We start from the raw sequence: 72,089 nt of genomic DNA, 5'->3' as shown, positions 1-72,089 counted from the left end.
ATGAATTAGAAAATCCAGATGAGAATACGGAAAATCACAGAGCAAAAGACTGAGGTAGTCAAGCCGTTGTACAAACAAATTACAACATGGGAAAAAAAATATATCCTCAATTATTTTTTCTTCAGATACGGTGTTGGTTTTGCTAGGAGAGTTGTTGCTAAGAGACTAATGGTGATTTCAACGTGTTTCTTTTATTTGGAATTTTGGAAAACGCTCGTGTTTCCTATCACATAGTTGCTGTAATCTTCAAATCCAGAATACCTCTCACAAATATATGAATTATTTGACAATTAAAAAAAAGGATTCATTCCCAAAGAGCTGAAGAAGCTTCTGGGATGAGAAGCGAAACACCTTCAAAGGAAAAGCCAGGAAGTTCAGTTGCTTCTTGAAAAAAAGCACCTTTGGGACAACCATGACCTGGAGGACTGAGGATCTCCATAGAGTCCTGGGGTCAGCAACCCGCAGCTCTGGAGCCACATGTGGCTCTTTCATCCCTCTGCTGCAGCTCCCTGTTGCTGGTTGGCTCCACAATTGATAGGGCTTTCGGTTAGGACAGGTAGAGGAAAAAAGATGCCGTGCTAGGAGGAGACTCTATGGTGGGGGAACCAGACTTCCAGTTGGCAGAAGAAAAAGGATGCTGCCCTAGGAGGAGACTCTATGGTGGGGAAACTGACTTCCAGTCAACAAAGGAAAAAGGACTCCGCACTAGGAGGAGTCTATGATGGGGGAACTGGACTTCCGGTCGGCTCCAGAATTGAACGGGGGCTTCCGGTTAGGACCTCTGTGGCTCTTTGAGTGTTTAAGGTTGCCGACCCCTGCCATAGACATTTCACTCTCAAAAATTTGTTTGAATCAGAAGGAGGGAAAGATATTTCCCTTTTAATTAAATCTTTTAATATACTCGCCGACGCAGGAATGGAATTGCTCTCTTCTCCTGGAACCAATAAAATTATTGCAGAAGGGGAAATATAATCTAAATAAAAGGAATTAAGGTTAGTATTACCTTGAGTAAGAGCTGGGCACCTGTGTTAGGCCCCATATTGGTTACTAATGATGGATTTATGATGATTTGCCACGGACAAACCCTGATGCTCTTAGCTGCTTTAACCAAATGAAAAACATATTTTCTCCCATTAGTATAATTTGTGGGTTGCCTAAAAATAGGAATGGCAGAAGATCAGGTTCATCTGAGTGTTTATATAAATTTGTACCTCCTGGACCCATAGAATATCTGCATTATTCAGAGTTTTGTTCTCAGTAAATACATGCACTCATATCAGGAAAAAACATTCCCCGAAGTGTATTACATTAGGGAAACATTATTTGCATGCATAAGTAATGCGTATATATTCAGAAATGTCACTGGGTTGAAGAAATACGCATGCAAATGCAAACGCTTTTTCATACAGGTGTTTCAAATTTGTAAAATGTGCACGCTGCCCACCCATTCATCATCTAACATAGCATGCAGCTCTTAGAAAGTCTATAGAAACGGAGAGAAGATTGTCTCCTTATGAGAGATTATCCAAGATATCCCCCAATAGCAACTTTGACAACTTAAAGATGTGTGGACTTCAAGCCAGCCTCTTGGTTGGGGAATTCTAGGTGTTGACGTCTACACATCTTAAAAGTTTCCAAGGTTGAGAAATACTATCCTATTGTATCATTTTGGGTACAACCAGATGATTGCAGCCAAATGATACTATGGGTTGCATCCAGTGGTGAATTTCAAGTTTTTTTACTACTGGTTCTGGCTTGGTGGCCGTGGCTTGGTGGGCATGGCAGGGGAAGGATACTGCAAAATCCCTATTCCCACCCCACTCCAGGGGGAAGGATACTGCAAAATCCCCATTCCCACCCCACTCCAGGGGGAAGGATACTGCAAAATCCCCATTCCCTCCCCACTCCTGGAGGAAGGATATTGCAAAATCTCCATTCCCACCCCACTCTGGGGCCAGCCAAAGGTGGTACTTGCCGGTTCTCAAAATTTCCGCTACCGGTTCTCCAGAACCTGTCAGAACCTACTGAATAGCACCCCTGGTTGCATCGCTTGGCTAGGAGGAACAAGATATATGGTGAGTCAATCCAAACCAGTGAAGTATTATTGCACTGTTGTGTCATTTTATCACTTTACTAACACTGCCAGAAGTCAGCAAACTTGGCCCTTCTTGAGCAATCACACAGTTGGCAGCATTTCCTAGAATGAAGAAGAGCTGAGAGGAAGATCATCTAGATGAGGTGTGTCAAACTTACAGCATCACGTTGTTATCACATGACATGTCGTGACTCCCCCCCCTTTGCTAAAATGGGAATGGGTGTGGCCAGCATGTGATGCATCTGGCCCATGGGCCACGAGTTTGACACCCCTGATCTAGACGGTCCAGACTCTATTTTTGGTTCAGGTGTAATGGAATGCGGAAATGGCCTTGGGAGACAGAAGGAAGAGCTGAAGTCCAGGCAGAATTTGAGTGTGAAGGAAGAAGAACATTGAAAGCATCTCAGAAGGAACCGTCTCTAGTTTTCAGGAAAGTTAAGGCGAAGAAAGGGAAAGGCACATTCAGACTTGCAAGATCATGATAATGATGATGACGACGACGACGATGATGTTATCCATTCAGTCATGTCCAACTCTTGGCGATTCTATGCAACCAGGTCTCTCCAAGTCATCCGATCTTCCACTACTTTGAATTGAGTTGAGTTCTATGCTCTGGTTGATGGTCATCTTAGATGGTCTCCAGCAACTGTGTTCTTTGACGGCTTGGTTTCCTTTTATTGCTAGCTCTTCTAAATTTAATTGCTTTTTCAGTGAATTCCCCCGCACGACATGGCTAAAATAAGTGAAACACAGTTTTGTGATTTTATTCTGTTAATATAATGTTGCAATAAAGATACAGCGAGTACTTCTTGTTGTGCTTATCTGAACTACTTTGCAAGGCTAACATCCAGAAGCCATTAGATTAGAAACCTCTTGAGATTCCAGCCTTCTTCCTTAAAATCTCAGGAGATCGGATTTGAGAATCCTGAAATCTTGGGAGACTTGCCTATCTCAGAAGCTTTTAGTGGCTGTTTTTGTTTTTTTTAAATTTTGAAGAAATATTTTTGGGTTTCTGTAGCTACCATCTGCAGGTTTTAGAGAGGACTTGGCACCCATGGCTTCTGTGGGTGAATCAATGATCTACAGTATATTCCTAGAATTGAGCTACATTATATTTTAATTAGATAGTTAAATTAACAGAGTTGGAAGGGACCTTGTAGGTCATCCAGTCCAACCCCCTGCCCAAGCAGGAGACCCTACCTTATTTCTGACAAATGGCAGTCCAATCTCTTCTTGAAACCTCCAAGGATGAAGCTCCCACAACTTCCGAAGGCAACTTCTGTTCCATTGGGTTGATTGTTCACACTGTCAGAAAATTTCTCCTTATTTCTAGGTTGAATCTCTCCTTGTTCAGTTTCCATCCGTTATCCCTTGTCTGGCCTTCGGGTGTCTTGGAAAATAGCTTGAGCCCCTCCTCTCTGTGGCAGCCCCTCAAATATTGGAAGACTGCTATCATGTCTTCCCTGGTCCTTCTCTTCACTAGACTAGCCATGCCCAGTTCCTGCAACCGTTCTTCATATGTTTGAGCCTCCAGTCCCCTAATCATCCTGGTTGCTCTTCTCTGCATTCTTTCTAGAGTCTCAACATCTTTTTTATAGTGTGGTGACCAAAACTGGATGAAGTACTCTAGCTGTGGTCTTACTAAGGCTTCATAGAGTGGTATTAGTGCCTCACTTGATCTTGATTCTATCCCTCTGTTAATTTTATGGTACACTTCCTAAACTTTGCATCAAAATATGAGAATTCCTCCCCCCCCCATAGCATCATCTCACAAAACCTGCATTCACAATCTACCCTGTTCGCTATTAGTTAAATGAATATTCTCCTTGATGACTGCTGAACAGGTTGAATTAGTTTTAATTATTTCTGCAAGGTCTATCAATTAAACTGTCTAACAGCATGGCGAGGACCTCCCTCTACAGTAATAGATTTGCATGTATTTTTCATGCCATGTTTTATTCAAATTCAGTTTTTGCTTCTTTGGAGTTTTCTACCTTATGAAAGGAAGACTAGCTTAAAAAAAAAAAAATTCTTCCCGATATCGGTTTACTTTGAGACATTCTGTTTGGGGATAGCTTTTTCTTTTTTTTCTTTTGTCCTCAGGAAATGTATTTCTTTTAATGGTAGAATGAGTTATTTTCTTGCACGCAAGCAAACCTTAGCTTTGAATTATTGTCTGGTGCAACAAATTGCTGCTATTCACAGATTCAAAATAAGGTTTAAATCAAAGACCCTCAGGTATTTGTCTTGTAAAACATTAACTGTGTTGCAATATTTTCAGGATCAGACTCAATAAAGATAATAAGAATTAGAGATTTAAATATATTTCTCTTTAATAATAATAGGCATTCTATATTCGCTGAATATTCAAGATAGAAGCAAAGAAAATGGTGAGGGTGGCTCCTTATATATACAAGGGGTGGAGCCAGGAATGGGAGTGGTAAATTATGAATACATTAAAATCCAAAGAATAAGTTAACCCCTGATGTCCCATATATACATTATTTACACAATAGAGAATAAGGCATTTACATCTGACAAATCCCCCTCTAAATGCCGGTTCGCTATACAACACCAATTACATTCAGATTCAGGACAATATAATACATACAATTTAGAAGTTAAATATTTGTGCTGTTTAGAAGGTAAAGGCTTCGTTAATATGTCAGCTAATTGTTCAGAAGTATCACAATGTATTGCTTTGATGAATCCATCTTGAGATAATTGTCTCACGTGCTTAAATTTTATATCAATATGCCTGGACCTTTGTCCAATGGCATCGGATCTGGATATTTCAATGGCTGCTTTATTATCTTCATGCACAACAAAAGGTAATGCAGGTTTTTTCCAAACATCTGAGATCAAGTCATTGAACCATACAAGGTTATTTGCAGCTTTGGATAAACAAACATATTCCGCTTCTGTGGTTGAAGTGGCTACCAGTTCTTGTTTACCAGTGTACCAGTAAACTGGACAATCATTCAATAGAAAAATATAACCAGAAGTACTCTTTCTGCATGATGTATCACCAGCCCAATCTGCATCCGCATAACAGGTAATTTTTGGTTCTTTGTCATTATTAGGTTCTAATACTAAACAAAAATCTAATGTACTTTTCAAATATCTTAGAATTCTTTTGACAGCTTCCCAATGATACATGGTTGGTTTGCTAACATATCTTGACAATAAATTGAGAGGTAATGCAATATCTGGTCTGGTCCAATTAGATATATAAAGGAGTGAGCCTATAACTGATCTGTAAAATGTATTATCTTTAAATTCAGGGGAAGACTCATCAGTGTTTCTAAGGAAATCAGTTTGCATAGGAGTGTCACAGGTTTTGGCATTGTTTAAATTACATTTGTTTAGAAGTTCAATGATCTTATCTTTCTGAGTAAGTTTGAATCCCCTTCTAGTTTTGTTAATTTGTACACCAAGGTATTTATTCACTTTACCTAGAGATTTCAACAAGAAATGTTCGTTTAACTTATTTACAAAGATTTCTCTGCTCTCTTTGTGTTTTCCTATATATAAAATATCATCCACATAAATTAATACAAATTCAATGTGATCATCACTCTTTTTTACAAAGAAACAGTTATCAGCAGTGGTAGCGTTGAAATCCATGGTCTTTAGTACTTTTACCAAGCAATCGTACCATCTCTTGCCAGATTGCTTTAATCCGTATAGACTCTTATTTAATAACCAAATTTCATTCTTATTAGTGTATTGACTATGTGGTGCTCTTACATATATTTCCTTATCTAGTTTTGCGTGTAAATACGCAGTCTGTATGTCATATTGAAATACGTCCAGATTGAGTGCAGATGCTACTACTAGAGCTGTTTTAACACTCTCTGTCCTCACCGTGGGGGAGTATGTGTCAGTATAATCTTCTGGATATTTTTGTGCATAACCTTGTGCAACTAGTCTAGCCTTGTATAAAGTATTGCCTCCTTCTAGGTTCTTAATTTTATAAATCCACCTGGTACCTATAATTGTTTTATCCTTAGGTGCGATCGCAGGAGTGAATACATTTAATCCTTGCAAACTTTCCATCTCTTTTTTCATAGCTAGTTCCCATTTTTCTCTTTCTTCACGAGGGAGTTTTAATACTTCCTCATATGTATTAGGTGTTATTTGTTCTCCATTCATATGCATTATGTAATCTTTGTATTTACTTGGTATTTGATTTCTATTGTTTCTAATAGCTCTTTCAGGTTTGCTATGGTTGTCGTGCAAATATCTAGCTTCCTTTTTTGTTAATGTGTCTGTCTTTATTTTATGCTGACTATTTGTCCAAGTTTTGGTTTTGTTCTTATTTTTGTTAATGTTTTGATTTTCTATTGTCCCTTCCTCGCAAGATATCGCATCTTTGCATTTATTTGGAAATATTTCATTAAGGTGCAGTTTAGACCAATTGGCCTGCTCATGAAACACAGCTGTTCTGGAGACTATAAATTTGTTATTATTATCAATGAATCTGTACCCTTTGGTTCCAGTTTCATATCCCATAAATCTTAATCTTCTGGATACGTTTTCTCCCTTTCTCCTCAACTGCTTAGGTATGTGCACATCTGCAGTGACTCCAAATATGTGCATGTGTGCTAATTTAGGTTTCCTATTGTACATCACCTCATACGGTGTCTTATTCACAATACTGGACCAGGTTCTATTTTGAGTGTAATTTGAATAATGTAGTGCTTCTGACCAGAATTGTTTGCCTAAACCAGCATCCTCTAATGTGCATCTAATCATGGTTTGTAGTGTGGAATTCTTTCTCTCTGCAATCCCGTTTTGAAACGCAGAAAATGGATTGGACGTGAAATGTAGCATTCCCCTATCCTTTAACCATTGGGAGAATTCTTTAGACATGAATTCACATCCCCTATCTGTCATAATTTGTTTTATTCTGATATTATGTTGTGTTTCTATGCGTTTGTAGAATTCCTTAAATTTCTGAAAGGTTTCATCCTTGTGCTTTAATGTGTAAACAAAACCATAGCGACTATAATCATCCACTATTGTTAGAAAGTAACGTTTTCTATAGGTAATTGATGGAGTTAATGGACCAACTAAATCCATATGTACTAAGTCAAAAATATTGTTAGTTGATCTGTTAGATTTTTTTGGTCTGGGACTGGTTTTTAGTTTGGTGGATTTACATACTGAGCATTCCAAATAATTTTCACAATTTTTTATTTTGACACCTTCTGCGTGTTCAGTCATTTTTTGAACTACAGGAAAGCTTGCATGTCCTAACTTCCTATGTAAGATGTGAGCACACTCATCATGAATTGGTTTACCTATTTTTGGTTTCTTCTCATTGTGTGTATTTTTGTGATCATGAGGTATTTTACATTCATCATTGTCACTGTTACTAACATTTTCATCATCTGCTTCAATACAATCTTCCATATTTGAATCAATGTTATGTAACCATCTTTCTTTCGTTATCAGATAGGGTAGACCTCCTTTTATCATCACAGTGCCTATATTTGTTTTGTCCTTCTCTAAAGTTGCTTTCCCCTTTGAGAAAACTATATTGATGTCAGAATCTCTGCTTAGTTTTATAGCACTTAGTATGTTATGAGGTATTTCTGGGATTAATAATACCCCCTCTATTTTACCTAAACCAGGCAAGGTCACATTTCCTCTGCCTAATACTTGAACCTTTTCTTGATTAGCTACCTTTATCACAAACTTATCTTCTGTAAATGAAGATAATATACTTTTGTTGTTAGTGGTGTGATTGGTTGCACCAGAATCAATAAGCCAATTATTGTTCTCATTTTGTTGTGTTTTGGTGTTTTCTTGTTTGTTTAGTCCATTTAGTGACCCAGATTTTCTCTCTTTTGAATTTTCTCTACCCCTTCTACTTTCTCTGTAATTTGGTGGGCTTCTATATTTGTGTCTATCTGTGGAAGACTGTCTATAATTGTATTTGCTCCTATATTCTGGCCTATGTCTCTCCCTTGAGACTTTGGGACAGTCTCTTCTACTGTGTTCCCTGGACCCACAATTGTGGCATCTAAAGGCTTCATTATATTTTTCTTGGAAAGCTACTTTCCTAAAAGATTTGTGTTCTGTTTGATTACTGGAACGATTTTTTCTTGAATTGTCTTCTGCTATCAATTTGTTAGATAGACTTTCTATGGTTAAATATCCTAAATTAATAGTATCTAAGTGTGACATAAAGCTATCCCATGATGGATCAAGTGAATTGATAATAACACTTTTCATTGTTTGATCTGAAATCACTTCCCCCCTCAATTGCAGCTCAGCTCTTATTTTGTTTAGAGATATCAAATGCTCACTTATAGAAACCCCTGGTTTCACTCTAGAAGAAAAGAAATCCTTAGACATTCTTGTAGTTGTAGCTACGCTATCGCTGTGAAATAGATTAAACATGCATTGAATTATTTCTGACACAGTTAGGTTTGATTTGATGCTATGATACATTGCAGGAGATACGCTAGATATTATTATGAAAAATGCTCTATGATGTAAACAATCTATTTTTAAAGTCCAAGGTCTTCTTGGAGGACTAGTTATAAAGAATAGTAAATTTTCTTTCATAAAGACAACCTGAAGCTGTTGATACCACTCTTGTAAATTAATGCCATCAATTCTAAGTTTTGGGAAGTCACTGGGTAAGTTCCCCACATTATTTTGTCCATTACTTACAACCTGAGGCAGTCCGTGGTCTCGCAAGTGCAGGAAATTACAGAACGGCATGGGGATGCTCGCAACGAGTCTGCGCGGTTCTCTGGCCAGTTCAAGTCTTTCGGGGCCGTCTACGTAGCTTTGCACATGCGCGTTGCTCATTTCTTCCTTGGCGTCGTTGTGGAAGGTTCTCTCCATTTCAGCTCTCTCGTTCCGCTCCTCTTCAGATGAGTCGGTCTCTGGTTCGGTTTTAGGGGTTCTGGTGGTGGCGACAGCTCTTCTCTTTCTTTCGTGTGCGTTGGCACTTGATCCGGTCTGCGGTGTAGGACGGAATCGGCATGGCTCTCTGGGCTCAGGTGTCGTCGCCTTCGAAGTCAGGATGGGAGCGTGCAGGTCTCGAGTTGTCGGTTTGATCTCTTGCTTCTTCGTTGGTGCCTTGGAAATTTTCAATCTTGGCCCAAAAGCAGCAAAAAGCGTTTTCATTGCTGACTTTACTTGAGACTTTGTTAAATCGTCTTCACTTTCTGATTCTGGTTCTTCTGAAGAGTTTGAGTCTTCTTTTTCACTTTCGTCGTCTGATAGCGTTTTTCGCGCCAGAAATTTTGAACTGAGCGTTTTGATTGGCTCTGCTCCGTTCTCTTTTGAGGTTCGTTGAAACCAAGATGGCTGCCATTCAAAATTTCGCGCGTGATCACATCTTTTCTTTTTTACAACGACTTTCTCAGTATTCATTTCACTCACAGTTTTTTGATCTTTGGGTTTTTCTTTAACGACGTTTTTCTCTCTCGCTGCTCCGTTGTTCTTCAGCATTTCTTGGAGGTTCGCGATGAGGCTTTCATCGTTCTTCTGGCTTTTTAGTATCTTCAATATCTCTGACCTGAGTTCGTTATTTTCTATTTCGATTTCTTCCTGGTCATTATTTTCATTTATCAGTTCTTCTTCTTCAGTGGTGTATTCTTCGGATTCTCTCGAAATCGCGTTAGTGGATTCGTTGATCATCTCTTGTTCAGTTTCTATTTCCTTGCTGTAGGCCCTGGTGTTGGGCCTATCTTTCTTAGACATTTTTAATTATTTATTGAGTCAATTAACCATCCTCTGCTACCAGCTTGTTGCAATATTTTCAGGATCAGACTCAATAAAGATAATAAGAATTAGAGATTTAAATATATTTCTCTTTAATAATAATAGGCATTCTATATTCGCTGAATATTCAAGATAGAAGCAAAGAAAATGGTGAGGGTGGCTCCTTATATATACAAGGGGTGGAGCCAGGAATGGGAGTGGTAAATTATGAATACATTAAAATCCAAAGAATAAGTTAACCCCTGATGTCCCATATATACATTATTTACACAATAGAGAATAAGGCATTTACATCTGACAAACTGTTTTGCTAGATCTTAACCATTGCCTTCCTGGATTAGACTCCAAGTCCATGATCTTCCTTAAAGGTAAAAGTTCCCCTCCCACATATGTGCTAGTCATTCCCGACTCTAGGGGGCGGTGCTCCTCTCTGTTTCAAAGCCGAAGAGCCAGCGCTGTCCAAAGACGTCTCCGTGGTCATGTGGCCGGCATGACTCAACGCCAAAGGCGCACGGAACGCTGTTCCCTTCCCACCAAACATGGTCCCTATTTTTCTACTTGCATTTTTTACGTGCTTTTGAATTGCTAGGTTGGCAGAAGCTGGGACAAGTCACGGGAGCTCACCCCATTACGCGGCACTAGGGATTCGAACTGCTGAACTGTCGACCTTTCAATCGACAAGCTCAGCATCTTAGCCACTGAGTCACTGAGCCACCGTGTCCCCATGAATCTTCATGATCTTCATTAGAGGGGTATTTATCTCTTTGTAGGGAACACAGTGGCTTAGCAGTTAAAAATGCTAAGCTTGTCAGCTGGAAAGCAGACAGACCAGGTTAGAGACCCAAGTGCTGCGTGATGGGGTGAGCTCCCGTTCCTTCCCAGCTGGCTTTCATACCTAAAGTGAGACTAGAATTCATATTCCCTGGGTTTTTAGCCAGGTGCCTTAACTACTACAACAAACTGGCTCTTTTGTTGTTGTTAGTTGTGAAGTTGTGTCTGACCCATTGCGACCCCATGGACAATGTTCCTCCAGGCCTTCCTGTCCTCTACCATCCTCTGGAGTTCATTTAAGCTCACGCCAACTGCTTCAGTGACTCCATCCAGCCACCTCGTTCTTTGTCGTCCCCTTCTTCTCCTTTTGCCCTCAATCGTTCCCAGCATTAGGCTCTTCTCCAGGGAGTCCTTCCTTCCTTCTCATTAGGTGGCCAAAGTATTTGAGTTTCATCTTCAGGATCTGGCCTTCTAAAGAGCAGTCAGAGTTGACCTCCTCTAGGACTGACCGGTTGGATCGCCTTGCAGTCCAAGGGACTCGCAGGAGTCTTCTCCAGCACCATAGTTCAAAGGCCTCCATTCTTTGGCGCTCAGCCTTCCTTATGATCCAACTTTCACAGCCATACATTGCAACCAGGAAAACCATAGCCTTGACTATACACACTTTTGTTGGCAGGGTGATGTCTCTGCTTTTTAGTATGCTATTTAGATTTTCCGTAGCTTTCCTCCCCAGGAGCGAGCATCTTTTAATTTCTTGGCTGGAGCCATGGAAATCCGACTAAATATGATCCATATTACTTGTAAATTCAGAACATTCTTTGCAGAGAAGAAGTGCTAATTTAAGCAAGTTTATGAGTGACTGCTATTGATTTTGTGACAGAATATATATTAGTAGATCCTGCTGGTGTATTTCAAATGAAATCCATAGTGGATTGCTTTCACACCCCCTAACATAGAATTGTTAGCCTGTTGACAGATCTAAGGGACTCCTCTGAAGAGCCTTATTAGTATTATTATTTTTCCAGGAACGATACTATTGCCTGGCTAAAATTGCAAAATTAGTTCTCCAACCCCTGGAATAATTGATAAAACCTACTCAATTTCTTCTTCCCATAAATTGGGTGAAGAATTTTCTCTTCCCCACAGAATGGAAGCTTAGTTCTCCACTTCTGTAATGGAAAATAATAACTTTATAGCTCTGGTCAGTAACTTGTCTTGATAGGAGTAAAACTGTCCTAGTCTCTGAATTAATTGTTCTTATAGATCTCTAATCAGATGATCTCCAGCGGTTCTGGGGCTACACATGTGATGCTGTGAGTCGTAAAAGTTTATGTCTTTTAATAAAAATTGTAGTTTCTTTCTGATATTTTTGGGTTTTTTTTTTTTTTTTTGGTCTTGTTGATCAACATGACTGTCCTCCTACAATATCTCCAGAAGAAGAAGGAGTAGGAGTAGGATGAATTCCACAGGAGTGGAAAACATGATTAATAAGTGAAGCAAAAAGAGATACATTATGACAATGTATTAGATTAGTCTAGCTCCTTTCTCCTACAGCTGAGATGATAAAATGTCACCAACTAAGAATTTAGAACAGAGTTAACAGAGTTGGAAGGGACCTTGGAGGTCTTTTAGTCCAAACTTCTGCTTAGGCAGGAAACCCTTCCCTTCCCGTCCCTTCCCTTCCCTTCCCTTCCCTTCCCTTCCCTTCCCTTCCCTTCCCTTCCCTTCCCTTCCCTTCCCTTCCCTTCCTTTCCTTTCCTTTCCTTTCCTTTCCTTTCCTTTCCCTTCCCTTCCCTTCCCTTCCCTTCCCTTCCCTTCCTTTCCTTTCCTTTCCTTTCCTTTCCTTTCCTTTCCTTTCCTTTCCTTTCCTTTCCTTTCCTTTCCTTTCCCTTCCCTTCCCTTCCCTTCCCTTCCCTTCCCTTCCCTTCCTTTCCTTTCCTTTCCTTTCCTTTCCTTTCCTTTCCCTTCCCTTCCTTCTTAATTCCTCCTTCCCTTTTTTCTCCCCCTCTTCTCCCTTCCCTTCCTTCCCTTCCCTTTATTTTCTTTTCCTCCTTTCCTTTCCCTTACTTCCCTTCCCTTCCCTTCCCTTCCCCTTACTTCCCTTCCCTTCCCTTCCCTTTCCCAAACTATCCTGTAACCTGAGAATTTCCTGATGGACTCTCATTGAAATACTAAGCAATTCCTGGAAGAAATAGGCTGCGGATTTCCTGCTGCCATTCAATGGCAGGAGAGTGAGCAATCAATCTTAATTAGCCAGTTGATCATCTGAGTTACTGGTGTTTGGGGATTAAGAAGATAGTTTCCCCACTGCTAATGGGACTGAAAAGATTGCCACCTATGTTATGGTGCATGAATCTTTCATTAATGATCCTTATTGCAATTAAGGGTTGGCACATAGATATATCCTGATGCTGGTTTCCCCTGAACTTAAAACTCTCCCAGGTTTTTGCACATCTACTGTATTTCCCAGGAATTGAGGAAAATTGACTGATTAGCTCTGGGAGATTTTGAAGTTAAAGGTATAAATGCCTGCGAGAGATGAAAGACCCAATTAACCTGAAGTAGAGTGCTTTGAGTTGGATAGCCATGCAAGATGGTGGCTCTCAGAAAGATATACTGAATTAATAAAGAATTATAAAAGGGAATGATAAAAGTCAGATGGCACCAGGCTAAGATAAGATGCTACGAAGGTGTCTATTAACAATCAAGAGTATTGGGACTGTATTTTCTGGCTTCTACTGGCTAGTGAGGCCAGGTTTTAGAGGGCCACATCCAGGGGTGAAATCCAGCAGGTTTTGACAGGTTCTGGAGAACCGGTAGCGGAAATTTTGAGTAGTTAGGAGAACTGGCAAATACCACCTCTGGCTGGCCCCAGATTGGGGTGGGAATGGAGATTTTGCAGTATCCTTCCCCTGCCATGCCCACAAAACCACGCCCACAAAGCCACACCATGCCCACCACGCCATCCCCATAGAACCGGTAGTAAAAAAAATTGGATTTCACCACTGGCCACAACTCTATCTACAACTCCACAAATTACTACAACACACCTCTCTTTTTGTTTATTATTTATTGTTGAATCAACTTCTACAAATGCCACAACTGCAACACAGAATTAAAACCGAATAGAACAGAACAGAACAGAACGGAACAGAACAGAATAGAATAGAATAGAATTCTTTATTGGCCAAGTGTGATTGGACACACAAGGAATTTGTCTTTGGTGCAAACGCTCTCAGTGTACATAAAGAAAAAAATAAAATATATTTATCAAGAATCATAAGATACAACACTTAGTGATAATCATAAGATCATACGAGGAAACAATAAAAACAATATACGTTGTAAAGATAAAAGCAACATGGATATAGCCATAAATTGGAAGAGATAGGTACTAGTAAGGATGAGAAGAACTACAGTCTTAATAATTAATTTGACAGTGTTGTGGGAATTAGTTGTTTAGCAGAGTGATGGCATTCGGGGGAAAACTGTCGTTCCTATGATGGGCAAATAAAAGATGTCTTAATAGCAAAGAGTCAACCACCCTCACATCTGTCAATCAAGACACACACAGACACAGAGAGACAGAGCAACAGAGAGAGAGACAGAGGGACAGACAGAGAGAGAGAGAGAGAAAGAGAGAGGGAGAAAGAGAAAGACACCGAGAGAGACAGAGACAGAGACACACAGAGAGAGAAAGAAAGAGAGAGAGAGAGAGGAAGGAAGAGTGAAAAAAGTTACAACAGCAGTTCAGCTTGTTTACAATTAAGCTGCTTAAGTTGGAGGTAATAGGTCTTCTCTTATCTGAGCTGGTGCAAATCTTTATTTTATAAACAACATTCCCCCCCAAATACTAATAAAGGAGGACACCAACTGAAAAAAGGATTACCAGACTCCATGTGGAAGGGAACTCTGCCAGTAATAAGTTTATCAGGGCAATGCACACACGGGGCCTATGGCATACCATTAATTTGCCTTTCCTACCAAATTAGCTGTGCTCGGGTTTTGTGTTCCTTCCAATTTTATATCCCTGATTACACATTCACAAAACAGGCCCATCTTCCAGGCGTAAATACAATCACTTTGAAAATATAATTGCGTGTGTGTGTTTATCAACCACGTAATTTGTTTTACTTACTAGTGACTAATTATAGAGGAAATAGGAAGGTCTGGTTGGACACGTTATGGGTTTTTAAATATTAAAACACACACACACACACACACACACACACACACACACACACATATATGGTAGTGGGAGAGGGGACAGGATGCTTGGAATCACACCAATGCAGGGGTGGGCTTCAAAAATTTTAGCAAAGGGTTCTCTGCCCTGTTGCCAGGTGGGCGTGGCCATGGTGGGTGTGGCCTAGTTGGCCTCCTGCACCATGGCAGAGGGGGTGTTTTTGCCCTCCCCAGGCTCCGGAGGCTTTCCTTGAGCCTGCAGGAGGGCGAAAACAGCCCAAACTTCCTGTAGATCCATTTTTTGCCCTCCGCGCATGCCCTGCACTTATCTGCATCCAGAATGGGCTGCGTGGGGACTCCTGGGAGGGGTGTGGTGGGGTGGAGCCGGCCAGGAGTGGGATTTGGGGGTTCTCCGAACCGCACAGAATCTTAGCTAGAGGTTCTCCCGAACCTCTGCGAACCCCCAGCAGCCCACCCCTGCACCAATGGTATTCTGTTTTAGGAAGAGCCTCTTTTTTCAGCTTAGTGTACATGTGGACTTCAGCCACTGCAGGAATTTGATGGTCTAGGCCCAAGTTTCTCAAGCTTTTCTTGAAGAACTGGGGTGGCACAGTATTGAATGTAGTATTGCAGGCTGACTCTGCCCACTGCTAGCAGTTCGATCCTGACCGGTTCAAGGTTGACTCAGCCTTCCATCCTTCCGGGGTCGGTTAAATGAGGACCTGGATTGTTGGGGGGCAATGTGCTGACCTTGTAAACCGCTTAGAGAAGGCTGCAAAACAGTGCAGGGTGGTATCTAAGTGTAAGTGCTATTGCTATTGCTTGCTATTGCAGGCTAACTCTGCACACTGCCAGGAGTTCGATTCTCACCGTCTCAAGGTTGATGCAGCCTTCCACCCTTCTGACCGAGGTCAGTAAAATGAAGACTGAGATATTCTGCAAGCTTCCACTAGCACAGCCTCTCTTTCTTGTTCTCTCAGAGAGCGCAAAGCAATGGAATTGCTTTTTGATTGCCAGCTCAAATTCATCTCCATCCTCTTCGTCTATCTTCATCAGGCAGTATTACCATCATTATTCTCATCTTCCCTATTATCTATCTCCTTATCTTCTCATGGCTATAACTTTGTGGCTTGTAACTTACGATTTATATTATTTACTTAGTATCCCAGTATGATTTATGTTGATTGCTTATTTAGTATCCATGACTATCACTAAGTGTTGCATCTAATGTTTTATGATGAATGCATTTTTACAATGACTATGATAATGATCTATCCAGGGGTGGGCTGCTGGGGGTTTGCAGGGGTTCGGGAGAAACTCTAGCTAAGATTCTGTGCAGTTCGGACAACCCCCAAATCCCACTCCTGGCTGGCTCCGCCTGCCCCGCCCCGCCCCTCCCAGGAGTCCCCAGGTGGCCCATTTTGGATTCAGGTAAGTGCAGGGCACGTGCGGAGACTCAGGGAGGGAAAAAAACAGGCCTACCGGAAGTTCAGGAAGGCCAGAAATGGGCCCGTTTCCAGCCTCCAGAGGGCCTCCAGAGCCTGGGAAGGCTGTTTATGTCCTCCCGGAGGCTCGAAGAAAGCCTCCAGAGCACGGGGAGGGCAAAAACACCCCCCACCGTGGTGCAGGAGGCCGACTATGCCACACCCCCATGCCCACACCCACCACCAACTGGGCAGAGAACCCCTTGCTAAAATTTTTGAATCCCACCCCTGAATCTATCACTATTGCTGTATGTACACTGAGAGTTTATGCACCAGAGACAAATTCCTTGTGTGTCTCACACACGGCCAATAAAGAATTCCATTCCATTCCATTCCATTCCATTCCATTCCATTCCATTCCATTATTCTATTCTATTCTATTCTATTCTATTCTATTCTATTCTATTCTATTCTATTCTATTCTATTCTACTCTACTCTACTCTACTCTACTCTACTCTACTCTACTCTACTCTACTCTACTCTATTCCATTCTACTCTACTTTACTCTTACGACTTCTATTCGTAATCATTTTCATTATCTTCATCATCTTCATCCTCATCACCTCCACTTTCACCTTCATAACAATCACCGCTTGTTATCTCGCATCTCTTTGCACGCATAACAATTGGTGAAAGGCTGGTGCAAATGTTGATTTTTGTAAACCTATATTGTTCATTCAGCCCATCTTGCAGTCAGTGGTTGCTCAGTCTCTGATCTTACCAGATCTCAAATTGGAGCAGACAACTTTTTTTTTTTCAAACCGGGAGCCACGCTGGACAGGCACAGAGATGGATTTGGACCAAAGCATGAATTAATTTAAATGTGAATGCGATTAAGATCAAATGCTGCTATTAGGATTATTCGTGCAGTGAATAACTTTCCCCTCGCGTCATGTTAAAAGTGGCATTTTGGTGACAACTTTGGGAGGGACATTAGGAATTATGTGTGCCCCTGGGTCTTTGTGCATTTTTGATTTGAATCATCCCTTTTTAAGACATTCTGCCTTCCACACTTATAAATATATGCAAGCAAGCGGCACTAAAATGACAGGTCCTCGTTTTTTAATGGAAATGGTTATGTTGTCATCCTAAGGTTTTGAGGTCCTCCATATTCGCTTCTAATTGGGAAATGACACAAGTAGGTACCGTAGCATCCTGATGCTATTCTCAAGATCTCAAAATTATGTAAGTTTTTTTTTTAATTTGAAAAAAAAATCCACTAAAATATCCAAATGGACTTTGAAGAAGCATGATAGGAAGAGGTGAATGCCTTTGAATCTTGATTTGGAGAAGATCCCTGAAAATGTAGTTGGACAGCCAAGAACAGCAAGAGATCATTGAATAATTGACACAAAGGCACAAAGGAGCAGGCTCAAATTAGCACATTATGAACTCATTATGAGAAGATTTAGCTTTTCTGGAGAAGACGCTAATGCTGAGAAAAGTTGAAGGAAAAAGATGTCCAGTGGATGGACTCAGTTACAGTGGCGATAATTGCAACCTTAGAATTCCTGAAAGGACAGGTCAGAATTAGGTCATCATGGAGAAGATCTATTTTTGTGATTGCTAGGAGTAAAAAGTAGAAAAAATAGGAGGGATGTGGTGACTCAGTGGCTAAAACGCTGAGCTTGTCGATCGAAAGGTCAGCAGTTCAGCAGTTCGAATCCCTAGTGACACTTAATGGAGTGAGCTCCCGTTACTTGTCCCAGCTTCTGCCAACCTAGCAGTTCGAAAGCATGTAAAAAATGCAAGTAGAAAAATAGGGACCACCTTTGGTGGGAAGGTAACAGCATTCCGTGCGCCTTTGGCATTGAGTCATGCCGGCCACATGACCACGGAGACATCTTCAGACAGCGCTGGCTCTTCGGCTTTGAAATGGAGATGAGCACCGCCCCCTAGAGTCAGGAACGACTAGCACATATGTGCGAGAGGAACCTTTACCTTTGCATTTAGGAGTAAAACAACAACTTCATGGTATTCAATTAATTAATCACGACATCCAATAAACTATATTACTAAATCTCATAAGACTCATTACCCATGAGACTCATAACCAAATGTTGCAAGTCTATTTTCAACTAAAATCAAGATTTTAGGTAAAGATTCAAAAACCTTGCAAGCTTCAAGCAAGAAGGTCAACATCTCCAGAACATTGGAACATCTTAAATGTATTTTTACTTGACATCCATACCAGTGAGCCCCTGCCCCTGAATTGTCCTCATGTTCACTTATCTTCTGAATGGGATTGATTCTACAAATACGCACAAAAATAAGTTCGTTTTTTTCCGTACTGAGTCTCATGGACGGATTTACTAAGAATATGTGTGGCAAATCCTCTTGTTTGTTTGTTTCTTAAAAGTAACCCCTGCTCCTTGTCCAAATTTAATTTCACAGGACAATGGAGCTAAAAGTAGATACAGTTTTGTTTGGCCGCTTGCAGCTTAAAGCGAAGAGTTAACTGTGGGTGAATTTGAGCTGGAAAGATTGGATTATCGGATAACGCTACAGCCTACGCACCACGTGATCGCTTTCTGCCATGCCTCCAGAAAATTGTTTTGTTTATTAGCACCATTTGGAAGGATTTTGTTGATTGAAAAAAAGTACACTGGCCTAATAGCAATTTAAAACAACAACCCACATTTGATTGCTCATTGAAATTGGTCAGGCTGCTCCCGCTTGATATATGGATGGAAATAATTCGGTAGGCTGGAATTACTGTCATGATCCTTAATTTCTATCGTGTTGCGATTTCGCTATTCCTGAAATTTGTTTGGATATAAGCAGGAAGGGGGGAAAAATGCAGTCTACCAATCATTTTCTGGCTTGGATTTTACCCTGCTCTGCAGCCGAATTTGCATCTTGTTCATTTTCTTAAACAATCCATAATTTCAGCCGCTAAAGTGGAGGATTATATCTGCAGAGCCGCTGAACGCAAGAAAGTCACAGAATGTCCTTTAATAGCCTCAATTAATTGGTAAGTGTAGGCTTTCCGAGTGCTCTGAAAAACTGAGATATTGGCATAAAAATGCTTTCCTTTACATAATTAACATATATTCAGAAATTTCTACTAGGCAGGAATGGAAAGATCATTGGGTAGACTGACGGGTGCATGCCCAGATTTTGATATTTTCCTAAATGAAATTAATCATGCACTCCCACAAGAGAACCTGTGCCTGACTTCACGGAGAACTGTTGAGACGGATCCAACCTTCGTCATTCTTCGCCTGTCTTCACACAATGCTCAGATTCAGGTTAGCTTCAATCCCAGCAGCTGTCATTGTACAACATGCTAAGCTTGTTATTAGACATCCTTCCTTCCTGTCTAGATGGGACATACCTAACCCAAGGATCAAGAAGGAAATTTATTAAAAGAGGATTAAAATTACAACATAAGAAATAGTCAACAGGTCTTCTATTAGAAATGAGATGACCCGGCTTTGATGTACAGGTAGTCTTTGACTTATGAGCACAATTGCTAAATTTCAGGGATGGGATTCAAAACTTTTAGCAAATGGTTCTCTGCCCGGTTGCTGGGTGGGTGTGGCCATGGTGGGCATGGCCTACTTGGCCTCCACACCATGGTGGTGGGCGTTTTCACCCTCCCCAAGCTCTGGAGGCTTTCATTGAGCCTCTGGGAGGGTGAAAACGGCCTCCCTAGACTCTGAAGGACCACTGGAACTTCCAGGAGGCCCATTTTTCACTCTCCCCAGGCTCTCCCCAGGCTCTGGAGGGTTTCCTTGAGGGCAAAACCAGCCTCCCCTGGACTCTAGAGGCCTTCTGGAGGCCGGAAATGAGCCTGTTTCTGGTCTTCCAGAACTTCTGGAAGGCCTGTTTTTCACCATCCCAGAACCTCCATGCAGGCATTGCACTTACTTGGCATCCAAAACGGGCCATGTGGAGACTCCTGAGAGGGGTGGGGCAGGGTGGGCGGGGCCAGCCAGACCTTGCAACTACCGGTTCGTTGAACGAGATGTAAAATTAGCATCCGGTTCGCCTAAACTGGTCCAAACCAGCTGAATCCCACCCCTGCTAAATTTCTGTTACTAAGCAAGAAAATTACATAAATTTCCACTACCAGTTCGCCCGAACTGGTCCGAACCAGCTGAATACCACCTCTGACTATTCTACATTACGTGGGTTGTAATCACTTCCCCCTGCCTCCCTCCTTCCCTCCCTTCCTCATTCACTCTCCTTCCCTTCCCTTTCCCCCTTCCTCCCTCCCTCCCTCTTTCCCTCCCTTCTTTCCTCGCTCCCTTATTTTGTGAGCCTTTTCCCAAATGCATACATTTTTTTTTTTTGGCTTTTTATCTAAGACATTATCGATCTTAGAGTATACCTAGAATTAGGTGCACAATGGTTGAGAGTTTGTGATTTTCTGAGTTTGCTTTCCAATGTGTTAACCAAGTGCAGTTGGATAACTAAAAATAAATAAGAATATTATTAGCAGTGGCCCCACTGTGGCAAACAGTAATCTGGGAAACATATGGTGAGAAATGGCACATGTTAGAAACAGCTCTTCAGTTTCAGACTAAGCATGGGTTGGAAGATTGTGAATGTTGAGCTTGAAATATAAATCTAAGATAATTTAAGATTAGAAAGGCAGCTTTCTTAGATTCTGTGTAGAAAATTCAGAGGTAGATCAGAGGTAGAATTGTCATATTGAACATGTTCCTTCATTACTAGTTAAAGGTAAAGGTTCCCCTTGCACATATGGGCTAGTTGTTCCTGACTCTAGGGGGCAGTGCTGATCTCCGTTTCAAAGCCGAAGAGCCAGTGCTGTCCGAAGACGTCTCCATGGTCATGTGGCCGGCATGACTCAACACCAAAGGCGCACGGAACGCTGTTACCTTCCCACCAAAGGTGGTCCCCATTTTTCTACTTGCATTTTTTATGTGCTTTCAAACTGTTAGGTTGGCAGAAGCTGGGACAAGTAATGGGAGCTCACCCCATTACGCGGCACTAAGGATTCGAACCGCTGAACTGCCAACTTTTCGATCGACAAACTCAGCATCTTAGCCACTGAACCACCGCATCCTTTTACCAGTTACCAGTTAATTACCAGTTAATTACCAGTTAGAACTGGGTAATTGTAAGAGAAGAAGAGACAGAGCCTAGAGGACAGAATTAGGAGAGAACTCAACCTAGAATCATTACATATCCACAAATGCTTCAAGCCCAGTTCCCGTTGCATTCTGTTAACTTTTATCTAGCATCAATTTAGTATTAACCATTAGTTGACTAGATTCTTGTGTTGTAGGCTTAAGCAATAAATTTTCTGAACTGGAACTTTACATGTGATCCTGATTTTTCACAGGCAATTGTGAAGGAACTTCTTGACAGCAATTGCCAATAGCCAAAAGCCATCAATGTCCATTTTAGCAAACATCTATTCTCACTGAGAAAGCACCTTTAACTAAATCAAACCTTTGCAGGATTCCCTAAGCATCATTGGCTTTGTTAATATTAGGGAGGAGTTGCAATGGAGATTTTTTTAAATCAGCAGAGCTGCTTTCCGACTCCTTAACAGGAACAGAAAAATCATCGGTATACTTTATTTTATTTTCCCCATCTCAGGTTTTCTTGCTTTCTTCCACCCTTAACACAATTTCTTTCTGATGTTCTATTTAAGGAGACATCAACATTTCTCTCTACACATTCAGCTGGTGTCATCCGCATCAAGATTGTTAAATTTGAGAAAAGTTACATACTGGGAAATAGAATAGAATAACAGAGTTGGAAGGGACCTTGGAGGTCTTCTAGTCCAACCCCCGGCTTAAGCAGGAAACCCTACACCACTTTAGACAAATGATTATCCAACATCTTCTTAAAAACTTCCAGTGTTGGAGCATTCACAACTTCTGAAATTGTTCTACTGCTTAATTGTTCTAACTGTCAAGGAAATTTCTTCTTAGTTCTAGTTCGTTAGTTCTAGTTCTAGTTTCTAATTTGATTCATAGGTAAAGGTAAAGATTTCCCATGTCTAGTTGGGTCTGACTCTAGGGACAGTGCTTATCTCTGTTTCTTGGCCAAAGGAGCCAGCCTTCTCCGAAGATATTTTCTGTGGTCATGTGGTCCAGCATGGCTATGCGCCAAAGGCACACATAATTCTGTTATCTTCCCACTGAAGTGGTACCTATTTATCTAATTGCATTTGCATGCTTTTGAACTGTTAAGTTGGCAGCAGCTGAGGCAAGTAAGGGGAGCTCAGCTCACCTTGTTATATGGTGCTCGGCTCTCGAACATGGGATATTAGCTTTCCAGCTGACAAACTCAGCATCTTTAACCGCTGAGCCATCAAGGACCCATTTGATTCATATCCCTACCCAAAAGTCTGGCAAGGGGCGTTACTCCCCAAAAAGACTGTTTTCTCCTACTTGTTAAGTCCTTGTTTCCATAGCAGCTCTGCTCCTGTGTCAACCACTGTGTTACTTTAGCTTCTCCCTTGCCACTTTTCCAATCTTCTAAAATGAAACATCATGATACTGCCTTGTTAACCTTTTCTTGTTTCAGCCCCAAATGCTCACTCGCTTCAAACTCCAGGTATCATCCTGGAGTTAAAATTTCATCTAGGATCTAGCTGGATTCATTTGATAAATGTTGTGAAATACGGTTTTCAGAAAAGTTACGTCTGCGCTGCGTGCATCTTCATCAAGTATGTGTATAATAAAGTAATAATTTATAATAGAATATAACGATACGACGTATGATCATGTTTTTACAAATAGGCATATCTCTCCAAAGTCTTTCAGTCTAGAAAGGGTGTCCTGAAGTTTCATTCCCATAAATGTCTATGGAGATTCTCAGTCCTCCAGGTCATGGTTGTCCTAAAAGTGATTTTTCAAGAGGCAACTGGACTTTCTGGGTTTTCTTTGAAGATGTTTCTGTTGTGGCCCCGCCCTCTGAGCCTGTCCCATTGGAGGAAGAAAGCTCCGAGCATGAGGAAGAGGAGTCAGCCAGGCCTCCCTCTCCAGGCCCCTCCCCTCTGGCACTGTCTCAGGTGCCGGCCGAGGGAGAGGAGATTAGCAGGGAGACAGGTGTCTCGGATGAGAGTGAGGGAGAGACGTCATTCCTGGATGCACGCCTCCAAAGGTGTGATAAACGATTGCAGCAGCTCAGGAGGCGTGCTAGGGATTAGAACTGAGTCACTGGACCACACCCCAGAGACTATATAATAGAGGGTGGTGGCCAGTGATCCCTGTGACGAACAAAAATAAACCTTGGATAGTCACTAAAGCCTCGTCCGAAACTGCTGAGAGGAATATTATTTCTGTTGGACTCTTGTACGCTGAGTATATTATCTTTCTGTTTCTGTGGAAATAAAAGCACTTGGCAGACAGTATGTATATCGCTGCCAAGTTGGAGATAAAGACCTGGGTGTGTGCCAAGTGCTTTCTTAACCCTCGGCTGGCTGTGTTTGTGTGTGTGTGTGGACGGGGACAGATCAGTTTCACTTCTCATCCAAGAAGCTTCTTCAGCTTCCAATAGAGCAACAAAGATGATTAGGGGACTGGAGGCTAAAACATATGACCGCCAAGATCCCTTCCAATTCTGTTACTGAGGTAACAATGGATATTAATATAAAGAACGATTGCAGAAACTGGGTACGTCTAGCCTGATGAAAAGAAGAACTAGGGGTAACTTGAAGCAATGTTTCAATATCTCAGGGTCTGCCACAAAGAAGAGGGAGTCAAGCAGGGGTGAAATGCTACCGGTTTACACCGGTTCGGGGGGACCGGTAGCGGCAGTGGTACGAGGCTCCGCCCACCCACCCAAACGCCAAACAGGAAGTAACCTGTTTTTTACCCTCTGTGCATGCGGTGCGTGCACTTCTGAACTGGTAGGGAAGGTAAATAGATTTTACCCCTGGAGTCAAGCTATTCTCCAAAGCACCTGAGGACAAGAAGCAATGGGTGGAAACTGATCAAGGAGAGAAGCAACCTAGAACTAAGGAGAAATTTCCTGACACTGAGAACAATTAATCAGTGGAACGACTTGCCTCCAGAAGTTGTAAACGCTCCAACACTGGAAGTTTTTAAGAACAGATTGCACAACCATTTGTCTGAAGTGGTGTAGGGTTTCCTGCCTAAGCAGGGGATTGAACTAAAAGGCCTTTTGTAAATTGAAGCTTGTAGCAACGGATATGCTTCTTCTTTTTAAGTTTTTTTTATTTTATTTTATACACAAACAAGCAAACAAGCATCAGTCATTCCTTCCATGCGACATCTCGGTGTTTTCTCCACGGCTTCATCTGTTTTTTGTTTGTTTGTTTGTTTATTTATTTGTTTATTTATTTATTTATTGGTTCGATTTATATGCCGCCCTTCTCTGGAGACTCAGGGCGGCTTACAATGCGTTAAGCAAATAGCCTTCATACTTTTGTATATACCTGCTTAGTAGGGCTTTTGGCTCCTCCCCAAGCGGTGTTCTTTTTTATACAAGTCAGCTGATTGCCCCCACAATCAGGGTCCTCATTTTACCTACCTCGAAAGGATGGAAGGCTAAGTCAACCTTGAGCCTGGTGAGATTCGAACTTGCAGTAATTGCAGGCAGCTGGTGCTACTTAACAGCACTTTAGTCTGCTGCGCCACCAAGGCTCTTGTTGTTTCTTCTGTCTTCATTTTCACCAAATCTATTACAACATTTCTCCAAAAGCACGGTATTCTAATTATACCCTTTTCTTACCTAACTATCAGTTTGCTTATCTATATCTCTTTTCTAACCAATGGTAAAATTGATCCCATATCTTAAAATAGTCTAAATCCTCTCTTTCTTTGATCATCAAAGTTAGTCTATTCATTTCTGCAGAGTCTAAAATTTTTTTAATCTATTTTTTTTTTAAAGCAACAGATATGCTTCTGTTGAGGTTGACAAGACCCATTTAAGAGAGAAAACAGATTTCATTTCAATTCTAGTCAAATGCAATATTTCTTTGCATTTAATGCAGAAGTGGTATCCATCGTGTGGATGGCGCGCATGAGCGAATTTCCGTGTTTTGTGATGCCCCACGCATGTTCACATTTTCAGTGCTGGGTGTACCGGTAATAACTGTAAGTGAATCCCATCTCTGATTTAATGGCCTTGTCTCAAAAATCGGATGCACGTATTAAAGCATGCTACTTTCAAGCAGCACTTGAGAGAAATACACGTTTTTAATTAAGCAGGAATCTGAAATCAGCAAGTTAGGTATGCAATTTGCAAAAATAAGTGATAAGGGAAATATTTCACTACTGGGATTTAATAGTTACCTTTATTTTTTTTTTATTTTTTTTGTTTATCACTTTGTCAAATTAGTTTTACACCTAGCGGGAGGTTAAATGTAATTTTAAGGGAAGCGTATTTCAATATATTTCATTAAAAAAAAAGAAGAAGAAGCAAGAAACAATTATTCACTAATGCACAAAAAAGTTAAATTAAGAGAATGTGTGAACTGGAAATATCTGCAAATTAAAGAGAAAGTGGGAAACATAAAAGGGGTTCCTTTTATGACTTGATTAGATTTTATTGGAGTTCACTCTTTGTTATATGCAGATTTCTGCTTTTATTTTCAATACACATTTTGTCTCAAATTAATTGTGCTAAGCAGGATGGAATCCTACCCTTTTAGTGTTAATTCCATGTTTATTGTCTATTACTTTCTCCTATTAAACTCTTTCAGGGAAGAACAAAAGTGGAATTTTCTTGCCAATCTCCAGAGCGAAACTTGACTTTTCTAAGGCTTGTAACTGGGTCATGTTTTGAAACTTAGTTCCCCGTGTCATTATTGTCTAGATTCTCAAGCAGAATATAAGCTAAATATATATTCATTGTCCTGGATAATGGTGTTGTCTGAATGTACAGTAACCTTAATGTGGCAGAATGGAAAATGAAACCCTTGAATGAGGATATTTAATAACTACATTAATTATCCTTAATAATTAATGTCCCTTTTGAGTCTGGCCAAAATATGTCATTAAAGGCTTAAACCAGTGTTGGCAAACCTTTTTGGCACTGAGTGCCAAAACGGAAGCATGGGTGCGCACATGTGTGCGGGAAACCGGAAGAGCAGCCACCCAGCAGGCATGTGCGCCCCGAGAGGCTGCTCTCCTGGTTTCTGGTGTGCACATCAATGGTGAAATCCAATTTTTTTTAGTACCGGTTCTGTGGGCGTGGCTTGGTGGGCGTGGTGTGGCTGGATGGGCGTGGCTTGGTGGGCATGGCAGGGGAAGGATACTGCAAAATCCCCATTCCCTCCCCGCTCCTGGGGGAAGGATATTGCAAAATCCCCATTCCCACCCCACTCCTGGGGGAAGGATATTGCAAAATCCCCATTCCCTTCCCACTCCTGGTGGAAGGATTTTGCAAAATCTCCATTTCCACCCCATTCCAGGGAAAGGATACTGCAAAATCCCCATTCCCTTCCCACTCCTGGTGGAAGGATATTGCAAAAACTCCATTTCCACCCCATTCCAGGGAAAGGATACTGCAAAATCCCCATTCCCTTCCCACTCCTGGTGGAAGGATATTGCAAAATCCCCATTCCCTTCCCACTCTGGTGAAAGGATACTGCAAAATCCCATTCCCACCCCACTCCAGGGAAAGGATATTGCAAAATCCCCATTCCCTCCCCACTCCTGGGGGAAGGATATTGCAAAATCTTCATTCCCACCCCACTCCAGGGAAAGGATACTGCAAAATCCCCATTCCCTCCCCACTCCTGGGGGAAGGATATTGCAAAATCTCCATTCCCACTGCACTCTGGAGCCAGCCAGAGGTGGCATTTGCCGGTTCTCCGAACTGCTCAAAATTTCCGCTACAGAACCTGTCAGAACCTGCTGGATTTCACCCCCTGGCGCACATGCAGAGATGGCACTGTATGCCACTTCTGGCACGCGTGCCATAGGTTCGCCACCACGGGCCTAAACCATGGTTTCCAAGCCACAGTATCTAGGTTCCAATATAACATATTTAACCAGCATGAATTAATGAGGCGTGTAAACCCCAGCCACTCTCTCTAAGAGTAAATGACAGCAGTAGCAGTAACAAGAATGTTGTGTTTTCCTAACTAAGGATTGAAAAATAAAGAGAGAAAGTTGATCTCTTGATCGCTAATGAATGGTATGCATCCTTATTTCTTCTTATACATTTTTTTTTCTAATTTGCAGAGTTATTTCATTACCACCAATCAGCTCGCTTCTCTGATCAGCAAACTGCTCAACCAAAGAGTGGAATGTTGCCATCTTGGAAAATAAACCAGCATGAGCTTTATAAACAACAACAACAACAACAACAACAACAACAACAACAAAAGCATCAGCATGAAAAAGCTGGAACCGATAACCTTTTGGGAGCAGGAAATAGAGTTCTTTAAAATCTGCTTGAGCAACGTTTTGCCTTCTTGATGTGTCAAGGCAAGGCTGTTGCAGATGCCTTTCTAATTTTCCTGTCATCCAGCCGCCGCTTTGATGGAGGATGATGTCCCATCCAAGGGCAACTTTAAGAAAAGTGACATTCTCACATTGATGCGTGCCAATCACCCGCTCGGTGCGGGAACCGTACCTTCCGCCGAGTTACGGCGGCGGCCCCTACAGCTCATTTCACTTGTGACAAATACATTTGCACAGGAAATTATTTCCAGTGGGAACGACGTGTGTGATAGATTTGAACTTGTGTCAAGGAGAACTCACGCACGCCGGGTGGCTGGCAGCGCTGTGGTGCTGCAGTGACGTGAATCTCTGGGAAGTTAATAAGATGCTTTGCATCATGGTAGTACGGTGTGTTTTCTCACAGAAAGGAGCAAGAACCAAAAATTGATTCTCAACGATCATTTCAGGTTGCAGAGCTTCATTTCAGGTCAGGAAAATCAATCTGGTCCACCTTTTTTTCCCCAGCATGTGGATGCAAGAAGCATAACTGAATAACAGAGTTGGAAGGGTGCTTATAGGTCATCTAGTCCAACCTTCCACCCAAGCAGGAAACCCTACACCATTTTTGACTGGACAGGCAGTCCAATCTCTTCTCGAAAGCTTCCAGTGATGAAGCTCCCACAACATCTGAAGGCAACTTCTGTTCCATGGGTTGATTATTCTCACTGTGAGAAAATGTCTCCTTATTTCCAGGTTGAATCTCTCCTTGATCAGTTTCCATTCATTATTCCTTGCCTGGCCTTCGAGTGGTGCGGTGGCCTAGAGGTGGAGCTCTCACCTCATAACCGGGGGTGCTGTGAGTTCGAACCTAGGTAGAGGCAGATAGTTCTCTCTCTGGGCACAATGAGAATATATCTGCTGAATGTAACTCTGCATTGGCGAAAGGAAGGGCATCTGGCCAGCAGACTCCATTCAGTTGCCTGACTCCACGTCGCAAGGGATTATGCGGTCATTAAAAGATGATGATGATGATGATGATTCCTTGTCTGGCCTTCGGGTTCTTTGGAAAATAGGTTGACCCTAGTTCTTATACCTCCCACCACCAAAAAATATTCTGCATTATTTTTTTATTGTGTTTTACATGATCGGCGTGAAAGAAAGGGTGTCGCATTTGTTTCAATGTGACGCCTTTGTACCAGAGGTGGTATTCAGCCGGTTCGGACTGGTTCTGGCGAACTGGTAGCGGCGACCTGCGGATGGGAGCTCCTGTCCCTGCCCACCTGCCAGGGCGCAATCCTGTCCTATATCGCTTTGTTTTTGATATGCGGATGGCACGTATGAGTGACTTGCCATGTTGTTTGACTTTGCAAGCACGCGTGGACAGCTCAAGGGAGCGAACTGCCATGTTTTGTGATGCTGCATGCATGTGCGAATGGTGTGCACGATCGAAGCGAGCGCGAGCACACATGGGCTCACATTTTCGGTGCTGGGCAAACCAGCTGCTACAGTATGTAAATCCCACCTCTGCTTTGTACCGCATTGTTTTAGATTTCCAACCTGGTGCTCGCATGCTGGCAAGTGCTTCCCTCTATTTATTAAGAGAAATGAACTGGAAAAAGGATCTGATTGCTTTGCATTGTGCTTATTTAGAAGACGAAATGAGGTCCTCTGGCCCGATCACCTTTATCAGCTTGAAGTTTTGATTACTTCTGAGGTGTGACCTTTGTGTTCCAAAAGGATTTTTTTTTTCTAAAAAAAATAATAAAATAAAATAAAATTGCAGATGGTAGTTACAACTACTGATACCGACCAGGAAGCGTTGTGAGACAATCAACTCGTTGACATGCCACTGCACACGGAAAACAGGAAAGGTCATCGCTGCATCTGAATTCAGAAAACGTTGAGTGGTTTCCCCGTGCAGCTGATGACCTTATGTTGCATGAAGTGGACTTATCTATTCCTTTTATTTTTTTTCTTTTCAATCTGCAGCTGACAATTTTCATCCCCCGAAGAGGGGAAAAAAAAACCCGACAATGAAAGCTAAGTATTCCTAGGTGGGACAACAGCCATAACTTTCAAACAAAGGGAGAGAAGCCGGGGTGAAATCCAGCAGGTTCTTACAGGGTTTGGAGAACCGGTAGAGGAAATTTTGAGTAGTTTTTCGAGTTCCGGTAGCGGAAATTTTGAGAACCGGCAAATGCCACCTCTGGCTGGCCGCAGAGTGGGGTGGGAATGGAGATTTTACAATATCCTTCCCCTGGAGTGGGATGGAAATGGAGATTTTGCAATATCCTTCCCCCTGGAATGGGGTGATAATGGAGATTTTGCAATATCCTTCCCCTGGAGTGGGGTGGGAATGGAGATTTTGCAGTATCCTTCCCCCTGGAGTGGGGTGGGAATGGAGATTTTGCAGTATCCTTCCCCCTGGAGTGGGGTGGGAATGGAGATTTTGCCGTATCCTTCCCCTGCCATGCCCACCAAGCCACGCCCACCAAGCCAGGTCCACCAAGCCACGCCCACAGAACCAGTAGTAAAAAAAAATTGAATTTCACCACTGGAGAGAAGCACAGCTGATGGAAGTCCAAACTGCTGATAGTATATTTTGGGTTGTTGTTATTTTGGTTGCTTTGTAAAAGTGCACCATTAATTTGTGGCAATTCATTAATGGAAGAGGATCCGATCTACAGCATATTTATTTCATTCAATTGATTGGTCGGGTACCTCAACGGTAACTTGCAATGCGTCCGACGTATCAGGAGGGCATTCCTTGGCTAATGCCTTTCTCTGATACATTGGATGAGGCCCAGACTGGATTCTTTGATTGTACATGAATTGATTATGTCTGACTGTGGCTGTTGCACTGGGCTGTGAAAGAACCATGGACTAGAATTCTAATCAGAAAGCTTTTAATGCTGTATTTAGGGTATGTTGTTTTTTTTTAATTTGATTTATATGCCGCCCTTCTCCAGAGACTCAGGGCGGCTTACAATGCGTTAAGCAATAGCCTTCATACTTTTGTATATATTTATACAAAGTCAGCTTATTGCCCCCACAATTTTACCTACCTCGAAAGGATGGAAGGCTGAATCAACCTTGAGCCTGGTGAGATTTGAACTTACAGTAATTGCAGGCAGCTGATGTTAATAACAGTACTTTGGTCTGCTGCACCATCAGAGCTCTTTTATTGCAAAAGGGAGTAACTTATGAAGCTCTTTTGCATAGAAGAAACCAAACTCTGCATTGGGAAAACTAGCAAGGCAGGGGGGAAAAGAATCTGAACTAGAATTTTATTTAGGCATTTATAAATAAAGAGTGCAGAGAAGAAGAACAAAGAAGATAGGAGATCTGGAGGTTAAAACCTATGATGAACAGCTAAGGGAATCAGCTTAATGTTTAGCTTAATGAAGAGAAGACTAAGGGGAGACATGATAGCTTCTTCCAATACTTAAAGGGTGGCCACAGCAGGGAAGAGGGTGTAGATTTATTCTCCAAAGCATCTAAGGCCAGGACAAGAAGCAATAGATGGAAGCTCACCAGAGGGAGACCCAACCTGGAAATAAGGAGGAATTTCCTGATGGTGAGAACGATTCAGCTTGTCTCCTGGAGTTATGGGTGATCCATTATAGGAGGTTTTCAAGGAAAGATTGGGCAACCATTTGTATGAGGATTTGGGGATTGGACTAGAAGATCTCCACGGTCCCTTCCAACTCCATGATTCTATAATACCATGGTTTCAGAATTTCATAATTCTATGATTCTATAATTTTATGATTCCATGATACCATGGTTCTATGATTTCATAATACTATGATTCTATACCATCATTTCATAATTCCATGATTCTTTGATACCATGGTTCCATAATTCCATAGCTCCATGATTCTACAATTCTATAATTTTATGATTCCATGATACATAGTTCCATGATTTCATAATTGCATGATTCTATATCATAATTTCACAATTCCATGATGTTTTGATACCATTGTTCCATAATTTCAGAATTCCATGATTCTACTATTCTATAATTTTATGATTCCATGATACCATGGTTCCATGATTCTATACCATCATAAGTTCATAATTCCATGATTCTACGATTCTATACTTTTATGATTCCATGATACCATGGTTCCATGATTTCATAACTGCATGATTCTATACCATCATTTCACAATTCCATGATTCTTTGATACCATTGTTCCATAATTTCATAATTTCATAATTTCATGATTCTACGATTCTATAATTTTATGATTCCAGGATACCATGGTTCCATAATTTCATAATTCCATGATTCTATGAGTCTATAATTTTATGATTCTGTGATTATATGACGCACCGTTCCTGCATCCTAAAACATGACTCACACACCCCCAACATCACATGGGATCCTTCCCTTGGTCCAGATTACAACCACTTGTGCTGTCTGCTTCCTGATTTTGAGAGTCTGCATTGCCATTCTCTCCCTTCCTACAAATTATATCAGCAGGGGCTCCCGAGCATCGCAATCTGTCTTTATATTTCAGCCTTTTTTTTTTTCTCAAGACTGAATTTTAAACAACAAAAGCAAATCTGGAGACTCTTGCAAATCAGGTACAAATCATTCCCTGAATATTCAGAGCTTTCTGATGTGTAGCTGGAGGTGTCAGAATTAATTAGCTATTGAGGAAATTATAGCGGTTGCCATCAGAACAAGGTACGGATTCTTTTTTGCGTTTTTTCGATTTAGGCAAGAAACATCGGCTTTCTCCCCCCCCCCTTACAATGAAAACAGAAAACAGCTTAATTGTTCCCATTACATCCCCCAGTCACCTCTGTCATGCTCCTTTTGATTCAGTGACTTGCTAGGATTTACCCATTGGCACAATAGATATTTTTAGCGGCATTGTGAATTTTGACTAAAGCTCACTGGCGCATATAAATTATCCATTTCAACATTGATTTGAAAATAATAATATAGAGCGCCTCAGCAGAGTGTCGAAGAAAGCATCAAATGAGTTGTTCTTGTAACGATAATTGCAGGCAGTGGCTTATGGAGGGAAGATATTCCTAAATATTAAGCAGCAGAAGCTGAACGTCAGACAAAGCTGCTTCGTCCATTGATGGGGGAGGCAGAGAAAAATAACCCCGTGCCCTCTATTATAGGGAGAGGTTGCTAGGAGAGATGAGTGGACGAAGAAAGTCCATAACCATCTTCTGGAAAGCGAGATTCCTGATGCAACCAATCTCCCTAGCAATTTGAAAACAGAATTGGAGAGCCAGCGTGGTCTCGTAGTTAAGATATCAGGTGAGAAATCAAAAGATTGTGAATTCTAGTCCTGCCTTAGGCGTGAAAGCCAACTGGGTAGCCTGGAGCCAATCACAAGGAGACAGTGAGTTCTAGTCCTGCCTGAAGCACTGAAACCTGCTGGGGGACTTTTGACCAATCTCCAGGTGACTGTAAGTTTTAGTTCCACCTTAAGCATGAAAAGTCAGCTGGGTGATCTTGGCTATTCAACCAGGTGACTGTGAATTCTAGACCTGCCTTAGGCATGAAAGCCTGCTAGGTGATTTTGGGCCATTATCAGGAGACTGTGAATTTTAGTCTTACTTTAATCATGAAATCCTGATAGGTGATTTTGGGCTATTATCAGGAGACTGTGAATTTTAGTCTTTCTTTAACCATGAAATTCTGCTAGGTGATTTTGGGCCATTATCAGGAGACTGTGAATTCTAGTCTTACTTTAACCATGAAATCCTGCTAGGTGATTTTGGGCCAATCAGTTCACAGGACTGTTGTTATGGGGACAATAGGAGGAGGAAGGTGTATGAAATATGTTCGTCAGCTTGACTTACTTATAAAAACGATAAAAGGTCTGATAAAATCTAAAAAGGAGAAAGAATCAAGAGACAAATTTCAAACTCAGGAATGGGCCAGTTTCAAAACTTTTTTTAAAAAACCCAACTTATACTATGTGACTATTCCCAGAACCCTTTTAAAGATGAAAGATAAATTTCTCTCACGTTGCACTTTTGAGAAAATATCTGTAATCCACTATGGATTTTTTCCCCCCTTTGGGGAAAGATGAATGCCATCTGGACCTCATTCATGTTAACGGTCATTCGGCAGTAGATGTTGCCAGAAGTGAGGTATCGACTCTGCTTCTGGAAGGTTTTGTGTTAGAAATCTTATAAACCCCTAGATTAATCTGGAGTCTTCTTGGCACTTGAACCCCAAAACTAAACTGAATTGATTGAAAAGATGGGCAGATTGTGCCTCAGAAACTGGATCTCTTGGAGAGCAGCTTGCCATCATGGGATCCAGTGGTGGGTTTCAGATTAATAATAGATACAGATTAACAGAGTTGGAAGGGACCTTGTAGGTCATCTAGTCCAACTCCTGCCCAAGCAGAACCTACACCATTTCTGATAGATGGCAGCCCAGTCTCTTCTTGAAAGCTTCCAGTGATGAAGCTCCCACAACTTCTGAAAGCAACTTTTGTTCCATTGAATATAGAATACCAGAGATGGAAGGTCTTGTAGGTCATGTAGTCCAACCCCCACCCCCCCAAGCAGATCCTACACCATTTCTGATAGATGGCAGCCCAGTCTCTTCTTGAAAGCTTCCAGTGATGAAGCTCCTACAACTTCTGATGTTACTACCGGTTCGTCGCGTGCACACATGCTCACTTTGTGCACGTGTGCGCCCGATTCGCATGTGTGCCTGGCTCCCACACATGCGCCTAGCCTTCCGTACACGTGCTTTGCTTGTGTGCACGCTTTCCATGCATGCACATGGCCTCAAAAAGCTTAAATAGGATGGCATAGAGCCAGACGGGCGGGCAGGCTCTATGCAATTTCTGCTACCAGTTCGGGTGAACCGATCCGAACCGGCTGAACACCACCTCTGATGGGATCCTCTTCTTATAAGTCTGGCACTGCATAGTTCTAATTGATATCTCAGTACATTTGGCTCCTGTGTTTATCTCACCAGGCTATGAAAATGGGGGCAGAAAAACCCTTTCATTTTCAGACTTCAGAGTTCATCCGCATGCCAAAATAGCACCATGTAATTACGGCAATAATGTATTCTTATACTTATATTAAATTTTAATTACAGGGTTAGTTGGAAGAATCCATTCAGGTAGGTATAATAAAGAGTACATCATAGACCACGTCTCGAAATAAAATGGAAATTCCTGCAAAGAAAGCTCAACCAAGTCAAAAAAAAAAAGAAAAGAAAAGAAAAGAAAGAAAAAGGAAGCTATGTTCACAGAAATAAAGTTGCTAAAAAGTAAAGTTTCGTTTTAAGACAATAGCGTTTTCCGTTTTTTCTTTCTTTGGGTATTAGTTTAGTTTAGTTTACTTTATTGTCATTGCACCTTGTATAACAAAATGAAATGCCATCTTCAGTGTACATCATATATAAGAAAACTATAAAAATAAAACACAAACGCACATCCTTCACATTCTATCTATACAATTGAATCGAAAACCCGATACTGCATTAATATTACACTATAAAGTAGAATTCAATATAGTTACTGCTCTGGGATAGAAGCTGTTTTTCAGCCTATTTGTCCTTGTTTTTATTGCCCTGTATCGTCTGCCAGATGGTAATAGTTCAAAAAAAAAAAAAAAGTTGCCCAGGATGAGATGGATCTTTAAGACTGTTTTGAACTTTCTTAAGGCAGCGGGAGCTATAAAGCTCTTCCAAGGAGGGGAGAGGGCAACCTATGATCCTCTGGGCAATGACGTTGACCCTCTGGAACGCTGTCCTATCTGCCACTGTGCAATTGGTAAACCTTACAGAGGTGCAGTAAGTTAAATTAGAAAAAAAAAAGGTGCGTTTTGGTGTGAGGGATCAGCTTCATCGTAAGGATCCAGTAGAAGACACGAGGTTTCATGCATGATGATGTCCTCCTGCACACAATATGAATTACAAACTGGAGTCAGCTTGCTTTGCATTTTCATGTTAACATCCTGACACTCAAAGTCTCTTGATTCCCTTCAACTACCCATGAACTTCAGATGACAACAGAAGAGTAACAGCTGTGCTAGGGATCATGTGATGCACCATCAGAGTTAAAGTACTCAACTGTGCTATTAAGAGCCACTCAATATGACTGTATCTGAAGAAGAGATGAATGAACACAGCCACATCCATCGATTTCCGGGCTTCACACTCGCCCCTTACAAATGGCCTTGTGAATTTCTCCAACTAATGTTGTGGGGGTGGGAGAGAAAGTTGATAAATGATCCCCCCCCCAATTTTCCGAATGAAAAAGCAAGTCTCTTTTAGCAGGAGTGATGGGAAGATTTTCAGATTATACCTTAGAATAACAGAGTGGGAAGGGACCTTGGAGGTCTTTTAGTCCAACCCACTGCTTAGGCAGGAAATCCTATACCATTTCAGACAAATGGTTATCCAACAGCTTCTTAAAAACTTCCAGTGTTGGAGCATTTACAACTTCTAGAGGCATTACAACTTCCACTGATTAATTGTTCTAACTGTCAGGAAATTTCTCCTTAGAAATTGCTTCTCTCCTTGATTAGTTTCCACCCATAGCTTCTTGTTCTGCCCTCAGATGCTTTGGAGAATAGCTTGACTCCCTCTTTTTTGTGGCAGCCCCTGAGATATTGGAACCCTGCTATCATGTCATGTCTCCCCTAGTCCTTCTTTTCATCAAACTAGACATACCCAATTCCAGCAACCGTTCTTTATATGTTTTAGCCTCCAGTCCCCTAATCATCTTTGTTGCTCTTCTCTGCACTCTTTCTAGAGTCTCAACATCTTTTTTTACATAGTGGCGACCTAAACTGGATGCAGTTTCTTTGAGATGGCATGGAGATATGCAAAGTCAGTGGGCCTTGAGATAAGATTGCAGTATATTGGGAATTTGTACATTAATTGCTTCATCACTTAATGGGAGAAAAACCATCACAATTCATCCAGGAGAATTTTTAGGAAAAAAATATCTTCTCCTTTGAAAGTAGTTTCCAAAGGAGAAATATGAGAATTTTAGGAAAAATGACAGATTTTCTTTTCCAGATTTGCTATCTGATTTATCAAGTATAATAAGTTGATTTTTTTTTCAAACAAGTGCAGATAAGTTATATTAATGGTTCCAGTAAACATTAATAACTTCAATAGGGTTGATTTTAATTACATCTTCTGGGAAATGCTGGAGAACCTTCCTACACATTGACTGCATGGATGCTCTCCATGGTGCTGAACCTGAAATTTTCAATGGTTCTCAGATTTGTAATAACTTCCCAGGATTCTGAACCTGCATAATTTCTTTCACGGGTCCAACATTACATCACTTTCCTAGAACTGATGGATAGAATGTGAGAGAAAAGGAAAAATATCCCATTTAAAAGTTATAAGGTAATAAGGCCTAGGTGTATGTTTGCAGGCCTTCATGAACCAAAGTTTTAAACTAACATAATTGCAATATGTACTAGAAATATTTCTAATGTGCTGATTTGTGTGATATGTTTCCAAAAAGTATGTATCATATTTTTTGGACTATAAGACCCACCAGAGTATAAGACGCACCAAGATTTTGAAGAGGAAAACAAGAAAAAAAAATAGTTTCTGGCCTCTGTCCATCTGGTTTTTGCCCTCCCTGGCACCCAGGAGCACTCTGCAGGCTCCCAAACCCTCTGTGTGTCCTGTTTTTGTGAAAAATGGGCCTGTTTTCACAAAAAATGGGCCGATTTTTGGCCTTCCGAACCCACGATTTAAAAAAAAGATGTTGAGACTCTAGAAAGAGTGCAGAGAAGAGCAACAAAGATGATTAGGGAACTGGAGGCTAAAACAGATGAAGAACGGTTGCTGGAACTGGGTATGTCTATTTTGATGAAAAGGAGGACTAGAGGGGACATGATAGCAGTGTTCCAATATCTCAGGAGCTGCCACAAAGAAGAGGGAGTCAAGCTATTCTCCAAAGCACCTGAAGGCAGGACAAGAAGCAATGGATGGAAACTAATCAAGGAGAGAAGCAACCTAGAACTAAGGAGAAACTTCCTAAGAGTGAGAACAATTAATCCGTGGAACAACTTGCCTCCAGAAGTTGTGAATGCTCCAACACTGGAAGTTTTTAAGAAGATGTTGGATAACCATTTGTCTGAAGTGTTTTAGGGTTTCCTGCCTAAGCAGGGGGTTGGACTAGAAGACCTCCTAGGTCCCTTCCAACTTATTCTATTCTAATCTAAATTATCAGAAACAATAAACTTCTGATCTTAAAGTAAGAATCATTGCTTGTGTTGTTGTCTTTGTTTCTTTTATTGGAATTTTCTTATGACAAATGATAAACCTCTTGCAGTATGGACTGTGCTTTGGTGGGATTCCTCAAATATTTCTACAGCTAGTTGAAAGAATGCGTAAAGGGAATCCAGGTTAGATCTTCCTCTCACTGTTGATGTGTGTATGATTCATACTCTGCTGCACGTGGTTCGATTATTTTAAAAAAATGCATGAGTAGTCTCCATGAATCACTACACTTTTAATTATCCTTGAGTCCTCTTCACTTGGAGGAGCTTCACATAGAAACTTTACTGTAATCAGATCTCTTTAAGAAATGGCACAGTTCTTGACTAATGGAGAGTTCTACATAAACAGACATCATATAGTTGCTTCACATATTATATAACTCTTGTCAGGGCTCGACGAATGCCCTAATTAACTCATGAGCCTCGAACCAATTTTCAAAAGAAATCCAGTTATTTATTAGGAGCAACATGTCAGCAGCTTCCCAAGTGTAGTCAACTCTGCCACACGTAATTTACAGCTCAACTATGACCCTGTTTCCCCCCCTCCTCTCAGGCTGTGTCATAAATCACATTGTCCAACGAGGCACTTTCGTGGGCTTTAGAAACCACGGACTCTGGTAATCTGAGATTCAACCTTGGAGGAAGGTATGCGTGGAATGTGGCTGCTGAATTGCTCCATCAGTTCTCTCCCCTTTCTGCCCATGGCAACTTATGGAGGATTGCAATAACAAAAAGAGCTTCTGTGAAACCTTCTTCCAGTGTGAGCAGGTTAAAGCAACATTCTAGTCTCAGTGTGGATTGGGCATTTGCCTATTTATAGAGGAGAGTATTTGTAATTTAGGTTGAACGGTGGGGTCCTTGGTGCTCTCTGAGCTTGGTGGTTTTCGTGCAGATGTTTCATTACCCAATTAGGTAGCATCATCAGTGGTAGAACAGAGTGGGTTTATGGAGAAGAGGATGATGATGATGATGATGATGATGATGATGATGATGATGATGATGACTACGAGGTCCTTGGTGCTTTCTGAAATTGGTTGATTTTTTGCAAGTCTTTCATCACCCAACTAGGTAACGTCATCAGTGCTAGGACTAATGATGTTACCTAGTTTTGGTAATGAAACATCTGCAAGAAAACCACCAAGCTCAGAAAGCACCAACCCTCCTACTCCTCCTCTTCTTCCTCCCTTCTCCTACACTCCACAAACCCGTATTTCCCTTCTAGCACTGACGATGTTATCTAGTTGGGTAACAAAATGTCTGCAAGAAACCCACCAAGCTCAGAGAGCACCAAGGACCCCACAGCCTTTGTCCTTCTCCTCTTCTTCCTCCCTTCTCCTCCACTCTGCAAACCTCCCCATTCTCTTCTAGCACTGATGATGTTACCTAGTTGGGTAATGAAAGATCTGCAAGAAAACCACCAAGCTCAGAAAGCACCAAGGACCCTACAAATCCTCCTGGCTCCTCCTCTTTCTCTTCTTTTCCACAATACCCTACTCCCTTCTGGTACTGAATATGTTACGTAGTTAGTGTCAGACTTCGATGCTATCTCAAAATAAATGAATTTCCAAACTGCCAATCTTTAAGGAAATCTTTTCTTTATTCGAGCACAGCAATCGGATCATGACTCGATGCGGACAAGACTGACCTTTTGCCCCCCAATCCCTCCCTTTCCGATCCCCAATTCCCTGCTTCTCATTGGCTATCTTCCAAGTCACTCTCCTGACTTCTTGTCTCGTCATTTCACAGGAATGTCTCCCCCCTCCTCATTTCCATGACGACCGAGCTTCAAAGGGATTTAGCAGGCAAAAGTTCAGAGCTTATCTCTCCTCTCTGCCAGTGCTGAGGCACTGACAGTTAAGTAATAAAACTTCTGCAAGAAAACAACCAAGATGCGGAAGCATCAAGGACTCTCCCCTCCTCTCCTCCTTTTAGCACTGAAGATGTTATGTAATTGGGTCATGAAACATCTGCAAGAAAACCACCAAGCTCAGAGAGCACCCAGGACCCCACAGCCTTCCTCCTTCCTCCCTTCTCCTCCACTCTGCAAACCCCCTATTCTCTTCTAGCATTGATGATGTTACCTAGTTGGGTAATGAAACTTCTGCAAGAAGACCACCCAGCTCAGAGAGCACCGAGGACCCCACATTTGCCTACCTTCCCCTTTTTCCAACCCACAGCTGCAAAATGACCCCCTCCTCTTTAAACATGGTACAAATGTCTGAATGTTGGTCAAAAAATCTTGTTTCAGGAGTGGTGTCAGCAGCCACTACTTCCAAACATCTGTGCCCTAAGGGAGGAGAGAGTTGAGCTTCCTGCCCTCTTCCACATAAAAATATCTCCACGATCCTGAAGGAATAAAATATGAAGCTTTTAAAAGAACTGTATAACCCCAGGATCAAGGCTGACTGGAGTAATAACTGTATATCTCTCTCCAGAAGGCAAGGAGGGTTGGTACCCTGTGACTCAGAAGGACAATTAGAGAGTCCCACTAAATCATAGATGTGCCTAAAAAAGGTAACATTTTTTTTCTGGAGGACAAAGGAAGACAGGAAATTATCATTAAGCCGTTCAGACCCCTCCGTGTTCCAGAGAAGCAATATAATGCATGAGGAGGAGAGCACAAAGCCAATGCCATTTTCAATATGCATTTTCACACCTTCCTGTTGATGCACAAGGGCCCATATTGGTCCTCCTATAACAAAGCCAGACAGAAGAGGGAAGCTGTGATTTGTTACGGCTATGCTTATACGGCTGCCAGGTTTCAATCACAATTTATGTTAGAGTGGAGGTCATAAAACTTTGCCCTGGAAAAATAGATGGTATCTTTTTCAGGGTTCCAGAGAAGGAGGAGGAAGAGGAAGAGGAGGAGGAAGGAGAGGGAGGGAGAGAGGAGAAGGAGGAGGAGGAGGAGGCGGAGCAGAAGGAGAAGGAGAAGGAGAAGGAAAAGGAGGAAAAGGAGAAGAGGAGGAGGAGGAGGAGGAGGAGGAGGAGGAGGAGGAGGAGGAGGAGGAGGAGAAAAGAAGAGGAGGAGGAGAAAAAGAAGAAGAGGAAGAGGAGGAAGGAGAGAGAGGGAGAGGAGAGGGAGGAGGTGGAGGAAAAGGAGAAGGAGAAGGAGAAGGAGAAGGAGAAGAGGAGGAGGAGGAGGAAGGAAGAGGAGAAGAAGAGGAGAAGGAGGAGGAGGAGAAAAATGAGGAGGAGGTGGAAGAGGAGGAGGAGGAGGAGGAGGAGGAAAGAAAGGGAGGGAGGAGAGGGAGGAGGAGGAGAAGGAGAAAAAGAAGAGGAGGAGGAGAAAAAGAAGAAGAGGAAAGAAGATGATGATGAAGAAGAAGGAAGATGATGAAGGACGATGATGAAGAAGAAGAGTTTGGGGGGGATGAGGGGGAGAGAGAGAGGGAGGGAGGGAGAGAAAGAGAGAAAGAGAGAGGGAGGGAGGGAGGGAGAGAAAGAGAGAAAGAGGGAGGGAGGGAGAGAGGGGGAAGGAGAGAAAGAGAAAAAGAGAGAGTGAAAGAAAGAGGGAGGGAGAGAAAGAGAGAGAAAGACAGTGGGAGGGAGAGGGAGGGAGGGAGGGAAAGAAAGAGAAAGAGAAAGGGGAGAGAGAGAGGGGGGGCAGAGAAAGAGACAGAGACAGAGACAGAGACAGGGAAGCACCTGATTTCTTCTAAAACAAACGTCTGACTGAAGAAGCCTTTGTGACGTACAGTATCAATTCTGTATTTCAGAAACATAAAGACTGCTCTCCATCCTTTAGCCTGACCGTTTAGCACTTTCCCTTTAATAAAGTTTGGCATTGCCTAAGAGATTCTCCAAATGGGACTGTACTATTCCTCTGACAAAAGAGAACCGTTCCCCAGTTGCAGAAGGATGGAAAAGACCATTAAAATTTGCTTTCGGTGACAACGGTCTTTAGCACCCCTCTGTCCTTCATTCACTCACTTTCCGATTGATCCAATTTAAACTGCAATTTTTAAAGCTCAGGATTCCTTTTTTCCCCCATTGTTTAAATTGCTCCCTGGCTTCCACGAAGCTCTCTGGACATTGCTGTATGCTACATGCATGATGGATGCTTTTAATTCTACATTCTCCTACTGCCTTTGAAGTTGTTCTGACATCAATAAGAGCGCGCAGCTGAATTAAATCAATGCCGCATCGCCTTCTCGCTACAGCTCCGATGTCCACTGAGTATAGGGGTTTGCGTCAAGGAAATTTAGATGAGGACAAACAAAACACCCTGAAAATGAAACTAAAAAAAAATTCTCCCCGATACAGCTGGATGAAAAAGAGAAGAAGATTCTGTATGGCAATTTGCCTTGGCATCTGAGTTACTCCCAAGCCAAACAATTCCAGCATTTGAGAGGCTGCCACAAAGAAGAGGGGACGAAATTATTCTCCAAAGCACCGGAGGGCAGGACAAGAAACAATGGATGGAAACTCATCAAAGAGAGAAACAACCAAGAATTAAGGAGAAACTTCCTAACAGTGAGGACAATTGACCAGTGGAACAGCTTGCCACCAGAAGTTATGGGTGCTTCATTCCTGGAGGTTTTTAAGAAGAGTCTAGATAGATACTTATCTGAAATGGTACAGGTTCTCCTGCTTGAGCAAGGGGCTGGACTAGAAGATCTCCAAGTTCCTATTCTATTCTATTCTATTCTATTCTATTCTATTCTATTCTATTCTATTCTATTCTATTCTATTCTATTCTATTCTATTCTATTCGGAACTCTTTATATGTTTGTGATGGGTTGGTGTCATGTGGCTTCAAGTCAGCGTTGACTCCTGATGACTGTTTGGACAGGTCCCTGAAGTTTTCTTGGCGAGATTTCAAAAGCGATTTGCCATTGCCAGCTTCCTAGGGCTGAGAGGGATGGACAGGCCCAAGGTCACCGGCTGTACTTTGTGCCTAAGGCTGCACTAGAACTCACAGTCTCCCAGTTTCCAACCTAATTCCTTAAACTACCACATTGGCTCTTCCAGTTATTACAGCACACCAATATCCGGGCAACAGAAATCCAGAGAGCATCGAAGAAGTTCTCAAACTCAATGCACCCTAATTCTAGGATGGACGGCATTCTAGAAAACCCAGCAGTTGGCAATCCAAGCAGAAGAGCCGCATAGGAACTTAGTAAGAGAAAATCTAAAGTGCGTATAGTCAAGGCTATGGTTTTCCGAGTTGCAATGGTTGGCTGTGAAAGTTGGACCATAAGGAAGGCTGAGCGCCAAAGAATTGAGGCCTTTGAACTCTGGTGCTGGAGAAGACTCCTGTGAGTCCCTTGGACTGCAAGGTGATCAAACCGGTCAGTCCTCTAGGATCTCCTCTAGATCAACCCTGACTACTCTTTAGAAGGCCAGATCCTGAAGATGAAACTCAAATACTTTGGCCACCTAATGAGAAGGGAGGACTCACTGGAGAAGAGCCTAATGCTGGGAACGACTGAGGGCAAAAGAAGAAGGGGACAACCGAGGTGGCTGGATGGAGTCACTGAAGCATTCGGCGTGAGCTTAAATGGACTCCAGAGGATAGTAAAGGACAGGAAGGCCTGGAGGAACATTGTCCATAGGGTCGTGATGGGTCGGACACGACTTCGCAACTAAGAACAATAACAAAGAGAAAATCTACCCCTCCTGTTCTCTCTGGGAAATCAGTTCTATTCTTACAAATTGTGGCAAAACGCGATTGCGAGACCTCCCTCCACAAATTTCCTTAATCCTCTTTTTTAAAGTCATTGTAATTATAATTATAGCTGCATTTTGTTTGGCAACAACTTCAATATGTTAATAATTTGTAGTTACTTCCTTTCCTTTGTTCTGAAGGCACTGTGGATGAGCTTTATCAGATGCCAGCAAGTATGAGCTTTCCATTTCCCCCACATGCTTTTGTTTTGAGAGAGAGAGTCGGCTGAATTTGTAGCCAATGTTTTTGTTCTGGAAAGCTCTTTCTTCTTAGCTTTGTTTGTCCTTGGGTAAGGAAGCAGAAACATTGGCAACATCTAGGGGTGGGCTGCTGGGGGTTCGCAGGGGTTCGGGAGAACCCCTAGCTAAGATTCTGTGCAGTTTGGAGAACCCCCAAATCCCACTCCTGGCTGGCCCCTCCCACCACGCCCCTCCCAGGAGTCCCCACGCAGCCCATTTTGGATGCAGGTAAGTGCAGAGTGTGCGTGGAAGCTTGGGGAGGACGAAAAATGGGCCTACCAGAAGTTCGGGAAGGGCCTTCGGAGGATGTTCTTGGCTTCCCGGAGCTCGAGGAAAGCCTCCAGAGCATGGGGAGGGCAAAAGTGCCCCCCGCCATGGTGCAGGGGTCCAACTAGTCCACTCCCACCATGGCCATGCCCACCCAGTAACCAGGCAGAGAACCCCTTGCTAAAATTTTTGAAGCCCACTCCTGGCAACATCCAAACACAATTTATGGATTCATCTTGAAGGGTCCTTGGTGTTCCCTGAGCTTGGTTGTTGTCTTGCAGATGATTCTGTCAACTCACAAAGCATCCCTGGCCTGCCCTGGCATAGACCAGGGGAGGATGGGAAACCAGCGAAATGGCACAGCAGCCAAAGACAGATGCACATTCCATGCTTGTCTCTCTCAAGCCTGTATCCCAGGGCTACCTACAGCAGCCTGAGGGGAGTGACCTGTATAACCCTCGAAATTGCTCTGTTGGGTGAATATGAATGATGACACACCCTGGGGGGAGGGGGGAAATAGGATCATAATTGGAGCATCAATCATGTAGGGTCAGAGCTGGCTCCACTTGTGAACATGCTGACATGAAGATCCTAATAAATAACTGGATTTTTTTTGAAGCTTGGCTCGGAGACTCATGATTTAATTAGGGCATCCATCGGAACCCTGATAGATTCATTACCCAAACTAGGTAACCTCATCTGATGAGGTTACCTAGTTTTGGTAAGGAAATGTCTGCAAGAAAATAACCAAGCTCAGAGAGAACCAAGGACCTCCCATTTCAACGCTCAACTACAAATATTCTCCTTTACTGGGATTCAACTTGGTACCACAAATTCAAGAGAGGAGAGTTCTCTCTTCCAATGTTTTAGTCTTAGTGAAAGTTCTCTAGATCTTTGAGACACCATTATTATTCTTTAGGAGTTCTTCATAACTCTTTCTTTTAGGTGCTATATCTGAATGGAGTTGGATTGGAAAAAGTCAAAGCCAGCCATATCTTCTCATCATAGTATGAGATTTCTGCAAATTGCTTTAGCACAAAGGACAATCTAGCTGGGGGATTCTGTAAAAAGCTCAGTGAGTACTAAAAAGCACTATGGAATGGTATATAAGTCTAGGTGCTATTGCTTGGGAAGGAAGGAAGGAAGGAAGGAAGGAAGGAAGGAAGGAAGGAAGGAAGGAAGGAAGGAAGGAAGTCGTAACAGTATAGTTGTTACAATGCAGTTTTGCAAGCTGACTCTGCTCACTGCCAAGAGTTTGAGTCTCACCAGCTCAAGGTTGGCTCAGCCTTCCATCCTTCCGAGGTCAGTAAAATGATGTCCCAGATCGTTGGGGGCAAGAGGCTGACTCTGTAAACCGCTTAGAGAGGGCTGTAAAGCAGTGTGAAGCGGTATATAAGTCTAAGTGCTATATCTACTTTCCTTCCTTCCTTCCTTCCTTCCTTCCTTCCTTCCTTCCTTCCTTCCTTCCTTCCTTCCTTCCTTCCTTCCTTCCCTCCTCCCTCTCTCCCTCCCTTCCCTTCCCTTCTCCATCAATCCATCCATCCATCCCAGCTCACGATTGACTCATCCTTTCATCCTTCCAAGGTGGGTAAAATGAGGACCCAGATTGTTTGAGGGTCACAAGATGCTGATTCTGTAAACCACTTAGAGAGGGCTGTAAAGCAGTGTGAAGCGGTATATAAATTGACGTGCTGTTGTTATAATCCACTATTCTCATAATATACTCTGTAAAGGGGCCGTACGAGGCAGTGTGCTGGAGGACATACGTGGTTGGAATGGAAAATGGATTAAGATTTCCTACCTTCCCTCATTCATCCGCCCTTTCATTTCTTCTCCATTTCTCAAACAGCAGGTCTAAACTGGTCACACCAAACTACCCTGAAGACCAAACGTGATCCTTGCATCTAACAGCCGTAGAACATTGTTTTTCCTGAGAATTGCTAGAACAATAGGCGTGAAGCTCTTCGAATCCCTCAAAATGTCACATCAACGCTAAACGTGACTATTATTGTTTGATCTATCCAGGCAGGGCTTACCTCCTTCTTGTCTCCAGATTCTAATTTCTTGCCAAGGGTGATGTATTTTCCCAGGCTTGTCATGGCCCAGTTAATTTTATTTGCTTTCCCTTAAAGGAGGATTTTTAAGCTCCTTCGGCGTAGCGTTTTGCAAGGGGGAAAAAAATAAAAAACCCACACCAAAATGAGTTAAGCTGCAGAAGTATTTACAAGACTTAGTATTATTTTTCCACTGCTTAACCTTTCTTTTGATCCTTGCAAACAAAAATTAAGCCGAGAGATAATTCAGTCTCCTGGGGCTCTTCCCTCAATCCTGTCTGATAAGGTAGATTAGTGGCGTGGCACCGATATCCTTAATGTTTTTACTTTAGGGCCTACAGTTTTAGGATGAAAAGGTTGGTGGGCGCCCAAAGTTTATTCAGAAGTGGCTAGGGTGAGGAGAGCTGCATTAACAGAGGGATCGAATCAGGATCACAAGAAGTGATACTACCATTTTATAACGCCTTGGTGAAACCACACTTGGGATAGCGCATCCAGTTTTGGTCACCACAGTATAAAAACGATGTTGAGACTTTAGAAAGAGTGCGGAGAAGAGCAACGAAGATGATTAGGGGACTGGAGGCTAAAACATATGAAGAACGGTTGCAGGAACTGGGCATGTCTAGTCTGATGAAAAGAAGGACTAGGGGAGACATGATAGCAGTCTTCCAATATCTCAGGGGCTGCCACAAAGAAGAGGGAGTCAAGCTATTCTCCAAAGCACCTGAGGGCAGGACAAGAAGCAATGGATGGAAACTAATCAAAGGGAGAAGCAACCTAGAACTAAGGAGAAACTTCCCGATAAGTAAGAACAATCAACCAGTGGAACAATTTGCTTTCAGAAGTTGTAGGTGCTTTAACACTAGAGGCTTTTAAGAAGGAACTGGAGAACCATCTGTCTAAAATGGTATAGGGTCTCCTGCTTGATCAGGGGGCTGGACTAGAAGACCTCCAAGGTCCCTTCCAACTCTGTTAGTCTGAGGAATTCCAAAACCACCATGAGATGATTGGGAGGGGAAAAAAACCCAGAAAACTCTCCCCCTTAATCTAGTAGTCATCTGGAGTTTTCCAGCCAAGGTATGATGATGGATTAATTGATTAGGTGGCGTAAAGTCATTTTTTACTCAATCACACAGCTAAGATTTTCTCAGCAATGATCTGTCTGCAGCCTGGGATAAAGGTAAAGGTTCCCCTGCATATATGTGCTAATCATTCCTGACTCTAGGGGGCGGTGCTCATCTCTGTTTCAAAGCCAAAGAGCCAGCGCTGTCCAAAGACGTCTCCGTAGTTATGTGGCCAGCATGACTAAACGCCAAAGGTGCATGGAACACTGTTACCTTCTCACCAAAGGTGGTCCCTATTTTTCTACTCGCATTTTTTTACGTGCTTTCGAACTGCTAGGTTGGCAGAAGCTGGGACAAGTCACGGGAGCTCACCCCGTTATGCAGCGCTAGGGATTCGAACCGCTGAACTGCCGACCTTTCGATCGAGAAGCTCAGCATCTTAGCCACTGAGCCACTGCATCCCTGCAGCCTGGGGTGGGGTGATGATAATACCTCAGTCGGGTTTAGGCAGCTCTTTGCTACAGACATGGCGATGAAGTTCAGAGAAATTCTTGTCCCCGTAATGATAATTCGAGAGAGAATTGCTATTCCCTTCCCGGATATCTCAGCAAGGGGATGGTTGAAAGGATCTTGTTTACGCATTCAGTAGACCGCGGTACCGAGCTCTCTATAAATACTTTGCTGAGCTAGATTATAGAGTAGGAAGAGCTGTTTATTTGTGTACATCTGCTCCACTTTTCCACTTTCGTTTGTTTGCCTTTAATAGGAGTTGATTTCAGAAGCCGGAATAAAAATGCATTCAGCTGCATTCAGAAGCAGCCCTCTCCTCAGGTAATGGTTCCATTCATAGGCGTTTAAGCGGAATTGCACAATATGTTGAATCACGAGCTGAACAAATAACTCAGATTCATACATCGGTCTGAATCTCTCTCGGTGTACGTCAAACTTAAAACCAGCAAAGATGCCTAGTTTAGGATTGTCCCATATCTGGTGGAAGTCCGTTGGGTGAATGTTAAATTTATGTTTTACCAGCAAAGAAATCTATTTCAAGCTATTTAACTTTCATCAGTTAGCCATACCCTTCTTGGGCTATTTGCATATTAGGTAGATGTATTAACCTCTAAGCCACGGGCTTTCCTCCCTTTTAGGAAGGTTATGAATTCAAACCGAACATTGAATAGACTCACATTTTCAAAATTTGCACCTTGTCATTGGTAGCTGAAATTCCACGGAACTCTTATTACGAAACCTGCAACTATGTGAAAAATAATCTGGTTTTTACTTTGATTACAAGCTTGGCATACGGCCCAGGTTGGCTAAGGGAATCTTTGGTGTTAAAAAAAAATGTTTTCACTGAGTCTTACCCAATAGATTCTTGAGGGGGATTAGCAGGAAGAAATTAATGGTTTCACCCAATGTCAAAGAAGCAAAAAATGGCTTTTACTTCCTGACTATATATGTGTACCCCAAGCTGCGCCAGGATAAAAAATCTTCATCAGATAGCGGGCCAATAATACTTAGGAAGCTCTATATCACTGGGAAATAATGGATTTTTAAAAGTTATGCCTATACAATGTAAGACCCTAAAATCAAATACATCTGGCCTGGTGTCAATGAGAAATGGAGACATTTATTTATTAAATTTATATCTTGGCTTTCATTCAGGAAAACAAAGGAGCAATCTCTCTCTCTCTCTCTCTCTCTCTCTCTCTCTCTCTCTCTCTCTCTCTCTCTCTCTCTCTCTCTCTCACCCTCTCCTTCCCCACTTCTCTCTCCCTCCCTCCCTCCTTCCTTCCCCCTCCTCTCTCTCCCTCCCTCTCTCCCCCTTTCTCTCTCTCCCTCCTCCCTCCCACCTCCCTCTCTTTCTCTCCTTCCCTCTCTCCTTTCTTCCCCCTTCCCCCTCTCTTCTCCTCCCTCCCTCCTTCCTTCTCCCTCCTCTCTCTCTCCCTCCCTCTCTCTCCCCCTTCCCCTTTCATCCCCCTCCTCTCTCCCTCCCTCTCTCCCTCTCTTCCTCCTCTCTCACTTTCTCCCCCTTTCCCCTCCCCTCTCTCTCACTCCCTCCTTCCTTTCCCTTCCTCTCTCTCTCTCCCCTCCCTCCTTCCCCCTCTTCTCTCTCCCTCCCTCTCTCCCCCTCCCTCCTTCCTTCCCCTTCTCTCTCTCTTTCTCTCCCTCCCTCTCATTTCTTCCCCCTTCCCACCTCCTCCCTTCCTCCCTCCCTCCTCCCTCCCTCCCTTCCACTCTCTCTCCCTCTTTCCTTCCCCCTCCTCTCTCTCCCTCCCTCCTTCCTCCCCTCCACTCTCTCTCCCTCCTTCCTTCTCTCCCTCTCTCACCCCTCCACAGCAGCAACCTTGTAATTTTCATTTCCAACATTTTCATTTTATTGTCTTTTTCTTTTTAATGGAAAATAAAGGTACATTTGCCATCTTCTTTATAGCATAAAGCTTTTTGTATATCATTTCCCCTAATGGGCCACGTTTTCAACATAACTCACCCAGGATTTTTGAAAGCAACTTTCCATGCTGTGAATAATTATACAGATTTGTTATTATTGTGAATAAACCCCTTACCTACATGTTTTTAAACATGTTTATTGGGTTAAATGAAATTAGAGCTCGCTGACTTCATTTACGAATATTCCCTAAATTTCCCCACAAAGTTGTATGCAACTTTTCCAGAATTTCTATAATTTTTTGGCAACAGCTGCCAAAAATACAATAATATTTTTGTCTGTGAAGTTTAGATCAAAAATGACTACCAATGCCACCTACCTGAAGTCAAGGTTGTGCTATGAAAGATTTTGCAAATCTGCTTCCATCAGAATCTGGAAGCCTTTGGGTCATATATTCCCTCCCAAAAAATGTGTTAGTGCACAATAAAAGGACAGATGTTGTGCCTTTATATAAATATTAGAGGTTCACAATTTTTGGGGGGAGGCAATGGGTTGTGGGTTTGTACTTGGTGTTTCTTAGGGGCTGCACTCCAAAAAGTAAGAAAAAGAATGGATAAAACTGTATATTATTTCGTTGGATGTGCATTCAATTGAGTGAAGATTAAATTGGTTAATAAACTTATGAGTCATTGGTTTAATGCTTCCTGTTTTTGGTTGCATTAAAAGTGAAATTTGATGGCCATATAGGGAAGGACTTGTGGATGGATGGAGCTTGAATTCAAGACTTTATGGACTCAGTGAGGTTCTACAGATCTTTGGTTGTGTCCTCTCACCTTGCCCTGTTATGTGTGGTTCTGTCCATAGGTGGTATTCAGCCGGTTCAGACTGGATCACCCGAACCGGTAGCAGAAATTCCATTAACTCTTAACTAGCACCCATTTAGTGCTGACCATTGGTTGATTAGATTCATGAGCAATAAATCATGCCTTAGATGCAATTTCATGCGTGGTCATGATTCTTCATGCCTGACATTAGTGGTGGGATTTAGCTGGTTCGGATCAGTTTGAGCGAACCGGTAGTTAAATTTCTGGCTGGTCCCTTTCATTCCCTTCCTGCCCCTTCCAGGTGTCCCCACACACTCCAGTTTGGCTCCCAATTAAGTGTAGGGAGGCCTCCTAGGCTCAAAATGGGGCACGGGGGCACGGGGGGGTGAGACCCCCCCACCCACAGCCCGTTTTCACTCCCAGGAGGCTCCAGGGAGGCCTACTAGGCCCAAAACAGGGCATGGGGGGTTGCATCTCCCCCGCAGCCTGTTTTTGCTCCCAGGGGGGTGCAGGAGGCCGAGTGATGCCTGTCACACCCCTTGACCACGCCCACCCATGCCACGCCCACCCAGCCGGTCATTAGGGCAGAGAACCGGTTGTTAAATTATTTGAATCCCACCACTGCCTAACACCAATAGATTGATATACAGGACTTGGCATGATTCGCTTAATTGTTATGTTACATTTTAATTTCTTTCTTCACCCTCATTCCTCTTGGGGGATGAATAGCCATATCAATTCACTGAATGTACAAATAAATAAAACTAATGTCAGGATTAAAAGGTGACCGAGAACATATTTGTGTTTCCAATCTTTGAGTTGAAGGCTCAGGTGTAAAAGAGGACTTCTATATACAAATCTAACCTTTATACACTGTGGCTGCTGTAACAATATTTGTACAGCACTACAAATACTAATAGTTGCAAGATTAAATTACACTGGCATAAGAAATGAGGCAGTTGGAATTTATCCATAGTAGAATATTATAATTTTAAAAAAGGTAAATTGACTTTTTGTCTAAAATACAACTCTGTGGAGTTTTAAAGAATCCACATGTAGTAATCTTCCCCCCCTTTCGTTTGCTTTTTTCTTACTCTATCTGCAAGTCAATATTTAACCATAAAAGATATGGATTGTATATATAAAAAGGCTTATAAACGTGCATTTTCGACAAACTTGCACATTTAATAAACTCCAGGACCTAAAGGTACAGTCTGTATATATATTTCCAAAGCTGGTAATGTTGTCAGTTATGCATTAAATTGAAAGATGAGGTTGACTCAGCCTTCCATCCTTTCTAAGGTAGGTAAATTGAGGACCCAGTTGTGGGGGCAATAAGCTGACTTTGTATAAATATACAAAAGGATGAAGGCTATTGCTGAGCACATTGTAAACCACCCTGAGTCTCCGGAGAAGGGCGGCATATAAATCAAATAAATAAAATAAAATAAAATAAAAAATTAGCCATCAAACCTCAAAAATACACTTTTCTCAAAAGGCTTCCACAATTTAGGCCACTACTGTAAGTTGTTATTCAGATAGGCCTTTGGGGTGGCATTAAATCAAACTTTGGGGTGGCATTAAGCCAAGAAATAAGTAATATTTTTTTTTTTGCACATTTGTCATCCCTGGGTAGAGTTCTACAGTTGTCCATTTCTGAAGATTCAGAAGGCCCGAAAATCAGCTGGCCTGTGCAGGCGTGCCATAGGTTTGCCATCACGGAGCTAGGTAGCTTTCAAAAGGGATGAGACAGGATAAAAAGGAGAACTTCAACAGTCAATATTATTGCATCTACATCCTGTTACCGAATTGAGAAGCCCTAATAAGTGGAGCAGAACACAAACTCCATTTATATTGTATTCAGTTGTGTTTGTACAGAAATATTGACAATTAAATAGGCGTTCATGTCCCTATCAGCAACTCTCCAGATGTTTTTAAGACTTTCTCCTGAAATTCTTCCTGATTTTAGAAACAACCCCCTGAAAACCCTCAAAACCTTGAACCCCGTTAAAGGTTTTGAGGGGGCCATAATATAACTCAAACTTTAGAATTGTCTTCCTGGGCTTTTGAAATTATTACTTCTTTTTACAAAAACCAAGACTTGCTGATATTTTGTACTCCTGAGAAAAACATTGGTTCATACATTGTCGTAGGCATCTGGAAGATAACGTTTCCCACCGTTTCTACAGAAACAGACACATAAAATAGGCATTTGTTGTTGTTTTTTTCTGAGGGGGAAAAAATGGTCCAACTCCTTCTTTTCTAATGAAAATTATAGAACAGAAATAACCTTCTGTGATTTGAAGCGCAGAAAAGATATGACAACAGCAGGCTGTCTAGACACCCATACTCAAATAAAAACAGCAGGAATGGATGGTTTTGCTTCTTTAAAAGAAAAATCCAATTTTTGCAATCTACCTCTTTTACTCAATCTTCAGTGCAAAAAGAAAAATCAAGAGGGTGAAGAGGTTTTAGTGTTGCAGATATCGCACAATACCTAATTCAACAACGTGTGGAATAAATGTCCTCTGTCCTTCTCTTACTATTTATGATTTCAGAAAACTAGATCAGGGGTCATTACTGCACACAGAAACATTGTCCTTATCCGGTTGACATTCTACAACAGGGGAGTCAAACGCAAGGCCTGGGGATCGGATCTGGCCTGCGGTGTGCTTAGATCTGGCCCACTGGGCCACCCTGGGAACAGCAAAGGACCAGCCCGCAGTGCCTCTGCCAGTGAAAATGGAGCTCACGAACAACTGGCAGAGGCCGTTGCAGCCAAAAACAGAGCTTGAGAGGGCCGCGGGCAGCCCTCCTGAGCTCCGTTCATGCTGGCAGAGGGTTGCAGGAAGCCATCTCAACCTAAAACAGAGCTCGGGAGCCCGTTTTCTCTGGCAGAGCACTTGGGCCACCACAGGTTCCCCCGACACGAGTGATGTCAAGTTGGCTGTGCCCAACCTGGCTATGCCCCCTGCCCCCCATCCCGCCTGAGGTCAAACACAACCCTGATGCAGCCCTCGGTGAAATCAAGTTTGACACCCCTCTTCTAGATCATGACTAGATGTCAGCCTGGTGGGGATCTAGAATAGTCTAGTGGGAAGCATGGCCAGGTGACCTAATTCTAGTTTATTGTAAAGTTAGATTAACAGAATCTTGCATGTCTGGAAGTACATTTATCTAGAGTCACAAAGGTATTTTCAGGCACAACCTGGGTGTTGTGGTCCGCCAGCAGCCTGCAGAGCTGGCACTGGAGTTGGACAGTGAGGAGGCTAGGGAGGACAATGGGCCAGTCCTGGAGTCAGGGGAAGGCCCGGATGTGGGCTCTGCATCAGAGGCAGAGATGGGGTCAGGGCCATCTGACCGAAGGGATTGTAGAAAAAATGTTTTTAAAAGAAAAAAAAAAGCCTCTGACGATCAGGCAACTCAGCTGGGATCGTCAAAGGCTTTTAAAAGAAAAAAAAAGCCTCTGAGGATCAGGCAACTCAGCTGGGATCGTCAGAGGCTTTTAAAAGCATTTTTTTTTACAACTTCTTCAGCTGAAGAGGTTGTAGAAAAAATGGTTTTAAAAGTAAAAAAAAAAAAAGTTGGCCACGCCCACCTAGTCACATTATCCCCCCAAGCCATGCCCACAGAACCGATAGTAACAAATTTTACATTTTACCACTGACAATTACGCTGTATTCAATATATTCATATGTGAACAATAAAAATATATATCTAAAAACATTTGAACCACTATAAATCCATATATTTGCCAAAAAAAAGTAAATATCTTAGAAGCTCTGAATGTTCAGGAATGGACAACTGTAGAACTCCCACCCAGGGATGAGAAATCTGTAAAAAAAAAAAAATATTATTTTTTTGCTTATTTCCCTGCAACCTTACAACAAAGTTTGGTGACACCTTCTACTTTGCCGAAGACCAAAACGTAAAGATTGTCTAATCCTCTTAGAAAAAGTTTTATCTGCCAAACAGCATGCTTACTTATGCTATAGGGAGATAAGTACCTTCTTAAATATACATGTTTTGAAACATTTGCAGAGGAAGAGATTTAAAACCTGCAGGAGTTCATTTGGACAGGGAAGGAAATATTTCTTTGCATTAACGCTTCCTGTTTTTTTCAGGTGTTTGCCTAATGCAATGATGTGGGCAGGTGTGGGGGACAGGAGGCAAATGATAGTTATTGCCTGCAGAAACAGGTGCTCGTTGGCAATTGGCTGGAAAATTAATACCCAGTTTGCTCTTGGAAGTGTCGTCCTGATGTACATAGCATCGCAAATGATTTGCTATTTTTAGTTCTCATTTAAAAAGCCCAACAACAGACCAGACCCTGGCTTAGACATTTATAAAATGGTTTAGCAAGGAGAATCATCTTTAAACCCTGTTCCCACACATCATTTTATCACAAGCAAAATATAAATTAGGACTCATTTGCCTTGGTCAAGCAGGGAGATATCTTGCAAGTAGATGTCTGTTTTGGAGCCCAGATGCATATATAAAGGCAGATCACTATGCTGGTCTAACCTACTGTTAGCATACTAAGAATCAGAGACATCACCCTGCCAACAAAAGTGTGTATAGTCAAGGCTATGGTTTTCCCAGTTGCAATATATGGCTGTGAAAGTTGGACCATAAGGAAGGCTGAGCGCCAAAGAATGGAGGCCTTTGAACTCTGGTGCTGGAGAAGACTCCTGCGAGTCCCTTGGACTGCAAGGCCATCAAACTGGTCAGTCCTAGAGGAGATCAACCCTGACTGCTCTTTAGGAGGCCAGATCTTGAAGATGAAACTCAGATACTTTGGCCGCCTAGTGTGAAGGAAGGACTCCCTGGAGAAGAGCCTAATACTGGGAAAGATTGAGGGCAAAAGAAGAAGGAGACGGCAGAGAATGAAATGGCTGGATGGGGTCACATGAGCTTAAATGGACTCCAGGGGTGGCAGAGGACAGGAAGGCCTGGAGGAATGTTGTCCATGGGGTTGCGATGGGTCGGACACAACTTTGCAACTAACAACAACAACCTACTGTTAGAAAAAGCAAGACAGACTTCTTTGATCATTGTAAAGTCTCGGAAAGAGATAGATGGGGCGCCAAATGCTTTGTCTATTTTCTAACCCTAATTGGCATGGAGGTTGAGTTCTTGGCATGGTGGTGAAGGGAAAAAAAAGATGACCCCAATCTTGGAGCAAACTGATAAAAACAAAACAGTGTAACAGGTAGTCTAACCCTGAGATATCACAGTCTCTGAGATCCTGTTAGGAAACTTCCAGCTAGGCTGGAAGGTGGAGTCAAACAGGGACCCAGCTTGGAATTGTTGTGCAGCTGTAAGCGACATAAGCTTGACTTTCTCCAAGATCCATGAATCCTTATCTGGTTATTTCAGGAGAAGACAAGCAGCCCAGGGAAATGAGTGGTGCAAATAGGTGTGGACCTTCAGGTGACCCTGATGACACAGATAAACCTCCAGGTGACCTTAACGATCCACTAAAAGGATGCAAATGTCCAGCTATCTGCAAGGAGTATAAATCCTTCCATTCCCCACCATCCAGTCAGAGTTGAAGAAGCTTCTTGGATGAGAAGCAAAATGTCTTCAAAGAAAAACCAGAAAGTCCAGCTGCCTCTTGAAAAAGCACCTTTGGGACAACCATGACCTGGATGAGACTGAGAATCTCAATGGACAAGGAGAAAAGAGCTATAGCAGATGCATTGCAGAGGAGCAGCTGAGCAATAGCATCTACAGTATGTAATCTCTTTTTCGTTGATGTGAAGTTGGGTTAGTAAATTGTATACTGTATTTTTCAGAGTATAAGACACACTTTCCCCCCCCATAAAAGAGGGCGAAAATTTGGGTGCGTCTTATACATCAAGTGTAGCCCCACCCACCCACTGGCCCCTGGATAATTGGGCGCGCAGAAGCGGCAATAGGCTATGGCAATCCCTGCAGCCTGAAACAGCTGATCTTCGGGAGGCTGATCCAACCGACAATCAGCTGCTTGTGCTAATCAGGCTGTGCTGAAACTGAAATTGAAATGGGCTGTTTGCTGCAAGGAGGCAAATTGCTGGGAGGCAGAGGCAGATTTTTTTTCTTGTGCTAATTAGGCTGTGCTGAAACTGAAACTGAAGCAGGCTGTTTGCTGCAAGGAGGCAAATTGCTGGGAGGCAGAGGCAGATTTTTTTTTTCTTGTGCTAATTAGGCTGTGCTGAAACTGAAACTGAAACTGAAACTGAAGCAGACTGTTTGCTGCAAGGAGGCAAATTGCTGGGAGGCAGAGACAGATTTTTTTTTCTTGTTTTCCTCCCCAAAAAAGGTAGGTGCATTTTATAGTCCGCAGCATTTTATACTCCGAAAAGTATGGTAATTGCAGTGACAATAAAAAAAAATTAAGCAGTGTTAGGGGCAGACGTCCCGTTGGATTTGATAAGTGCTGGCCCAAAGCTAGAACACATTGGGAGAACAGTTGTTAGGAATTTGCCTAGATTTAAAGACTGAACAGGAAGGTGGGCTTAGTAAAAGAAAAAAGCCCTTGAGCTAGTCATAATCTCATCTCCAAAACTCACAATAAATCTATAGGACCTCTGACACTCCACTCCCCCACTCCGAGTGCCAACAGATGGGTAGAACAATAAATGTTTAGTAGGGCAGATGGTGGAGTTCTTTTGTCCAGACGTCTTCGTTTCTATCTTTCTAAGCAATTGTTGCGTGCTGTATCCCTGGGACAATTTGCTTTAGATAAGCGAACTCCCCCTTTTGCGGGATTTCTTTCAAACCAAGGCAGCCCCATTCAACATGCAATCTGTTGGAAAGCCTCTTGATGTCCTACACAATGGCGGGCCAATGTAGAGCAAGAATAGTTGACATCAAACCGACCTCCTTGCCAAGTTGGCCAATTTTAGAGTTGTTGTTTTTTTGTTTTGTTTTTTTGTTTCCGGCAGTCCACAGGGTGGAACTGCAGTGAAGGGAAAATTCTTCTTTAAAGATAAGATGCAGGAAAAAGTCAAGGACTGGCACAGTTGCAGCCTGTACAGCTATGACTGGAATACTAAATTACAAATTGGCTGCTAGGCATAATCAAATGTAATGATAATCTTCAGTGCAAAGAATCCTATTTGACTTAAATAGCTTGTGATGGGAGAAACAAATATTTATCTGGCCTTGGAAACCCAGCTTGATGAGAATTATTGTTCAGTCTCGATGTTTTAAACAACTTCTAGAAAGACCGCTCAGTTAGGCGAATAAAACAAAGTGTCATCCTTAAAGGAACTCATCTGGCAGCCTTATGATGAGGCAGACAGACAGAGGTAATGTCTGAGGCAGAAGTGGTAAGCACTGATGATGTTACCTAGGTGGGTAATGAAATGTCTGGAAGAAAACAAGCAAGCACCAAGGACTCCACACTCAGTCCTCCTCCTCCTCCTCCTCCTCCTCCTCCTCCTTTTGGGCCTGACAAACCCATCTGGAAAACACCCATTTTGGGAAAGAATGTAAATCAATGCAAATGAAGAAAAAAAAATAAACTTGTACAAATGCTTCCGTAAAACCTCTGCATTTTGGCTTTGCAGTAGCATTCAAATCTTTTTATGGTAACCATTTCCTTATAGCACTCCCTGTTTCTCTCATTCTTTTCAACCCTGCTAATTCTGTGTGACAGGCTCATGCAACCCACGCGGCGTGCCATATTTCCACTCGTCTTCATTGTAAACATTTAAGCATTTCATTTAATGCTTGAATTATTTCACCATCTTCTACGGATGTATTTCTCATTCTGTTTCTAGCCTTTTTTTCATCCTTCACTGTTTACTGTTTCTCTCCCTCTCCCTCTCTCCTCTCTCTCTCTCTCTCTCTCTCTCTCTCTCTCTCTCTCTCTCTCTCTCTCTCTCTTTTAATGTTTTGCTGTTAGTAAAAGTTCCTTGGTCACATAGCATTTCTTGTTTAGTTCATCCTATATTTCTTTTGCTCTCTTTTGCTGTTAGGTTTTGTTTTGTTTTGTTTTGAGTAAAGACAACGAAAGAGAGGCAGATGTGAGGTTATTTCTTACCAGCTGAGAAGCATCTCATCCATTATTAGTACAAAATTGATCCCTACAACTTCCTGTCCAAACCCCCCCCCCCCTATAAAAACAGCCCTATGAGGTGGGATGGGCTGAGAGAGAGGGACTGGCCCAAAAATCATCCAAAGGGATTTCATGCCAAAGACTGTTCTAGAACTCACCATCTCCTGGACATTGGCCCAAAGTCACCCAGCTGGCTTTCTTGACTAAGACAGGACTAGAACTCACCATCTCCTGGTGATTGGTCAAAGTCACCCAGCTGGCTTTCTTGGCTAAGACAGAACTCACCATCTCCTGGAGATTGGCCCAAAGTCACCCAGCTGGCTTTCATGCCTAAAGCGGGACTAGAACTCACCATCTCCTAGAGATTGGCCCTAAGTCACCCAGCCAGTTTTCATGCCTAAGGTGGGACTGAAACTCACCATCTCCTGGGGATTGGCCCAAAGTCACCCAGCCAGCTTTCTTGGCTAAGGCAGAACTAGAACTCACAGCCTCCTGGTTTCCAGCCTGGTACCTTCACCGCTAGACTAAAATAGTTCTCAATTTGCTTCAGGAAAGGGGAACTTTTCTTTGCTTTTAAGTATTGAAACGCTTAATATCCTTTGTTCTTGGTCTCCTTGAAGGAGAAACGCTCTGATGATGTGTTAACAACCAGCTCGAGTTTTGATCGATGGCGTTCATCCGAGGCTCCCATCCCATCCCGGCGACTTTTCTCTTAAAATACCTTTTGGCCTCCTGCGTTTCTTTGATCTACAGCCACATGCCGTAAGCAATTGCTTTGCTTAAAAGTCTATCATTCCTCATGCTTAAAAACCCAGCGATGCAAATGTGCATCCTGGGTGATAAATGAGCTCTAAGTTTGCGAAAAAAGAAAGAAAGAAAGAAAGAAAAAAGCAGCTGTGTTGGAGGATGCGTATGTGCTTCCTTCCAAAGATTCCTGCCCGTTGTTTGTGCCAGCGCATGAACTGTGTCGTTTGCAGCTGGGAAGGAGAACATCTGTTGTTGTCTCGTCACTCTCCATGATCTGCTCTGCAGGTTTTTTTTTTCCCCGACCTCCCTTTGGGACGTGCAGTCCAAGCGATGCTTCCTTTGAAGTAAAAACTTCTGGATTTTCACAGACTTCATCTTTCCCTACAGTTCATTGTCTTCTTTTTCTTGTCTTCTTCTTTTTTTTATTTTTTTTTATTTTATTGATTTTCTATTAAATACATTTCTTACCCTGTTTCCCTGAAGATAAGAGTCAACTAGAAAATAAGCCCTAGCATGATTTTTCAGGTTGCTTCTAATATAAGCCCTACCCCCAAAATAAGCCTCAGTTAAGATAGTCAGCCAGACAGATGCATTTTAGTACCGTATGTCCCTGAAAATAAGACCTAACCAGAAAATAAGCCTTTTGGCACAAAAATTAATATAAGACCTGATTTTATTTTCGGGGAAACACAGTAGTGCTTAATAAACAGTGTATTGTCTGGGTATATAATTTGCTTAACCATACAAATTTACTTTCTTAATCTCCACCCCTTTTTCTCAACCATTGGTAAAATAGATTCCAGGTTGGATAATATTCTACATCTTCTGTCTGTTTAATTTTCAATGTCAATCTATCCATTTCTGCACAATCTAGTATCTTCTTGACTATTTCTTCATCTCAAGGTATATCTTCATTTTTCCAATACTGTGCAAAAATAATCCTCGCTGCTAATATTAAATACATACTTTTCTTATCAAGTTTTTCTGATATTATACCTAATAAAAACAATTCAGGTTTAAAATCTACGTGTTTTCCTATCATCTTTTCTAGCCACCTGTGTATCTTTGTCCCCAATTATTATTATTTTTTTGCTTTGACACAAGTCCACCATAAATAATAAAATGTGCCCAGTTTTTGGCTACATTTCCATCTTGTCTTCTTTGGATATTCAACTGGGTTTCTGGAGCGCCGTGGTGGTGCAGTGGTTAGAGTGTAGTACTGCAGGCTACTTCTGCTGCCTGCTGGCTGCCTGCAATTTGGCAGTTCGAATCTCACCAGGCTCAAGGTTGACTCAGTCTTCCATCCTTCCGAGGTGGGTAAAATGAGGACCCAGGTTGTTGGGGGCAATAGGCTGACTCTGTAAACAATTTAGAGAGGGCTGTAAGGCACTGTAAAGCGCTATATAAGTCTAAGTGCTATTGCTTTCTTTCCTCTTTTCTCTCTTTCCAAAGCCGCAGTCACACCTCATGTCCCTTCACAGTTCATATTCTGCAGCTGATGATCCATTCCGTCCTCCCTTTCTCCCTAGGCTTGTTTCAATTAATTGCTCTTCTCTTTGGTGAGATTTGTTGGCATAGCTGTGTTCCTCGGGACGCTTCTTGCATTCGACTAATTTGCTGCCTCCTGCTACGATGATGAAGTAAGCTTGCAGTTCAGAGGGGAAAAAAATAAAAACTCTCCGGCTTTTGGGGAAAGGGAGGTTAAAGAAAACATAGGATATGTAACCATATCTCAGAGAAGAGTCTGGATCAGTCTCAGTCTCAGATTAGATGGTCCGCAAATAATTTAAGATACATCCATCTTTCATTCATGCTCATGGGGCAAGTTGAGTGACTGAAAAATTCCAAGATTGGGGAAAGTTAAAATCTGTTGTGACACATAAATAATAATGAAAGGAATTGTGGAAGTACGGGCAGCTTGATTAACGGTAACCCTATTCCTAACCCTAACCCTAACATCAACCTGAATACTAACACTAACAGTTAACCCCAAATCTAATCTAAATCCAAATGTTAACTTTCACCTTAACCTTCAACCTAGTGTACACCGGAGCCCTAACCCTAAATGGATTTGCCCCTCCCCCCATGGGTTTTCCCCATGTATTTTACCATGGAACATAGATAATGCAGGCTGGAAAAGTCAGCAGCCTCCTAAGCATACCCATGCACTAAAAATCCATTGGCAATGTCCATTTTGCTCTCTGAATTCATGGAGATCTAACCATAACCCTAAATGGGATTTCCCCCCCAATGGGATCCTCCCATGTATTTTACCAGTGAGTGTAGATAAGGCAGGCTCAAAAAGTCAGCACTCTCCTAAGCATACCCATACGCTACAAATCTGTTAGCCATGTCCATTTTGCTCTCCAAATTCTTGGAGACCTAACCCTAAGTAGATTTGATCCACCATGGGATTTTCTGATGTATTCTGTGTCAGGTTTCGAGGTCGTCTCAAATAAATTGCGTTTCAAACAAAGTCTTTGAAGAAAACCTCCTATTTATTAAGCACGACATTCTAAATCTGGCTCCATCGAAGTCAACACTGACTTCCAGACCCAAAACCCTCCCTTTCCATTCCCCACTCCACTGCACTCATTGGCCATCTTCCAAGTCATTCTACCCCTTATCTACTGCTCCAGCTCAAGGAATTTCCCCCCTCCCATCCCATCTCCTAGGGGATATTATTTCCAGGGAAAATAAGTAGGTGAAAAGTCAAACGTCCCTTTCCAGACGCCTCCGCTTCTCCTTCTTATGTCAGCACTAGAGTAAATGCAGCTTGAAGTGCTGACATCCTGTTTATCTGAAAACTGATTTTCCCCACGTTAGGTAGAACTGCCTTTGTTCTAGATCTTACCGACTATCCTTGCAGAGTAATCTGGTGCCTAGTAGGTTCTCAATGCTTCTAAGATCTGACGGAAGCTGACCCATGCCAAATGTATCCTATGTTAAGAACAGAGAGAATTTTAGACACCCATTTCCCCTGCTAGGTAAGTGTCAGGGTTCCGACGGATGCCCTAATTAAATCATGAGCCTTGAGCCAAGCTTCAAAAGATATCCAGTTATCTATTAGGAACTTCATATTGGCATGTTCCAGGTGAAGCCAACTCTGACCCCATGTCATTTACGCCCCAATCATCACCCTGTTTTCCCCCTCCCCCAGGGTATGTCATCAGTCAATTTGCCAATGGAGCAATTTCGCGGGTTGTAGAGATCACTGTCCTCCGTCCACTGTGGGTAACCCTTGGAGACAGCCTTGAGAGAGATATGTCTGGAATGTACTCCTGTCTTTGGCTGCCATGCTGCTTCGTCGGTTTCCCATCTCCCTTGCCTATGGCAACGCAAGAGCAGGCAAGGGATGCTTTGCGAATTGACATTAAGCTTATGGCCGCTAGTCCTCAAATCAGAAATGGAGAATTCTTCAGGAGCCAGGCACAATGCGCAGGGCTGGAGTAAACAGAAAATACTTTGGTGTACCCTTGTTGGGGGTTATTGATTGGCCTTTGCCCGCAATTATAGTTTAGAGTTCTCCCCTCCTCTCCCTGAGAGATAAATAGCTAATTAATCAAGGGTTCTTAGACAGATAGAACAATTCTCTCCTATGACCTAAATCTGTTTTTATGCAATGCTGTCCCTGGATCAATAAATTCCATAAAGTAATTCATGAGCCTTTTCTACAAGCAAGTTTTGCCTTGCATTACAAATGGGAATGATGTAGGATTTCTATGGATAAAATAGGTCAAAAGCCTTCAGCTGCTGAAATGCATAACCGTGTTTGCATAATAATAACAGCAACAACCCAGACTTAACCATTGTTGATACGAAAGAAGAAGAAGAAGGCCTGGATAGCGGAGGTTGGTAGTACCCAGAGACAGCAGAAGAGAACCCCGGTCATTACTATTTTGCAGAATCCTTCTGAATTACAGCAGCGAGCATTCCTGGAAACCCGGAGGCTTCTTTCCTCTTAAGGGTGCCTTTCTGAAGCCCCCTCCCCTTTAGGAGAAGCCCCCTCCCCCGAGAGGCTGACCTTGAACTGAGACATCACCCAGCCCTGGGAATTCTTGTTGGCAGAAGACACCCAACCCCAGGCAAAGCTAACGGAAGGTGTATCTTTTATTCATGAGTAAAGATTTATTCATAAGGCAATTTCTGCTGATGAGAAGAAACTTCCCAGGGTCTCTCTAACTGCCTGCAGCCGAGCCTTTGGAAGCTCTTTCTGAAGCATGAGTTAAAAGCCTTTAATTCCAAAACTTCCTACACCAAAGCAAAAGCCTAAAAGAGCGTAAGCTTAAGAGCTTTGGGTTCCAGAGAGTGGAAACAGGGGTTGTTTATCTGCTGTCTGTTTGTTGGTCTTGCTAAGCCAGCTGTTGGATTCCTTGTTTGTCTCCCTCTCTGCGTGTTTGGGACCTTTTGGATTTTCTTTGGATTTCATTTCTGATGACCTGACAGAAACCTTTCTGTTAAGCTGGACAGTTCGAATATTATGGAAGCAATTTCCCGAGGGGCTCGCGAGCAAGGAGAGACAAACAAATCAGAATAGAGTTGGAAGGAACCTTGGAGGCCTTCTACTCCCACCCCCTTCTCAAGCAAGGAGCCCTGGTGGCGCAGCAGGCTAAAGCACTGTTATTAACAGTGTTATTAACATCAGCTGCCTGCAATTACTGCAAGTTCAAATCTCACCAGGCTCAAGGTTGACTCAGCCTTCCATCCTTTCTAAGGTAGGTAAAATGAGGATCCAGACTGTGGGGGCAATAAGCTGACTTTGTATAAATATATAAAAGTATGAAGGCTATTGCTTAACGCATTGTAAGCCGCCCTGAGTCTCCGGAGAAGGGCGGCATATAAATCACCCCCCCCCCCCAAAAAAAGCAGGAGACCATGTACCATGTCAGACAAATGGTTGTCCAATCTCTTCTTAAAAACCTCCAGTGATGGAGCATCCACAAAGATTATGAGCTTCGTCACTGTACCAAGGAAGTGGAATAGCAATAGCACTTAGACTTATATGCCGCTTTACAGTGCTTTATAGCCTTCTCTAACCGGTTTACAGAGTCAGCATATTTTCCCCAACAATCTGGGTCCTCATTTTACCTACCTCGGAAGGACGGGAGGCTGAGTCAACCTTGAGCCTGGTGAGATTCGAACTGCCAAATTGCAGGCAGCCGGCAGGCAGCAGAAGTAGCCTGCAGTACTGCACTCTAACCTCTGCGCCACCACAGCTCAATATAACATAACTTAACATAATAACAGAGTTGGAAGGAATCTTGGAGGTCTTCTACTCCAACCCCCTTCTCAAAGAAATGAACCTACACCATTCCAGACAAGTACCATGTTTCCCTGAAAATAAGACCCGGTTTTATATTTTTTTGAACCCTGAAATAAGTGCTTGGCCTTATTGCCATGCGCTCAAAAGCCCAATTGGGCTTATTTTATTTATTTATTATTTATTTATTAGTCATATTTCTATGCCAGCCACTCTCCGAGGACTCTGGGCGGCTTACACCAAAGACAGTATACTAAATAGCATATTGCCCCCCAACAACCTGGGTCCCCATTTTACCCACCTCGGAAGGATGGAAGGCTGAGTCAACCTTGAGCCGGTGAGATTTGATCCGCTGATCTGCTGAACTAGCAGTCAGCTGAAGTAGCTGCAGTATTGCACTCTAACCACTGTGCCACCTTGGCTCTTATTATCAGGGGATGTCTTATTTTGGGGGAAACAGGATAGCTGTCCAGTCTCTCTTCTTAAAAGCCTCCACCCACAACTTTTGAAGGCAAGCTGTTCCACTGATTAATTGTCCACACTGTTAGGCAATTTCTCTTTCATTCCAGTTTGCTTCTCTCCTTGGTTACTTTCCATCCCTTGTTTCCCATCTTGCCTTCTGCTGCTTTGGAAAATAGGCAGAGCCCAGTGGTGAAATCAATTTTTTTTTACTACCGGTTCTGTGGGCGTGGCTTGGTGGGCGTTATGTGGCTTGGGTGGGCATGGCTTGGTGGGCGTGGCAGGGGTAGGATACTGCAAAATCTCCATTCCCACCCCACTCCAGAGCTGTTGTTTAGCTCAGCTGAGGCGCGGCAATCCTCTCTGCCACGCGGATCAGCTGCTGAGCTAAAAAACAAGGGAATATAGGACAGGGAATGCGGGACCAGCCAGAGGTGATATTTGCCGGTTCTCCGAACTACTCAAAATGCCCGCTACCGGTTCTCCAGAACCTGTCAGAACCTGCTGGAATTCACCCCTGGCAGAGCCTCTCTTGTTTGGGGCAGCCCCGTAGATATTGGCACAACTGCTATCGTATATCACCCCTAGTCTTTCTTTTCATTAAACCAGGTTCGATTTCAAGACATTTCAAGAAAGACTCCGCAATGCTTGGTTGCCCAGCTTCAGAAACAGATCTTCCAGCTTCACCAAAGAGGCTCTGGGTTTACAACGAGGGAGGTTTGCATCAAAAGGGCTGTAGGAAAGGAAAGACGTCTTGGTGGAAAATCCCCATTTTTTTTTTTTTTTACCTTTAAGATGCGCGTTGTTGCTCTAATCTCCTTTGCAGTTTCTCTGGGCAGCCATTCTTATTCCTCTTCTGCCTTACCCGGTGGGAGCAAATCTCTGTGTACAAAATAATTTCATGGGCTGCTGCCATCTCTTGAAACTAATTTAAGATTCTATTTTTTTTTTTCCCGTGGCCGCTTTTTCTTCTCCCCCTCCCTGCTCGTTGTGTTGTAGCCGACCAAAGTTTGCAATCGGTCTCATTCGCTCACTTCTCAGGCCTCTTTCCCCCACCGTCAGCACTTCCACTGTTTACATTAGTGATGCTGCTAATTAATGAGGACTAATTTCAACTTGTAATCGCTTCCTTCCCACCCCCAGGTGTTTAACTTGGTCCCCACCACCACCACATCCCTCCCCTAAGTATCCACCCAAGAGAAGACAGAAATCTTCTCGTATTAACCCACATTAAGTCACGCCCCAGGGTGCTTTCTTAAGAAGACGGGACTCCTGGAAGGAACCTGAGAGACAGAATGGGCTGGGTAGCCCTGGGAACATTTGCATCGTTTAAAATTCCATTAACCTTGAACAAACACAGATAGCGAGATAACGTTCCTGGGAAGCGGGAGGCTCCTTCTTATGCAGAATGATGATTTAAAAAGTAAAAAATAAAGAGCGTCAGGCTCCTAGATGTTCTGAATGCTCCCATCCAGGTGTTAATAAAAGGAGAATGTTTGTAGCTCGGGATTGAAAAGAGGGGTCCTTGGTGCTCTCTGAGCCTGGTTGTTTTCTTGCAGACATTTCATAGCCAAACTAAGTAATGTCATCAGTGCTACAATGGAGTGGGGTGTGCAGAGAGGAGGAGGAGGAGGAGGAGGAGGAGGAGGAGGAGGAGGAGGAGGAGGAGGAGGAGGAGGAAGAGGAGGACTGTGGGCGCCACCAGAAGAAAAAATAATACAAAAAACAATGGAATGTGCAGAAATGGATAAACTGAGCAAAGAAATACAGGGAAAAGAAGATACAGACTTTTACTTAATTTGGCAAGAATGGTACAACTGGTTAGATAAAAAAGACACGAAATAAGGGAATACCACCCAATGATACCAAAATAAGGAAATAAAATGAAATATCGTTATATAAACATTGATACAAGATGAAAGATAATATATATAGATATATTGATATATAATTACCGAAGTAACTCTATTTTCAAAGTTCAAGTTCTATGACTTGATTTCATTGTATAGTTAGTTTATGTTTAGTTTGTTTAAACGTTTATGTCTGTATGTGTATGTTTGTTTACATTAAAAAAATAAAAAAAAAAAGAGGAGGACTGTGGGATCCTCATGCTCTCTGAACTTTTCTTGCAGACATTTCATTACCAAACTGGGTAACATCATCAATGCTAGAACGGAGTGGGGTGTGCAGAGAGGAGGAGGAGGAGGAGGAGGAGGAGGAAGAGGAGGACTGTGGGATCCTCATGCTCTCTGAACTTTTCTTGCAGATGTTTTATTGCCAAACTGGGTAACATCATCAATGCTAGAACGGAGTAGGATGTGCAGAGAGGAGGAGGAGGAGGAAGAGGAGGAAGAGGACTGTAAGATCCTCATGCTCTCTGAACTTTTCTTGCAGACGTTTCCTTACCAAATTGGGTAACATCATCAATGCTAGAACAGAGTGGGGTGTGCAGAGAGGAGGAGGAGGAGGAGGAGGAGGAGGAAGAGGAGGACTGTGGGATCCTCATGCTCTCTGAACTTTTCTTGCAGATGTTTTATTGCCAAACTAAGTAACACCATCAGTGCTAGAACGGAGTGGGGTGTGCAGAGAGGAGGAGGAGAAGGAGGAGGAGGGGTAGCCCTGTGAGGTCCTTGTGCTCGCTGAGCTTATTCGTTCTCTTTGCAGGCATTTTATGGCCCAATTAGGTAACATCATCACTGCTAGTCTGATCATGTCCAACGCTAACACTGATGATGTTACCAACATCTGCAAGAAAACAACCAAGTTCAGAGACCACCAAGGAAATTGGGTATGTCTAGTCTGATGAAAAGAAGAACCTGACATGATAGCAGTGTTCCAATATCTCAGGGGCTGCCACAAGGAAGAGGGAGTCAAGCTATCCTCCAAAGCAGCAGAAAACAAGACAAGACAAGAAATAACAGATGGAAACTAATCAAGGAGAGAAGCAACCTAAGGAGAAATTTCCTGACAGAACAATTCATCGGTGGAATGAGTTGCCTCCAGAAGCTGTGAATGCACCAACGTTGGAGGTTTTTAAGAAGAGATTGGACAACCATTTGTCTGAAATGGTATAGGAGCAGAGGGGTTTGGATTAGCACCCGAAGGCCAGACGAGGAATAATGGATGGAAACTGATGAAGGAGAGATTCAACCTGGAAATAAGGAGAAATTTTCTGACAGTGAGAACCATCAACCGATGGAACAGAAGTTGTCTTCAGAAGTTGTGGGAGCTTCATCACTGGAGGCTTTCAAGAAGAGACTGGGCAGCCATCGGTCAGAAATGATGTAGGGTCTCCTGCTTGGGTGGGGTGGGGTGGTTGGACTAGATGACCTCCAAAGTCCCTTCCCCTAGAACAATTAATCAGTGGAACAACTTGCCTCCAGAAGTTGTGAATGCTCCAACACTGGAAGTTTTTAAGAAGATGTTGGATAACCATTTGTCTGAAGTGGTGTAGAGTTTCCTGCCAAGGCAGGAGGTTGGACTAGAAGACCTCCAAGGTCCCTTCCAACTCTGTTATTCTATTCCTTCCAACTTTGTTAATCTGTTAAACCTCCAACGTCCCTTCCAACTCCATTATTCTGTTAAGTAGGGGATATGAAACCCCAATCAACCTCTCTCCATTTCCCCCCCAGTAAAAACACATTAAACAGTTTACTTAAAAGAACAGTACCAGAAAATATTAATTTTAAAAGCCATATATACATACATATATACATACATATATATATATACATACATACATACATACATACATACATACATACATACATACATATATATATATATATATATATATATATATATATATATATGTACAGAATTTGAGCTCTCTGCACAATTCATTCCACTATTGCCTTTTCATTGGATTAAATCTCTTTTCAGAGGATTTTTGCTGGGAAGATTAGCAGGTGAATCCATTATTTCGCAGAACTATTTTTAAGAAACACGTAGCTAAAAAAGGTCCTGCAGGGATTGGGAGGTGGTGAGGGGTTGGGGGAGAAGGAAAGGCTGGTATTGTAAGGCTGTTAATGACTTGAGTTGTTCTCTATCCTCTTTATCATTAAAATAGATTGATTAGAAAATATTAACATAAGAGACCCATAATGGGAAATTTCTCTGTTTCCTTCATCTCTTGCATTTCCCTTACAAGGATTAACGAGCCAAGGATGGCAGCTTTGTTCCGAGCGCTGAATGCATCTTGTGGCCTTTAGAACAAACCTTTTGTTTGTTTCAGATTTAGTAGAAATTGTGTTTCATTAACGAGCTTATTCATCAAGCAAAAAAATCGCCTTAACAGAAGAGGCATCGAAAGAAGAAGAAGAAGAAGAAAAATTAAGATGATAGCAACGCGAGGCAGGAACACTGAGTTACATCTTGCATCCTTGGATGAGATGCCATCAATCTAAAGGCATCGTTTTTTTTTTAATTATAAATAACAAGAGCTGGACACAAAATAAGTTCACTTATTTTGACAACTTGATTGAAAGATGGCTTGTGGGGCCTCCAAGGCCTCCATTTCTAGCCTTTGCTGCCTTGAGTTATGGCCTTCTTTTGCCTAAAGGTAGGCAGATGAAGATGGGATGGGACCTAAGAGACTGCTGGCAATCTTTACCGTGCTAAGAATTTTAATTGTGATCTTCCTACGATAGTTCTGAGCAGGAGCCCATTGGAGGTCGTTCTTAGGACGCTGTTCTCCAGGTATGGAGAATCATCTAAGGTAGATGAGCTGTGGTGGCGCAGTGGTTAGAATGCAGTATTGCAGGCTAATTCTGCCCACTGCCAGCAGTTCGACTGGCTCAAGGTTGACTTCCGCCCTTCCGAAGTCGGTAAAATGAGGACCCAGATTGCTGGAGGCAATATGCTGACTCTGTAAATTGCTTAGAGAGGGCTGTAAAGCATTGTGGACCGGTATATAAGTGCTATTTCAATTGTTCTCCTCCTCCTCCTCTTCCTCCCCCTCCTCCTCCATTGCCTCCTGTTTTAAACTTTATAAGTAGCCCTGGTGATGCAGTACTTAGAATGCAGTATTGCAGGAAATTCTGCCCGTAGCCAAGAGTTCGATCCTGACCAGCTCAAGGTTGACATAGCCTCCATCCTTCTGAGGTCGGTAAAACAAGGACCCAGATTGTTGGGAGAAATATGCTGACTCTATAAACCACTTAGAGAGGACCGTAAAGCATTATGAAGTGGTATGTAAGTCTAAGTGGTATTGCTATTGCTATCCTCCCAACCTCCCACTCCTCTCATATCTGGATTATTCAGTGTCAGCAAGATAGAAAACTCCTCATCTTATTTAACTGTGCATTTCCTACTTCTGGAACAATGGCACCACTTCAGATGAATTTCAGGTTCTTCAGAGGGAATACTGAATGCATTTTATCTATAAATATACACAAAGACTCCCTAACCACTAGACAAAGTCCAGGCGCCAGAGTTTGATGTCATGAAAAAGTAGCAAATGATGTATAAAATATTTTTTTTATTTAGTTTTAGGGTCAGATGTAGAAGGATAGGAAGAGACTGGGGGTGGAATTAAGCAAGTCATCAGCGTAGACTCGTTACGTTTCCACAAACGGTCGAAGTGCAATGCCTCTTGAAGAGTCAATTAAGTTGACTCTTGAAGTGGTTAGAGTGCAGTACTTCAAGCTACTTCTACTGACTGCCGGCTGCCTGCAATCTGACAGTTCAAATCTCACCCGGCTCGAAGTTGACTCAGCCTTCCATCCTTCTGAGATTGGTAAAATGAGGACCCAGATTGTCAAGGGCAATAGGCTGACTCTGTAAACTGCTTAGAGAGGGCTGTGAAGCACTGTGAAGTTTAAGTGCTAGTGCTAAGTGGGAAAGAAGGAAGGAAGGAAGGAAGGAAGGAAGGAAGGAAGGAAGGAAGGAAGGAAGGAGGGAGGGAGGGAGGGAGGGAGGGAGGGAGGGAAGGAAGGAAGGAAGGAAGGAAGGAAGGAAGGAAGGAAGGAAGGAAGGAAGGAAGGAAGGAAGGGCCCTGGTGGCATAGTGGTTAGATGCAGTATTGCATGCTGACTCTGCCGACTGCCAGCAGTTTGATCCTGACCGATTCAAGGTTGACTTGGCCTTCCATCCTTCCGAGGTCAGTGAGGAGCCAGATTGTTGGGGGCAAGAGGCTGACTCTGTAAACCACTTAGAGAGGACTGTAAAACATTATGGAGTGGTATATAAGTCTAAGTGGAATTGCTACTGCTATTATGCCTGCCTTATTCACCTGAAGACGCTAGGACCAAGAAATGAATTCATCTCTACACAGCCTCTCTGTGAATCTTCTAACGCCGTGTATTTTCCACAGTCTCACACTGAAAGTCAATTCATTATGGTTTAATGCTGCACCAAACCTACTCTGACCTTTTGCAGTGTTTTATATATTGAACAGCTGGCCATTCTTCCCTTTCCCGCAGGCTAGTTGAGGCTGTAAACAGGAAATAGAAGTGAAATAGCAACCAATCTAATTACAGAATATTGAAAAGGTCAACCAAGTGCAGACGTGGCCCTCAGATTTACAGAAGGAGGAAGTCCATCCCAAGCCCAATGATTAGAAAAAACAAAACAAAAACTGGTTAGCAGAAATTACAACCTTTTCAAGGGTTGCGCTGAGGTTTCGTATCATCGGGGAGATTTCCGTACAGATGTTTCCGGATTGGGATGGACCAGATCAAAACCCTACATGCACCTCCAGCAGAGATCCAGAACGGGCGGTGGCAGGGCTGACAGCACTTTCTCACAGATTTGGGCATACCGATAGTCTTTGACTAGTTCTTTTAGAGCCGTGGTGGCACAGTGGTTAGAGTGCAGTACTGCAGGCTACTTCTGCTGACTGCCGGCTGCCTGCAATTTGGCAGTTCAAATCTCACCAGGCTCAAGGTTGACTCAACCTTCCATCCTTCCGAGGTGGGTAAAATGAGGACCCAGATTGTTGAGGGCAAGAGGCTGACTCTGTAAACCGCTTAGAGAGGACTGTAAAGCACTGTGAAGCGGTATATAAGTCTAAGTGCTATTGCTATTGTCCCTTCCTTCCTTCCTTCCTTCCTTCCTTCCTTCCTTCCTTCCTTCCTTCCCTCCCAGTGGTTAGAATGCAGTATTGCAGACTAACTCTACCCACTGCCAGGAGTTCAATCCTGACCGGCTCAAGGTTATCTCAGACTTCCATCCTTCCGAGG

This window comes from Pituophis catenifer, unplaced genomic scaffold (assembly GCF_029215685.1).
Source record: "Pituophis catenifer annectens isolate HBS135680 unplaced genomic scaffold, rPitCat1.0.hap2 SCAF_11, whole genome shotgun sequence".
NCBI classification, from domain to species: Eukaryota; Metazoa; Chordata; class Lepidosauria; order Squamata; family Colubridae; genus Pituophis; species Pituophis catenifer.
Note: the sequence above shows the minus strand (reverse complement) of the source record.